This window comes from Nestor notabilis, unplaced genomic scaffold (assembly GCF_000696875.1).
Source record: "Nestor notabilis isolate BGI_N333 unplaced genomic scaffold, ASM69687v1 scaffold4367, whole genome shotgun sequence".
Classification (NCBI taxonomy): domain Eukaryota; kingdom Metazoa; phylum Chordata; class Aves; order Psittaciformes; family Psittacidae; genus Nestor; species Nestor notabilis.
In genome coordinates, this window is record NW_009937671.1 from 184 (window position 1) to 71,219 (window position 71,036).

A 71,036-nucleotide genomic window follows, 5' to 3' on the forward strand; every position below is an offset into this window, starting at 1 on the left:
TTACTGGCCTGTGTTCATGTTTATAACATGTAAGTGCATCACATGTATACACATGCAAACCTTACTATTAAAATTTATATGAAAGATTTCAACTATTTCAGTTTCATTCTGAAGACATACTTTTCTTAAAAGTACTATGCCTTTTCTGATTTTTAGAAAAAAGTTGTAAATATTTTCAAAATGGTTATTAGTTCAAACTGCTTTTAATGTTCGATCCTACATGATTATCTTTTATATATTAGAGAAATAAGAGAAAATGCATCTGCTATTCACTAAATTAATACCCTGCAACAGAAAAAACATCCTTATATTTCTGTTCTAGGACATCAGGGTTTAGTATGGTCGACACCTATGTACTACAAAAGCTGTTTATATAGAAACTGCAGACAAGGTGAGCCTCCACTTCAGTAAAATCCAAAGGGTGGTATATGTACAGGAAAAAAGGAAGGATTGTAAATTCTAAAACAGGGAATATTTTAAAATAACCAGCTGAGTGAGTGAAGACCTAGAGGCTTATGGTTTATCTCAAATTATTTGTAAACAACATTCTGTCTCAGAGCTGGTATGGAGTTACTGAATGTAAGCCAGACCAGGAAGATGTGAGATGAGTTTATAGGAAACAGACCCTGTTCACTCAGGCTTCCTTAAACAAAGTTTGCCGACTGGGGTCACAGACCAAGGAAGATAAAATAATGATAACAGAATAAATATTTCTGCTGGATCTCCGTTGCTTGCACATGCCTGCTATGTAAAAAATGTAATGAAACAGACTTTCATCTCTGTGTAAGTTCGTCAGCTAATGCTTTGCCTCATTTTTTCACTGGAAAGATCTGCATCCCATGTAAAGCATTAGCAAAACCCGAACTCCACTGACAGGACAGTAGGAGCAGTTCTGCCTGGGCTGCCCTCTCTGAAGCTCCCTGCCATTTATACTTCTAAAACTCTCCCATATTCTTTGCCAATTTCTCCCTCCTCAAGCTTTTCTATTTGTTTCAATGTGGAGGTCGTGCATGGTGCAATTAATTGTCAGTATGGTGGATCTGGTGGGGGCAGCAAGGATGACACACTGGGCCAGTGGCTGTCTTCACCTTGGCCAGCTGGAGGTGTCACCAAGGTGTCATCCTGCTTGCTGATATTTATGCCTGTTTTTGCCATAGCCCTTCCATTCTGATGGCATCTTCCATTCATCTGCCCCATCCTGTGTGGTGGCTGCTGCTGATGAATGGCTTTACATTTTTCTCTTTACACTTTTCTTCCACCCTGGAAAAACCAGGGTGGGCTCCAATCCTGTGTCCTAGAAGGCTGAGGAAGAAGATGGAGGAGCTGATTGCGTGCCTCTGCTCCCCCACTCTTGTAACTGGGTGGGTTTTTTGACATGTCCTGTGACCCAGAAGGGGAGCTGGATTTCTGACGGATCTGGGTAGTCACAGAACTCATAAGTCTTCCTGCTGCAGTTTGCATAGCTGTCACAGGATGTCAGTCATAGGAATAGGGGCTGTGTTGCTTAAAGATACTTCTTGTAGGCTCTCATGTTTCCTTGAGGGGAGAATCGAGAGAAGGTAAACTGCATCTTGAAAATGTGCAGCACAACCAAACCTGAATGGAATTTCATGAAATAAAGAAATTGTGTCTGAATTTTGAAAGGCTACTGGAAACAGTTTAATTTGAGCTTCTCAGAAAAAAGTCACAGGAATCCCCCTTGAAGGAAAATGTTAGACAGTGTAATTATAGGAAAGCCTACCAGTTCATCTTATAAGTCACTTTGTGCTTTATCACTTCCATGAGACTTGATACAAAACTTCCAAAAATAAACAAGCATAAAAGCTTTGCCCTATTTTTCATTTCCATTATATTTTACAGTGAAAGAAGACAGGCAGTAAATTATTACAAAATCCACCTAAAATTACATCTTGTTTTGTAAACACTCTGAAGAACCACAGAGGGTGCTTGAAGGGGATTCTGCCACAGCATGATCCCCCACTGATGACTTCCATTTCCTTTGGTCAGGAATTGACTATTGGGTCAATATTGCCAATATTCCTTAACTCGCACCCAGGATCAAGCAATTTTGTCCAGGAGGAGTCTTTATCATTCATGATTTGTTTCAAACCTTTATTCTTCAGAAAGTTAATTGTACTTAGTGCTATTGAAAAGTAAAAGCAAAATATAAGTCTGAATTATGGAAGCAGCTGAATGGACTGTATGATTTGGACAGATGCTTTGATCAGAAGAACAGGTCTTTTCATTCTATAAAACATTTCAGCAGACAGCTAAGAGTTCATCTACCTGATGATAAAGATATAAAGGTTTCTAGTTGTGGTGTGGTAATGATGGAAGAGGGGCATTTCTCAGAGGACAATAGATGTTGCATGTCAACAAAAAAGTGAGCAGCAACAGCAGAAAAGCAACAATCAAGGCAACACACTTGGTTCTCTGTCAGAGAAAGGAGAACGCTTATGAATTTCATTGAAGTCTGGAGTGGTGAATCCTCCAAAGCACAGCTTAAGTGCCTGCATATGAGTGCAAAGGAAATAGGTTATCATGAATACAGAGGTAGAAGCGAGAAGAAAGTTCCTTGTTGGCCTGTAAGAGTCAAGCAATTATAACAGGAAAATAATTTCTAATCTGGCAGATAATGCAGACTTTGAGAAGTGGAGGGGGAGAGGAAGAAAAGTGAGCTTCCACCAAACTATAGGCTCCTTCATGTGCCATGGGAATTCAGGGTTTGATAGCTGAAGCTGCATGTAGAGAGAGGGAATCTAAGGTAAATTTTTCATTCTCAGTGTTAACGTAAGCTCATATTTTAGAGGACAATGAAAGTGCCCTTGTATATTTATTTGTCTTTCATTTCAAGCAAAGTATTTGATATTCCCCTCTTTAATATTTTTTCTGCATTCTATGAGGCAGTCCAAACTGGTGACAGTGCAAGTAAAACAGAAGGGTTCCTAAAGTAAAATTTATTTGTTTTTCATCCCCCATGAAATATAACTCTCCACATCCAAAAAATGAAAAACAGTGAAGGATCTGTTCTTCCCTTTCTGCACACGTGTAACTCCATTTAGCAGCAGCAAGATTAATACACACCCATTAACTCTTTGAATGCCTAGCTTCTGCACATTAAGAGCAGTCTAAATCTTAAGTAGGTGGATGCATGTATGTCATTAGGAAGTTGGATTTTTTAGCTTTTTACTATTAATATTACTGGTGTCTTGTCTTGATTTTCATTAGAAATTCCCCTACATGGCTGTGGCAACCATGTTTATTCTTCTGTAAAGTAGATGGAGCTAGTGTTCTAGTAGGGGAAGAATGAGGGAAGCTGCAAATGAGTTGCACCCAGATGCAACTACAAGCAGTGCTAATGGGGGGCAGTAGAAATCATTTTAGTAAACCTTTCAGAGGTCAAAACAAAACACCATGATGTTGTAAAACTAACTTGGTTAGTTTTACATTAGAGCTTTAGGGTCCATCAGGAAAAGGTGCAGCAGAAGTTGAAAGCATTATCATTATTGATTTGCACCCTGGTAATTTTGGACCATGCACATGTAGAAATAGTAAGAGAATATAAATACAAAATAAAGTCAGAACAAGAATGCAAACATGCTGCAAATTTATGCAATAATTTCAATTTACATTTTAATATTTAGGATTATTCTCATATTTGACCAGGAAAGACAAGAGGATGTGAAGGTTGCATTAACTTCTTACTACCAAATTTTGCCTCTGAAAGTGGATAATTTTTTTGGCCTGGCTCTGCATGTTATTTTCCGTTTTCCTCAGCCTCCCACACGCTAATGACTTGTGCATGGAATTCTTTTACCCTATGAATATATTTTCTTTTCAAACACAGTCTCCACAGAGGTGGAAAATGTGAATGTGAAATGAAGCATGCCATCCTCAAAGAAGGTTAAATATCTAGGAGCGTGTACAACTGTATCCTGCAAGTTAGTTTGTTGGGACGTAATTTACAGATGTTCAGTTGCACAGGCATAATTCTGCATTTCTTTCAAGGCAAATACTTTCATATCTTTGGGCATGTGATTTGTCAAGACAGCTTTGTGGCCTAGTGGGCAATGAGAATTTGCCTGAGTGGACTGAAATGACCCAGAACAAACTCAGTACTTAATCCTCTTTATTGCTGAAATCAATAAGCAGATCCATGCCAAGTGCTGACAGTTCTTACGTAGGAAGTGAAAAGTAGAAGTGTCTGCTCCTTGGAATTCGAATGTTTTATGGGGCAGAAGTTTTGTTTTGTTATTTGAAAATTAATGCTTGTTTTATAAAGCATAAATTAATATGACGTATTTTCTTTGTGCTGATTTGCACATGCAGTGTCACAATGTATCTCAAATGCCATCATCCAGAAGGCCTGATGCATGAAAAATAGCCACCTAGATAACTGAGCATGGACAGAAGGCTCTGGCAGAAGCCAAGAATCCAGGTGGGCTGGACAGTTAACAGCTGACCACACTGGCTCACGAGCTACCCTTCTGCAGAGCCCCATCATAAATAAGGGTTTCCTCCTTTCCTTACATTAGTAGATCCTGGATATATTCAGCAAGGGGATTTCTTTTTTCAGGTTTTATTATATATTTGAGGTAAGGAAAATTCCAAAATCTTAAATTAGTTTTTCTAGGGTTGATTTTTTTATTACCACACAACAGCTGATTTCCCTGTAGTTTAACATAACACTTGTAATTACAACTTGTCTTGAAGAAAGAGAAACGGTAACAATAAAAATGAGAGTGACTGAATGGGCAAAAGTTACTCATAAGACGTGTGGTTTATAACTTTGGTAAATTCAGAATAACCCTCAAGTTCTGTTCTACCTCTCTGGGAAACAGCCAGAATTCTGCAGTCCATGGGTGTCTCTGAAGGGGGAAGAAATACGGAATAACCTTGTGTGCAAAGGAATCATAAGGCGTAATGCCATTTATACCCATGGAAGTAAGTATCTTATGACGGACATAGTGAAGAGAGACTTTTTGTCAAATCTCTGGGGCTACTTGCCTGTCCACATGCTTGTTTATACCATTTTTGTTTACTTGATATTGGAGAGTAATCAGAATAAAAGTTATACTGAATTATGAGCCTTGTCATAATAACTCACGTAGTCATGAGTTTTGCATGAAAGTATTAAAACTTTAAACAAAACAGTCTTCTAAACGCCTGTCCTGGCCCCGCAGTCTTATCTTGCTTTTACACTTTCGTTTAAACTGTTCCTTCCTTTTTTAATTTATTTGGAGTTGATTCAATGACTCAGCCTTTTTTTTTTATTTCTTGCAGATGTTAAAATGATGAAACCCTCCCTCCCTCCAGAGCAGTGCACAGCAGCCATGGCATCTCCTCTAGTCCTCTGTGGAAGGTACGTTGCAGCCTGCTGCTGAACTGTTATGACATGTCTCTAGCAATCAGAAAGAAAAGCTGGGAAGAGCATGTGACCCAGTGGATGGGATTGGCTTTGGAGTCTGTGGAGTATAATACAGCATGTCGTCACGGACTTGTAGGTGCTAACTTGCAGACAAGTATGGAACAAGATGAGGTTTTGAGCGTGGACCGGAAAGAAAAGTGCGCTTCATTTCCAGAGTGCTGTTATAGTGGAGATCTGATTGGCTTCCCTGCAAAGCAGCTGGGAAATGTTTCAAAGGAAGTGGATGAAAATGATAACCATGAGGATGAGGAGTGTTTTCTGGAGGCTAGCACAGAAACTCTAGTCCATGTGTCTGATGACAATGATGACTATCCAGCACTAAACCTGGATAGTGTTAATTACCACATCACTGCTGTAGGAGGGGAACCAAAAGATGAAGAGTTGAGTTTAAATGGAGCGGGCTCCTTAACACAGATGTTACCAATAACAGAGTGTAACAAAGCAGCTGAAGCATCTGGAATAATTGAAGATACAAGTAATGAACCTGGCTGTGACACGGTTCCTAAAGAGGAGGTGGAAGACAACGACGTTTGTGGCAGTATTGGCCAAAGCCCAGAGCTTTGTAATTGTGAAGGCTTAAATGAAGTAGTTGTAGAGGAAGAAAATCGCTCTAATTCGCCAAATGTGAAAGAAATTATTATGCCTGGGAAGCAGCTGCTTCATACTGCTGTAATTGCACAACAGCGCCGGAAATCTGATGCTTTTAAAGATGGGCTTGGAAAGTCTGAGTGTAATGTGGTAGAGAGTGGGATTTCTTCTGAATCATGCAGCAGCAGTGACAGACAACTCTGTTCAGCAGTGGAATCCAGCGACTGCCTTATGCAATCTTCTCCTTGCTCTCACATCTCAGCAGTGGAAAATGGTCTGGATGAAAGTGGTTTCACAGAACCTCAAGTGGCCCCTGAAAACAAATGCCTTTCAAATGTCAGTTCAGCAGAAGACATTCAGTGTTTACATGAAAGGAATCATTTGACCACACAAGAATATTCAGACACTCAAGTGAAACTGCGCAAAAGAAAGGTAGGATGCTCATAAACTGCAGAGGATTTTTCTAGTGTTTCCCCCCAGTTTCTTATGAAGGTGATTCCATGACTAATTGATTGGAAATAAAATGTGGTTTTCAGTCTCATTTCATTAGTTTGTCAGATTTTTCTTCAAATGGTTTTGAGAAAAATGTGTCTGTAAAACAACTGAGTTTCGGGAGTTCTTTTTAAAGTCTGAAAATGGTTGAGCCATGAATTTGGAAGATACCTTATTTTCACTTTATAGATATCTTTTATGTATGTTGTTCAAGGCTAAATGAATAAGTATCTTCTATGGGTTTGGTTTTATTTTTGTTTTTTGGTTTTATTTTTGTTTCTTCTGCTGCTATCAAGTATCATTATCTCTTTCCTCTTAGGAAACTGTGTCCAGGGTTTTGGAAACCTTTTTGAAAAAAGAGAGCAGAGAAAATATGCAACAAAACTTTAAAAGGGAAAAAAAGAGTGGAAACAATTTGCAGAAGTTCTTTGGTTTTCAGCTCAGCCCCATGAGCAAATGTTCATAAAAAAAAAAAAGTTTGCTGAGCTTGAAAAAATGTTTTGAAATTTTGAAGAAACCGGAGAGTTTCACTGTCTACAAAGAGTAAAAAAGAGTATCATTACAAAACTTTAATGGACAGATTCACTGGCAATAAAACTTCCATTGGCTTTAATGGAAGGAGATGTGCTGACTATAGGACAACAGAATTCAGCCTAAAGTCTAACACTCCCGGTTATGCTGCTTGTTCTCGCAAATAACCAATTTGTAATTGTTAACTTCTTATTGTCTTTTTTCATTTGACATCATCCAGCTTCTTTTTTTTTTTGTTGTTGTTTTTTTTTTAATAAGTCTGGTTTCTATTAAGTGGGGGTGTGGGGTTTGTTTTATCATCTGTAGTGCCTCAGTAACTGTTTCACTAAAGCACAAATTCACATCTAAAGTACTCTATGCCAACATAGCATCCTGAGCTGCTGGCCATTGCTTCCTTGTATTGACCCTTTAGTAATGTTAGCATGCAATTGATATGGTTTGCAGCTGTAAGTAAATTTTGCAAAAGGTTTCAGAAGCCCTCAAAGCCAGTCTTCCTTTGGTAGTTCATGCAATCACGGTTCATGTGGTAACTGTTCAACTGATGCAGTAAGTAGGCTCTGAGTTACAATTAAGAAATGGAAACTGCTAGCCAGCAGTACCAGAAATGCTAAACTTACCCACCTGTAGAAAACGTTTCAAGTTTAAAAACATAAAATTTAACCAAATTAATATTATATTTGAGAACTAATTTACTATTATAAACATATTCTCAGCTGCTCTTCTTTAGCATTTCCTTTTTTTCTAAGCATAGTTGCTAATATCTATGTGCACATTTCATACTGTTAGCAAGATATACCATGGTATATTTTTTAAAAGCTTTGATCCTGCTAGTTTCCATGTATCACCTTGTCTCATTTCGAGGTCATGTACTCATCTTTTAAATGTACACTCGCAAGAATTATATTTGAGAGTATATTTGTGTTTCTGCCACTAAATATTTAAAAAGAGGAAATGTAAAAATTCCAGTGAGACCAACAGTGAGAAAATATAAGAAAAGATGTGAGCATAGAAAGGAGCAAAACAAGGAGTTCCTTCAAGGAAGGTTGAGAGTTATGTGACTGCAGCAATTGTGAAGCTGTGTGCACTGTAAAAGAGGATATAGTCTGTAAATCTGAAGGAATGACCTTGTACCACTTTGGTTAAGTAAGTCTTTACCAACAGCTGTAAAATATTTGGCAAAAGGGAAAAGATATGATCTGCTGTTGCTTGTGATATTACTTCTCTGAGTTTACAGGACACTTCTACAAACAATGTTTGTGCATGCAGGATTTTATCACTTATATCTAATCATGCACTATTTTACAAAAGATTGTCTGTGTTGGTAATAATCTGTAATGAAAAATGTGCCTATGTTTACAAACTTTCCCTGAAAGCCACTTTTGTAATTTTAACAAGACATTAGAAAAACAACAGACTTGAAACTGAATCCATCCATAAAACCCAAGTATTTGCTTTGCAGTGACAGGAAGAATTAAGGGATTGGGAATGGTATATAAAACCTTTTCTCTTCAGGTCAGCAGTTCAAACAGCACAGTTAAGGCCTAAAACACACCACTGTCTGATTAATGCTCAGTGTCAATTGTAGTTGCACATAAACATGTGCTCATAAAGGGCAGAATATGGGAAAAGGCACATGGAAATGAATTGCTAATTGTATTTGGGCACCCAAACCTGCAGGTGGCACCTTGGTGGATCATAGAAAGGTACTGAACTTCAGCTGCTTCATGATATCTAAGATCTTAGGACCTTTGAGTAGTCTCATCCTGCTCTTACTGGTACCCAACTCTTCTGAAAACCTGTTCTTCATTAACATATATTAAACTGCTTTTAACTGTGGCAGTAGACCGTGACCTCTCCTCTTATCTTCGCATCAGCTGAGGTGAGACAGTGTGGATCTCTTGTGCTTGCTATGCAGATGAATGTAGGTTTGAGGGTTTAAGGGCTTAAAGTTTAGCATCTTTGACCAGCACTAGCTCCATTTCAGTAAATTGCTTTACTCGTGATGGATGCACTGACACTGAAGATGCTTTTTGCAAACAGGTCCAGCTGTTACAGCATTCTTTGCTCCCTCAAGTCACCAGGATTCAGATGGTTGATAAACAGCACCTTCTTTTCCTTTGCTTTCCCAGAAAGACTTTCTAAGGCTTGGAAATAGGAAGCACCTGAATTTGATTGTGAGAAGTTAATGGTGCTAGGTCTGACTGAAAAATCCCACACTAATTAAGCTTTCCAGGTTTTGTGTTGACTGATAATCAAGGGGTTAATCAGGGTATCAATGTGTCACTGAAAAAGGAATGAAGTAAACGTTTCGGTGTATGAATTCCTTATCTCTCTTTTATGAAACTGTTGCTTTTTATATTTATTACTTGCAATTCTTCATGGTGGCCTGCTTAGAAGTTTTCCAGTTTCAAACAGTAGATGTTATCTCATTCCTACCAGACTAAAGACTCACAGCCATTTCCTAGTGTTCATTATTATTGCTACTATTTTAATCCAGATTTCTAGATTAAATGCTTTGTGGTTTGCAAATGATACTTAAGGACACAGCTAATGTCACCATGACAGCAGCCACCAGTGTCACTGGGATGCAAATTAATTTAAGAAAAATATTATCAGAAGGATGGCAGTAAATGTAGAATTAAACCTGAATAGAATGTTACCTGGGGTGACACAGGTCTTTGTAGCAGTGCCTTTCCCACACATGAAAGCTGTGAATTTTCAAAGCATGGATTTACATTTTCTGGACTGTTCCAATAAAGTTTGTTTCATTGTTTCATCAATTATGATTATAGTAATATGAGGAAAAAAAATTGCGTAGTTGAATTTGGGTCTTTCATCCATATATGCTACTTGAGTATTATGCTTGCCCATGAGACATGAAGGCGACCGTCTTCTGTTACAGTCTGTATTAAGTTCTGTTTTACAAGGCTGAAGCTATACTCTTTATGGCAAGTTAGAAAGTTAGGTTCTTCCAGGATCTTCTGCTTTTATCACCCTGTAAATTGACTCCACAGGAAGCCTATAGAGCCTTGCCTGCTGATTTAGTCCTCCCTGTAAGGTACCTGGGAGAGGCAATAGGAAAGCTTCCAAAAGTATCATAAGAGCTACCTATTTTACTGAAATGGTTTTCTTACGATTTTTTTCCCTGACATCTCTACTATTCACTTTGCATAATGTTTTTCAACTGAGCATTCACTTGTCAACAGTAAATGGTTATATAATAAGTTATGTGAGCTTGTTGTGAACAGTAGTATCCAAAATTTTAGATCTTTTTCTTATTTTATTGCAGTTAAAATACCAGAGATTGAGTTTCCAGGTCTGTCACAAGTGTGTCTTTCTGAAATCTTAATCTCCTTTTACCTTAATTTTGATCCTGAATGAGGATAATTTAATGATTGATTCTTTTTTTCATAACAATTTTAATTTAGATTTTAAGACTGTCAAAGTGTATTTAACATTTTTTAATAGAAACTGGTTTAGTAGGGATCCAGTCTAAACTAATACAGGTTACCTAGTTAGTAGTTATTGCAATAACAACTCAGGTCAGCATAGGAAAGACAAGCATAGAAGATAAAAGTATGAATAAAACCAACAGCAATGTACAGTAAATCTTAATTAAAAATTAAATGCATTTTGCTGTATCCTGATTTTCTCATAGAAATTTAATTTACCTTTTGCTGTAATTCAGTCTGTGACTGTGTCAGCCAGAGGAAGATGACAGCTCTAAAAGTTGATGATTTTCAAAGTGAATTATCTTTAATTCCACTTTTGCAAAATACGGTGTTTAAATGCATTCATTTCCTACAGTTTATGTTCTTCCATTGAGTATTTTTAAAAATAATCATCTTGCAAATATTCTAATGGAGAAATTCAGCAACCAAGAAAAAATAATCCGCAATTCTCAGTTTGTAACGGTCATAAAAAGTTGGACAAAAACATATGTATATGTTGTTTGAATGTTGTAAGATACCAAGGCTTCACCGCTTCAGTATGGTCATGAGGAGATCAAGGCTTCACTGCTTTAAATATAGATACTAAAAAAACATTAATGGATGCCAGTGGAACTGCTGTGTTCTTAGAACATGTTTAAATGCCTTGCAGAACTTGGGTGCTATAATAATTTGTAACCTTAGAGACTTAGAGAAGCCAGTTACTATAGAAGTAGTATCACAGCAGAATTACTTTCAAATCGTATGTTTTTTTGACTGTATTTCCTGTAAAATTCAGACCTGTGCTTATGCCAGAATAGTTTTTTTTCAGATATAGAGATGAATAATAGAATCTTGGCATCTAAGGAATGGTTTTCCCCAGTTTTGTGAAGAACAATTGGAAATACAAATATTAGAAATCTGATAGTCTCTTTTTAAAGATGATCATTCAAACTACAGAAATCTATTTTAGCATGTATAGAAATTGGATTTGCTTTTGTTCCATTTCTGCATCTCTTGTCATTTTCAGACTTTCTAAATTTTTTGAAAGTTTTTAAAACTTTCTAAAAGTTTTAGAAAAAATCATGGATCTGTTTTTCCAAACTCATAATATGAATATGAACACCATCAAAAACTGGTGAGACATCCTGAGCCATAACAGCTCTTTGAAAGGTTAGCTTACCACATCACATGTTAGCTACCCACATCTCAGAGCTACAGTCTGTAGTAGTAGTACAGTGGGCAACTATTACTGAGATCCACAGTTGCTTCACCACAAAGAATTTGCTGCATTTGCACATTGCTATTAAATGGTTGTAATTTTGAAGGCATTGGGAAGAATCTGGCAAGAGCTGCAAGTAAAGCAAAACAAATAGTATGATTTCTCTAAAAAATTTGAAACCTTCTTGACTGTCATCAATATTTCTCTTTTCTACATTGAAAACTTGCTTCCTAAATTTACCATTTAATAATGAACATGTGGTTCAAAACTATAAATAGACTAAAGTAGTTGGATCTAACTTCTAAAAATTATGTATTTTATCTATGGTAATTAGTATAAAGTGGTGGTGATAAAGTACTCCTATTATTGTGGCTACATGACCATGAATTTTCTCTGTTGCTCTCACAAAAAATATGTATCATAAGTATTATCTCCATTTGAGAAGCTAAAGAATGCTTTCCCACAGACTTCCTTTGTGTTTGGACTAAAGTATGATGTATTTCAAACAATCTGAAAAGTATTTAAAACAAGCTGAGAACAGGATGGGATGACTGCCAGGCCATTACAGTATAACCCTTATGCAAATTTTACTTTGACACATTTTTGTGACAGTGTTCAGCAATAAATTTTAAAAGCTGCCAGTGCTGTCTAGACTGCAAACCAAGAGACTGTTGCACATCAAGCTATGCATTAGTTGGAGTTGAGCTACCTAAAATGGTCATGAAAGTATTTGTATTATACATGGTTCATAGTCATGCACTATCGCTTCACCAAAGTGATATTACACGTTTCTTGGAACCAATGTGAAGAGCTTTAGTTTCATGCAGAAATTTCTAATTATGTCCAGATCTGCAGTAATTGACTCGAAAAAAAAACAACTTTGAAAACATTTGTTTTTAAGATGCACCTTTAAAAAGTTCTGAATGGTAAGAGACAATTATTTCCTGTTTGTAGCCTATAAATTCTTGGTTGTAGTTCATGTTAAATGGACCAATGACCACTTCCTAAAATGACACCAGATTTGTAAATAGCATCACATTTTTGAGGGAAGCTGTCTTGGAAGAAATTAATGGGAATAGTATGCAGAACCCAAATTTAACAGTTTAGCAAATGGGAAGTGGAAATAAAACACTTGGGCAAAACTTTCTGGATTACATGACATCGCTATCCACAACACACTTTTCCATTGGTTAAAGGATAATTTTAAAAATGGACTTTGCTTCCTAGAACTGTTCATCTGGCACTTTCATGAGCAGAATGTTCACTTTGAATTAACAATCAAGTGAAAACACAGAGATCAGAGGGGCACACAGATACAGCTTCCATCAAAAACAGTAAATTCAGCAGTAACCTGGAAAGTCAATATTAGAGCACCCCTGCCTAGATTAAAGAGCCTTTGAAGCTGTAACTATGGCAGAGCAGCTTTTTCAGCACAACTCTTCACTGCAAACATGACCTGTGCTAAAAGCAAAAGCATTTCTGTTAGTGGTGCTGTGTCTGAGGAGACACAGAAGAGCAGCCAACCTCACCAGCTCTGAGGGCTGAGGCTTTACAACAGTGAGGTCTTTGCTGCTGCTACTAAGGAGTATTTGGCCATAGTAGTACAGCAGTGAGTAAGTCCACAGGTATCTGACCAATTCCCATGCAGTAGGTAAAAGCAAACAAGCACACACACAGCCCCCACCCCATGGGCTGAACTTCAGCAGAGCAGGAACCATCTGCAAGTGCTTTCCATGGTTGTTTTGTTGTTTGTGATGGTTTGTTTTGGGTTTTGGGTTTTTCTTTCTCTTGCTTCCTGTCATGGTAGTATATATAATTGAAACACCTAATAATGTGTTGCGCGTGCTTATGTCCTTTTACTGCTTTCTCTTAATGGCAACATAGAAGGTTTGTAAAGACAAGAGGGTTTATGCCACAGATAGGGTTATTGAATATGGCTTTACAAAATGAAACAATGCTGTGTCTGCTGCCAAAAACTATTCCAAGATCCAGAGTATATAGCCTAAAATGGTTATGAATTCAAATTTAGAGGGATATTCTTCCTCCTATTAAAAAAAAAAATAAATCCAGGCAGCAATACAGCTTCTCTATGTGTTTGTGTGTGCTGAAGCAAATGTATGGCAAATGTAAAACAGATCCTGGCTCTTCTTCATAACTGTCACAGCTGACATGTAGTGCTTTTACAACAACGGAATATAAGGAACTTGGCTTATGCACACTCTGTTAATGAGAAATTGGCTCACTGTAACATGAGGATGTCCTTCGACAACGTGCCTTATTGCAACAATAACTTTCTATCTTAAGCTTCGCATTGTTGTTTGCAGTCTTACCTCACATTAGAGTTAGAATAGCAAATGCAATATGTAAAATATTTGTTAAATTAAAGTTTATTTATCCTTTACTGCAGGATGGCTTCTTCCTAAACATTTTTGCATACAACGTATTTAACTAAACAAAGTTTTCTATTTGGCTATCCTTAGTGTTTTATTTATTCGGATAGTTTTGCTTTAGCAAAAATATGTCATTTAATATAATAATTCAAAAATAAATTAAAAAAAAAGGAGCTGATTGTTCTTTTACTACATGTTTAAATCTCTTGGGTGTTATCCTCAACCTTCTTAAAAAGGATGGTTTGCATGCACTAACAATCACTGATATGTGACTTACGGCTCTTTGATATGAATACATGAAATACATGAAAAAAAAAGAGCAGTGCTAAAACTCATGGGTTTTGCTGTACGCAGTTTCAGGTTCAAAGTATTTTAAAAGCTGACATCTTTACTGCACTGAAAATGAAAAAGCACGGCCACAAGCAAAAATTTGGGAATGTGAAGTAAACTACTTTTCTACATCCAGATTTTCTGAAACACTACGCTTCTGATAAATGCCAAGCTGTATTTAAATCACTCAGATTTAGAAGTGACTGTATGTGTACATCACACCTCACTATATCTGTTGAATCTATTCCAGCATGGTGAACGCACACATTTACAAATATTCTCTACTTTTTTATAGATAATGTCAAGATGATGTGGTAGATTAGTACTGTCTTATTTAGGCTTTACACTTGGATACAAAGTAAAATAGCCAAAGCATGAATAAGAGAATAGGACAAAAAAGACAGGGATATAGAGAGACCATTTTATAGGTGGGATTAGGCTGAAAAATAAGTAGGTGAAAATTAATTTATTTTTCTATGTGAAGTGATTGTTCAATTCTTATTTGCACAAAGCTTTCTATTCTCACAAGAACAGCTCCCGTTTGATCAGTTTGTCTGTTTCCAGACTTTCCTCAATACTGCTAGTAAGAAAGTCAAAGATAATTTGTGAAGAGGTTCTTCCACATCTGTACCTTGATTAATATTACTGTGGGTAAATATTCTACAGGACTTGTAATTTAACACCTTTCACTTACTTAACATTTCATTAAGGTTTTAATAAAGTTATAATTCTTATTGCAGGTTCTTTTGCAATATACATTTGGAATCAATCAATTGTTTTTGCAGACTGAAGCCTATGAATAGTTATGCTAGGGAAATTAGCTTTAATCAGATTCAAAAAAAAAAATATATATTCCTGAATGTTGCTCTCTTGGGAATAGTAACAGAAGCCTTAGAGTAGAATGTCAGTTAATTTTTTTTTCTAGGTCCTCTGCATTCTCTGTCACACAAAAAGATCCTTCTTCATCCTACCCATATTCTTCCAGTACGTATGTTAAGATCAATAATTCTTTCCCCTTATTCCTGCCTTTTCAGAAATGTTTTGATTTATTTTATTTTTTTTTTCCTTATTTCATGTACTAAGCTCAGCATGACAGTATTAAACTCTTTTAGTCTTTTGGAGGTTATGCATATATAAGGAAAAGATCACCCAGTGACATGAGAATACTGTGTATTTTTCTCCTTGCAAGCATCAACATGTCACATGGTTTGATTTTGGGCTCAAGGCAGCAGCCAAGCAGAGCCATGCAGTCACATGAACTGATTAGAAAGGGAATATGAAGGTGTTGAAAAAATGATGAGCAACTTCCATGACTGACTCCACTGTGGTATGAGGGGGAAAACTGTCCCAAACACCCTCAAGAGCCAGTTTTGCAGTAGTGATAGTAGTTCCTAGCCCCCTAGCTCAACGTTCATTCCTACAGTTCTGTAAAATCTTTACTCAAATCCATTTATAAGACTGACAAAACCCTAGCTATTCTGTGCTTCCATAGCACATACAGTCTGCAGTGACTTGGTCCCTGTTTCTGGGCTCCTCTCTCAGTCCTTTTGACTACGCTTAGTTCGTGGAAGACAAGCTCTCTTGTGTCAACAGCATTGCCTCATGAAGCGTAATAATGACAGTTTAAATGTCAGCAGTGTTAGTCATTGACGATTGTCTTAGGGTTTGAATAGAAGTTCTTATTTTCTAGCCACTGTGTTCAGAGGGAGTATTTACCAGTAGCAAAGTATGATTCTGGAGCTTTGATCTTTGCTTTGAAATGTCTTTTAAAGCATAAAGAAAACTCATCTATGCTGAGAACAACATTAGAAGCTATTTCTGGAGTTAGACCAGGATTCTGAAGGTGAAAGGACACTTTTCCAGCTCTCTCAGTAAGTCCCTGGGAAAGTTAAAAATAAGTCTTGTTGAAAAAAAATTGGCACTTGCCATTTGAGAAAATTTCTTTATTCCAGGAACTGTCTCATGTAGCAGAAATTTATTTACCATCTGTGTAGACTTGAAAAATTTTCCATCTTACCAGATACACAACTGAAATAGCAACAGATTTTCCATTGCTATGCTTTCCACCAACCTCTGTTTTAAGAGTGTGCTGTTGTAAAAACTTATGAAATTTTTGTGTTCTCCAAAGTGGGGGGTAGCTCAGTTATAGCCCATCTGTCAAACTCTGAAGTTCTGGTTGTGATCTCTAATGATGTCACCTATTTGCTGCTAAAACATGTCACTTGGGAGAGGGAAAGGAGGAGTCCACACACCCACTATCTGAAAATATATGCTTGTTTAAATTATTGTTACAGTTGTTTTAATTACTGTTGCAGTACTACCTGAAAAAAAAATTGTCACATGAGAAAATAATTTGGTTTTCTTTGAGTACAGATGTACTTCCTTAATTTCAAAGCTCTGCAACTGCAGGGATGCAAGGGGAGGAACAATAATAAAACCACCACCATTGGCTCTTGAAGTAACTGGTCCTTTAAAATATGAAACAACCTGTCTGTATCTCAGAATATTGCTTAGGATTATTTGTATGAATACACAGGCCAGAAACCAACACAAGCAAGTCCTGTGAGACAGAAAAAGAGAAAGGAGTTCAGGAAGTGATATCAAGATACACAAGCTTAATTTCTGTTTTCAGTTCCTGGAGGGTTTTGTTTTTTTTTTTTTGCCTTTCATATATTCTGTGGATACATTTTACTTTTGCTTTTATGCACACTAAGAATCCTCAAGAACTATGGAGGCCAATTCTTACTTGATGCCTAGATATCTTTTGATCCAATCTACCATAAAAATATTTGTGCGAGTAACAAGCTTGGTGCAAAAGGCAGGCGTCAAAAGCTTCTGTTTTGAAATCCAGCAGCCTGATTTACTTAAAGGATAAAAAAATGTCTGCTTTTCTTATTATAATTGCATTTTTGTCTGCCTTATCTATTTTTACCTGCCTCGATGTTCATCATGTTTGGCTGAAGGGGCTTATCCTATATAAGTCTATCACAGATGCTTTTATTTTCATAATTCTCAGTCTTTGAACTAGTAAAACTGTATGAGATGTGACATGGTTAACTACAGGTATTACTGAACCCTTTAATCTGGCAATTATTCTCTGTATTTTAAACTGCATTCTGTCTAGGTTTGGAGTTTTGTATAACTTTTCTGTTTGACTGTATATGGTAAGGTAAGCTATTTTATGTTTGAGCAAAACCATCTACTTGTGAAGATGAATGGGTGTAGAGTTTAGATCATTACAAATTCTTTGTTGTTGGTGTTACATCATCTACAATCCCAAAACGTGGAAATTAGAATTTATATTCTCAGTGTGTAACTTCATGTAATTCAACAACCAAAATTTTAAAACATGAGTTCCTAGAGAGCAGCAAGTCTTAGTTAGGTGTATGTGGTTTAGCTTGAGCCAGGAGCATGTTTTTGAAGTTAATTTACCTGATTGAGGTGATATAAAGCATGATAAATGACACTGAATCTCACTATCACATGTTAATTCACAGTGTGGACTGCCTTCTTTGATAGCTGCACGCCTGATTTGATAGATGCTAAAACAGTGCTTCACAAAGAAAAACTGTATTTTAGGATTGCCAATATCCAGAGAAAAAAAATCAGATATTAGGAAGAAAAGGATCTTAGAGAGAAGCAGATTCATGTCCGCACAATGCTAGACGTATGAATTAAAAGACTAGTTATCAGATGTAGTCAGTTTTGTACACTTCCATCACTTGCAGTGTTAAGACTTTTGACTCTGTCCTCTACCCCAATCAAACTGGCTGCAAGATACATAATTGTTCTGACTGGACAATATTAACTGCCAACAAATCTTCTGAAGACAGATTTTTTTAAAAGAGATCAGTTCATTGCAGTTTCCTTTTAGCTGAATTTGATAAATATGCCCTGGTAGAAGAATATGGGTTTCTAATTTGAGGTTAACATTTAGCCCCCAGACAAACTAGGCAGTCTCTTGAGATTTTTACAGCTTTAGTTTCAGCTGTCTGAAATATATCACATCCAATGTAAAAACTAGTGCAGAATATTCCCCCACCCTGTGCTTGTGCTTTCTAGTTCTCTCACTAATTCCCAGTAGCCTTGTGGTAATATATTCATTCTGTTGGCCAGCTGTTCAGCTATCCATGAATGCATCCTCCTGATGTGCATTTCCCAGCATTTTACAAGTCAGTGTCCTATTCCACTTCAACAGAAAACTTTTTTGAAAACAAAACTATATACCACTGGGGATCTAGACAGAGAATGTAGTGCAAGCATAATCAAACTCAGTCTGAATAAGTGATGAGTGAGGAAATAACAAATATTATGCAGTATAAGCACTAAATTGCTCTTAATGTATGTTTGAAATAGAGGCTATGTCTTGTGTGCTAAGGCTTTTTTGTCTCCGACACAATTAGCTTTCTTTTGCTTTTCTTAATTACTGCCTGTAGTAGAAGAGAACTATTTGGTTCTTCTCCCTAGGCCCTTGATAGTAGGACACTGTCATAAAGCAAAGAGTATTCCCCGCCACTGCCGTTAGTATTAGCTTCAGTCTTTGGTAAGGACAGAATTGTGAGCACCAAAGGTAAGGTTTGTCTGTATGGGGGAGAGTAGAAAGTGTATGGGCAGACTAAAACAGAAATAGTGGATTTGTTCCTGCTTGGAACACATTTTTGTTCCCTCTTGGAATACATTTTTCACCAAAAATGGCTTGTGGGATTATTAAACACCAAGTGTTAAAGGAACTGAGAATAGGGATGGTTTTACCCCTGGTATTACCCCAGATTCTTTGAGACAAAAAAGAAATTTAGCCACTAGAAATCGTTGCTCTCTCCTGGTCATCCTAGGGCAGCTGGGGAGTGGGGCTTAATTAAGAATGCAAAGGAAATGTTTGTTACAGTTTATTTTAAGACTCTTTCTTTGTTTATTGTTAAGCCTAACATTTGATTCAGTGGTATACAGTGCTTGGATTGAATTTGAAATGTAGTTCTGTACAGACAGGGGAAAAACTCTGTTGTGCATAGGACTGTGTAATTGTAGGAATAGTTTATAGTGGGTGTTTTGGATTTGGGCCCTCACTCTAATTTGGATGCTCTCGTATTTAACACCAACTGAGATTTACACCCAGGCCACAATTCCAGCAGGCCCTGCAAATTAACCCAGTAATGCACAAGGAGGCTCTATATCAAGAGGAATCTATGGCATCTACTTGATTATAGTGTTGATCTTTCTCTTCTTGAGTGGTTCCCATTACTCCATGACAAATAGTGAGATTTGTCTTCTTTACCATGACCAAAGCATAAAATCTTTTACCTTTCTCTGTGAGTCCCCATGTTGTATGCATATGTATTATGTGGCAATGGTTTTGATCATTTTTGGCAGTGTCTCGAACAGTTGCTTTGTGATTATATCACTTCACATGTTCTGTAGGGAAATAAGATAAGCATTCATTTGTGCTAGATCAGTCTGTCCTGTAGAAATGAACTCCATCTGTGTATTATCTGTGTTCTAAAAAGCAGTGTGAGAATTTCTACAAATAATCATTGTAGAAGCTTTTATTAAAAACAGTATATAATATTTATCACATAATCCCCAGTAAACACCCTACCTTTTTGTGGTGTTGTTTAGAGAATCTAATCAAAATTTAGCACATTGGGAGAAGAATTGCTGATAATAACATTATTTCAAGTATAAATAAAACAGAGAAGTCATTTATTCTTGATCAAAGGCAGAGAAGGTGTTAGGATTTAGAATTTCTTGAATTCCAATAATTTATTAAATCTTGAGGGTATGCAGGCAAAATGAGCATATTATTATTATTAATATTTTCATTAGCCAGCAGAATCAGATTAAATATGTAACTTAAAAAAGAATGTCCCAGGTGAAATTATATAATGTACTGAAACTAAGAGAAAGAAAGCAGACAAAGAGTTTCATGGTGTTCTGGGGATTTTTGTGAGCTTAAACCTATTGACTGACCTTTGGTAGCAAGAAATTTTGAACTATCAGTGAAATCTATTAATAAATAACCATTTAATTATGCTTTTCAATTCAAGGTTTTCTACTGAATAAATTAGAGGTAGATCAGTTCAGATTGGGACATATGAATTTTTAGGAGTGCTCTGATTACTTCTACTTCTGCCAGGTGTTTAAAGAGAGTTGTCTTGGCAGTCACTGGAGATTTCCTTCCACATTTCCTTGATTTCACTGAGTGTCAGAAAAGATACTTTCTAACTTGTGATCGAGATGTTTCCACTGGGTTGTATCTAATGTCAAATGAACAGGATATGGATATGGCCAGTCATGTGTGGAGGCAATAGGAACACAAAGGCTGGGTCTATTGGTGAGGAGGATAAAGACAGAAAAATGACAAATCTGGAACAGTGTCCATATCCATGTAAGTCATACAGAAGAATCCTATTATTTGTCACTTGGTGGATTCACTGGATATGACAGTTGTTCTATAATATTTTTATAAACAGTACAAGGGGTTGTGACTATGAGAAAAGATACTGATAAGACTGAGAAAAAAATACAAAGAAGCAGGTCCTCCAGTGTTAACATTTTACTTAAATGAACTGCTTCACGTGAGCCAGAACTTCTACAATTAGGCAGTCTTTGCTAAATTACTCTGCGGTGGAATTTACTAACTGGAAAGATAGTGCTTTTTCCTTGAAAGAAATATTCAGAAGATTTGATAATTAGCTCTCAGAGGAGGCCATTGGTTATTTCACAGCTGTGGAAAAAACAGTAGGGACCTTACTTACTGACCTAGCAATCTCATAAACCAGGAAGAGATCAGTGTCATGGAATCTTTTTGAACAGACCACCTCCTGACACTGGGAAAGATCCAGATGAGGTCAAAACCCTCAGCTTCCTGTCTCAGAGAGGAAAAGGAGAAAAAAATCTGATAAACATAAAGCTACACTGAGCTGCCTTGGAAATCTCTAGAGATGAAGGGAGCAGGGGAAGAATGTTAAAAAAACAACAACCCTCTTGTTAAATGTAGCAAAACAATACGTGCATTCAATAAATATCAAGAAAACTCTGATTTACGTATTTTCCAGTTTGATTACACTGTCAGAACTGAGCTTGAAATATGAGAACCAGTAATGAAACATCCCCCAACAGACATAATCATAGCAAACACAGTCATTACCTCTCTAACTAGAGCGTTAAATACACTTCCAAATGTTACCACTCCAGGGATAGATCAGAGAAGCAGTGTTAAAATCAGAGGAGAACTTAGCCCAGTGGCCAGCACTGTTGCTTAGGTCAAGTCCTGCTTTAGCCTTAGGAAAAGCTCTTCTCGTGCCTATCATTTTCACATCCTTAAAATGGAGTTAATATTTTTCCTTGTCACATGTAGTGTAAGGTTAACTGTATTAAGGGTGCACCAAAATGTTGTATTAGTAGAATCTGTGCAATTACCTGAGATACATAGGTGGAAGTTCCTCAGGAGCCGTAAAAATGATCTTTCAGAGCTGCAGTGTTGCTCCTGCTTGTTACACTCATGCATTCTGTATTAAATTTCACAGTTTGTTCCCAGTAAGGACAAGTCTCTCATTTTCAAAGCACCCATGCTTTAAAATCATTTTTAGTTTTAAATTAAATGTGTGAAATAATTTGTAGGTGTTCTTTTACTCATTTGATTGTGCTTTTTGTCTCTCTGAGGTCATCATAGGGTAGTTTGAGGAAACTACGGACACTTTTCCCAGTGCCCTCTTCTGTCACTCTTCTCCATAAGCAAGTGTTCCTTTCAGCTCTCTATTCATCTCTCTTCAAGAATAGTGTAAAAGCTTGGTATATGTGTCAATATGACTACTGAACTTAATTGCATATTTAGAAATATTTATCTTCCTAAGCATAAACACCTGTTGAGTAACTGAGCTCTGGACAAGAGAAAAATAAATGAAAATGGCTTCTCCGGGGCATGGTTGCCCTGAATGATAGATGTAGCAGAAGGACACAAACCAGTTTGGTGAAATCCTAATTTTCTTGCTGGTAAACTCTTGGTCTCTTCTAAGGGCCTCAGATTTCACCTGCAGTCATCCAGTTAGCTAGGTCTGATAATAACCTCTATTATCTCATTTTTAAATGGAGAAGAGCCAAATGGTATTTTGCTCATGTTAATAAACACACTGACTTAGTGAAACAGATATATTGACATTTATGTGTGACGTTGATATGAGTCAAAGGAAGCTGGACAACTGAAATAATGATGGAACTGCATTTTGTAAATATTTTACTGGACGTTCTAGAATTTATGCATTTCTCATATGCATCCACATATATGGAAGGATATGTCCACACATGGAAGGACGTGATTAATAATAGTGACATTTATTTTAGGATTACATTTCTATAAGGTAAGAAGTACTTTTAGATTCCAAACGTGCTATTCTTCAAATTGAGTAATCACTGGTCCGACACCACTCGTTATAAGGTGCCTTGAACGCACTTGAAGTGTGCTGTGTTCTTGGTGCTGTGCTTCCTTGGGGAGGCCGGCTGATGGTGACTATAAATTCGCTATAGCTTGCGTTGGTACTGGCTGTAGACTGGGTCAGGTTCTTTCCCCATATGTGTATTTCTGCTGTGCATGTCTGAGACTGTAGTTTCACTCTTCTGGCCTCATGAATCAGTAGCCAGTTTTCACGCAATGTTTCTTTCTCCCCTGAGCTGATTTTGTCATGAAGTGTCTTGTGTTAAACCAATAAAAATTGGCATACACCACAGATAAAGATCAAGCTCAATAATCTGATAGTAAGCACATACAGATATATACATATTACTGTAGGAATGGTAATTCTTCAGTTCTGCTGGGATAATGCAGTCATATCTCATGAGATAATGCTTAACTAAATTGGGAAAAAATAATACTGGAGTACACTTAAATGCTCTCAAGCTAGTTATCTCAAGTTCTCTAATAGAAACATTTTGATTGTATGAGGACATAGGCTAATCTGTGCCAGCTGCTCTGTAGTTAACTATTCCAAAAGTCTCATTCTCCCTTCTCAAGCAATTTTTTTCTCTGCAGACGTATTTCATGCAAAAACTATGCTGACCTTTAAACATGTTTTACGTTTTTGTCACAAGATGTGGTGACAGTGTTTATTTCTTTTAATATCAGGAAACCATACATCTAAAAGTTTGGGGGTTTTTTTTGAAGTGTAGCAAAACATCTTGTTATTTCTGTCTTTATGAAAAGTAAATAACCATACAACTCTATGGTTATTATAAGAATACAGAAAATTTTAAGACAGAGTAATGTTACTGTTTCATCATACAGTGTTGCCCTGCTGTTTTATACAACATTTGAAGATATAATCAATAGACATTCTTTTCCTAATGATCGTATACCCCAAAACATACAGTGCTATTTTTGAGTGCATTTAACGAGCATTTGAAAAGGTAAATAAGGGGGACTTCAATAATTTTGCACTTGTATTTCCAACTAACAGGTGATACTGCTCAGACTGTATTTGCGTGAAAGCAAGGGAACACTTTTAAATATGGGGTGTGCATACATAAACATTTGGGGGGGGGGAAGTTCAAGAAATATCCCGTTACCCAAAGTTTCTGTGTCGCACTGGGAGAGTCTTCTAAAATTCACATTTCTGAAGTGTGAATCATAGTAAACCAAATCAGATTTTAATCCTGAAAAACAAAGGATCAAGTCTAAAATGAAGAGCGGCATTTCAGCTTATCAACAAAACCCTTATTTTATGACAAAGGAAAATAAGGTAAATATACAAAAGCTTCCATTAATGGCAGATTTTGAAACAAATGTTTCTGCTACATTCTGTAGTGGGTTTATACCTTTTGCATAAGGAAATGCTATTGTTACTCTGTCATGGCTTCATGATTCATTAAACTTCTTTCCTGTATATGTAAGCAGACACTTCTTAGTGACTTACTATAGGCTTTCTATTGTGTAGTTGCAAAAGGGAATGAGTCACCTGGAAAAGAAGCCAGCCCAGCTGAAATAAAGTGTGCAAACTTCATATTTATTTTGCTTTAAACAAAAGCTTAATTCAAATGGCCTGTGCTTGTGCAACTTAAGAGGCTGGAAAACTTAGAATGATCAGACATTTCCATGCATGTAGAAGTGCAAAAGATTATCCAAGATTTTATATTAATGGATTTATATGAGCATAACATTTTGCTTAAAAGATTTAACATTTAAACTGTACTTTACTGCAATCCAGCTAAGCTGGAATATGCAGATGGGAAATACTATTGCTTATAGTCTGCTCCTTACCCTTACATTATTCATTGGTAATTCAGTTTATCAACACTCCCTGAATCTTGGCATTTTGCCCCCTCCTTTTTTTTTCCCAGTTCCACAAATAGTTCTTTTTTATATATATATATATATGTAAATATATATATGTGTATATATATTATATATATCCAGATCATATATATGATCCTGATACTTTCCCTATTTTTAATATCTCAATTTCACCAATCTGAATTTAATTCACTAAATCATATTCGAAGACTAGTCTCATTGATTTCAGTAATGCTAATTGTGAAGAAATGGCAAGCAAATAATTTTATTCTGTTAACTTGAAGAGCTGCATTACTGAAAATGCAGTTCAAACAGAAACAGGATTTGCATAAATCAAGTCAGTTAATTGCTAGACTTTCAAATTTAAGTTCACACAGGAAATATTGGTCATTCTTATGTTTTGCAATTTCTTACATTAGACCATGTTGCCCAAAGCTCTGTCTAACCTGGCCTTGATCACTGCTGGGGATGGAGCATTTACCACGTCTTTGGGCAACCTGTTCCAGTGCCTCACCACCCTTGACTTAAATAATTAAGGGTCTAAGAGGCACAATCCTTGATATTATTGATAAACCCAAGAATTACAATAGTTTCGCCACATAGCACCAGTCTCAAAACACAGTGAATTTATACAGAACCATCACTGTTGTCTAATGGTAACACCACATAGGTTCACTGATGTGCTTTAACTGATCCAAAAATATAACATTATGAATTCTTGGAGCTTATATTTGGATTTCAAGGACCTGGCCAGCACCTTCTATGATGTTCATTAACAGTAGAGAAAATATTTTTACATCTTTTAATTGTATCAGTTCTAGAATCTATTATAATCTGTCCTATCCTTTTACAGTTACAGTTTACAATATCTTTTGCATTATTTGAAACTTAGCAATATTTGCTGCAGTCTGTGAATCTCCCAGTAAACATCCTGGTCAATGGTCTAATTGTACCATACTCCTTGCCATTGCTTTACTCACTGATTTTCCACTCAGTCTTTACCCAGCTGAGGCTTAAATCACACACTAACTTTCAGACCTCTCATTCAGTAGGTCTGTCTTGCACATAAGGCAAGAATTTTCCTCCTGTGCCCACAATGCCTATGTCTATACCCCTGGAAAGTCCAGTTGACCGGTCCCTCCACATTTCTGACCAACCTGTCTTGCTCAGTATCCATGTTTCCCTGAGTCTTGTGACTGCTTTCACAGTCTGAAAGCTCTACTCAGAACATCCCAAATGTTTCTTTTTCCTTACATCTCGAGACTGCCAGGCCACCTGTGATCTTAAGCTCGGTGTTACTAGATGATTGTCATTGCCTAATCGTGGTTTGAATGTGACTTATTTCATTGGTTTAGATTGCCTCTGTGGTCATTACAACTTCTTTAAGGTTCCACATCCTTATATTAATGTGCAATTGAGCAGAAAGACACTTCATTAGCATGAGACATTAATCAGATATTTTCTTCAGGCTCTCCTGCTAGCCTTCATCCAATAGTATTGAACATGGATTACATGTTATCATACTTGCAGAACCAGATAAACTAGTCTCTGAGGACTGTTCAAGTGCAGTTCAAGTGTTTCCTATTTTCCAAAAGCTAAATTACCACTTACCTTTTCTGACCTGAAAATCTTCGAATGTTTGGGTTATTTTTGGTTTTGTTGTTGGGGTTTGTTGCTGGTTGGTTGGTTGGGTTCTTTTCACAGAAATTCTACCTTGAATTTGGGAGAAATCATTGAAAAAGACAGATTTACCCACTTTAGGCCATCATTTCTTGTTATATCACAAACTGCATTCCGTCTGCAGCCATAGATGTGTCATAGGGGATATTGACTTAGTTCCTACTGTGGCTCAGTGGTTATAACCAGGTACTTGGACAAATTGGTCTTTGAAGATTTTGCAGCTTTAACAGTCTTTGTTGTTTCCTTGTGTCTATGTTTGTACTCTGTTTAGTTTCAAAGATGCAAAGCAAGACTTAGCATTCCTAACAGCTGCTCTTCTATTCCCTTGCTTCATCAATATATGCTCGTTGGTCATTACATTTCTGATTTTGCTACTGTTAACTCAACCACTAATAAACCACAAATGTCAGACTGATTTTCAATTACACAATGCAGACTAACATACCATATAACTCAATGAGTCAGGGAGACAAAGTCAAAGAAGACTTAGAAGCAAGTTTTTCCTCCAGCACTCTTGAAAACCATGCTTTCCACATTTTGAGAGACAATGATATGCTTCACGAGAAACATTTATTTTCCAGCAACTCAGTTTAATGTTTCACTAAAGGTTGGTTGATCTTTCCAATGACCTGAAGCAGGATGAATAAGGCAATGGGCAAGCCAGTGTTTCTGAAAATGCTTGAATAAATTATGTAATTTGCTCTATTTATTTCTTTTGAACCTGAACTGTTGATATGGTATTCATGTCATTAAGAAATGGCAATCACACCATCCTGATTTTTCCAAACAGATACAGTTCAATCCAGATGAATAAATTTTCCCTGCAACATATCCAAGCTAATAGCCTTATCAAATACCTTCTCAAAATGGTGACATTCAATATTTGCTGTTCCTATCTGAACTTTTTTTACACATCACTGTCCACATGAAACTTCAGGCTACTTGTGAAGAATAACAGAAAATCCAAAATACGGAATTCCTTTTTTTTTTTCTTCTGACCTGAATGTTACTTTCTTCAAGGCTTTTTGCATCCGGTCTTCTTGGAAAGCATGGGTTTTATTGCATCTGCTTTATTCCATTTTTTACAGTGCAGCTTGTTCATTGTTAGTAACATCCTGCTTGAGTGTTTATAGTTGCCTGTTTGTCCAGTTAAAATCCACCAGAAATGCAGTGCCAAGATCATACCAAGGTGCTGATCAACAATACTGTCATTTTTTTCATGCTGGAGCAACTTCAAGTTTCTTATTCTTTTGTTTTATATTCTTCTTCTTACTCAGAATAAGTTTTCTTGTCCTGGTTTTTTTTTTCCCCCCAATTCTCATTCCATGGCCAGAGTTTATTTTTACAATTTCATTCAAAATTAGTGTTTCAAAATAAATTGTTTTCAATTATTTTTTTTTCAGCATGTTCTGAGATTTTTTAATATTTCTAGCCATAATTAGTGGAATTCTCTAGTTACTGAAGTTCTGACTTCCAGCAAGAAATACAGATTCAGGTGAGGAAAAAAGTTTGAAAATAATTAAAACCATATAACAGTTAAATCATCAAAATATTTTCAAGCTGTTTTGTGAGAACAAAATCCTATTCACTCCAGTAATTCTTTTGGGAAAGAGCTTGGAATGGAATGGAAGTTTGTTGAACATTAGTTTAAAACATGCAGTTTAATCCTGGACCTGACATGTTTTTGTCTTTTTTTATTCTTTCTCCTCTTTGAGATAACTCTTGTACTAAAACCTTCTATTTGGTAAAGCCACACTTGGAATTAGCAACTTCTGTATATATTTCCCTCTCCCCCCCTTTTATCTGTCTATATAAATTATGTTTATATACATATATATATATGTGAATCTCCTGCATCACTGTGTTCATATTTACAATACAGATATGTTGGGTGTTAGTCAAAACTAGAACTTGTAACCAACCTCATTTAAATTGCCAAGCTCCTAATTGTAGTCTATTGGGTCCTTTGTGGACAGACACACTGACACAGACTGACTGACTGAACTCAATTTGAGCAGCATATCTTTTCTGAGAGACAGGCACTTCTCCCCTTCTGTTCCTGGGAGGCAGCAGCTGTGAAGAGAAGCTGTCAGTCATCAGCTCCCCGAAACAGAGGGGAGATGTACAGGCACATAGCCATTCTACAGGCTGAGCTGTAGAGGCAGGAGCCACCTGGGACCAAAGCAGAGCACACCACTTTTTCTTCCTTCAATCTGATCCTGACGGCAAATGCCGTTACCTGCTGAAGCCCAGCTGAAACTCTCAGAAACAAAAAGGAAAAGGTGGTGAACACAGTCCAGTCTCAGCTGGACTCAAGTCCAGGTAACACATTGCTAGTTAGCTTTTCCGTGGCAACGGGTGCTCAGGTTTCAGGTCAGGCTGTCATTTACTGCGTATTTATTCCTTACTGCTGTCTTGATTGATAGTGCAAACACAGCCTGTGTTTTTCTAGATAAACATGTTAAGGAGTCAGGTATGATACACAATATTCTGTCACATCAATATTTCTAAAGCTTTTTGTTTCCGTTAATATTTTTTCCTCACTTTGATGTATCCATATGAGATGTTTTTACAGTAAGAAAGACAGTTTTTTTGAGTAGCTTTTTCCTTCAGCATTTGAGACTTTTAAAATTCCTTCCTTGTTAAAGAAAATCTGGAAGTAGAAAATTAAGCACTGGGGAAGAATAAAATCTAAATCTGTTTTTCCATCTAATACCTGTGCATACAATTTGGAATCATATTTTTTTGATCTTGATGATAGAGGAAGCAAAAATTATCAGACAGTTCTGGTATAGGTCACACAAGACACATCATGGCTGAGTTATGACATGATGTGAAAGAAAATTATATAGTGATATCCCCATGGAACGCTATTGGTGCTGAATTTTCACTTTACTTGCAATAAATTATGAGTGCTTTTTGAAAGAATATACAGTACTATTCAGTTTTGAAGCTATTTGTTTTACTTCGTGAAGAGGATTAGTTATCATATAATGCAGTGTGACTCATTTTCCTGTGGACATGTCTCCAGGGTATGACTGGCTAATGTACTCTGTATGTGTAAGGCTGTATACAAAGACATCAATACCTATCCAACAGCAGTACAAACACTAGTTGGTCAATCACTGAGCAAAATGCTTACCTGAATTCAGTAATAGTAACAGTACTTTATACCCAATCTGACTTTACCAGTAATTTTTGTAGATAATAATTAGTTTCCACCCAGCAATGGAAAAATTAAGGACAGCCCTAGTAATTGGTTGGAAGGGACCTCATGAGGTCTCTACTGAAGCAAGTCCAGTTCTGAGGTCAGGGCTTTATCTTGAAAACCTCCAAGGATGGAGCCTGTACTTCCCCGAGTGACCTGCTCCACTGCTGGACTTTAGGGGGGTGTCATAGGGGGATGAATTTCTTTTTTCTTTCTTGCTTCAGCTTTTGTTATTTGCCTCTTTTCTTATGCCTGTGCACCTTTGGGAAAGTGCTGGCTCCATCGGTTCTGGGGGTTGAGGTCTTGCAGCACAAGGTATGTCTGTGCCCATGGAGGTCAGGGAGCAGCAATGCAGGAGAGGGCTATGGAGTGGTTGCTGCCTGCGAGTCCCACAGCCTGCAAGAAAAGATCGGCTGTACTTGAACTTCCTGACAATCATTCATCTCACGTGCTTGTTATGTTGCTAATCTTGGTCTTGTTTTCACCTCACAAATGCTGGAAGGTGAAGTGGCTTCAACTGACAGTGTCCCGAGCATACTTTTCTCTTTCATTCCTAGGGATGCACTATTTACATCAGTTTCACCTGTAGTGAAGGCAGAGGGGTTTTGTAAGTTGATCATCAGGAGGAGAGTCCAGGAGAGACTCAAGAAGATATGTGAGAATGCCCAGAAATGGAATCAACCTGTCCCTGTCATTGCAGCGTGGAGGGGAAGGAATGAGCCTGAAAAAGAGACAAGGGGGAGAACGTAATACCATGTCTAAGTATAAGAAAAGTCTGTCATGCAGACCAAAAATTGGCAAAAATAAGAATTAATTAGTTCAAGATAGAGAAAGATTGTGATTCCATGTTAGAATTAAGTTTTTAGTGCTAAGGAAGGTAGCAGTGGAATAAAATCTTGTTTGCTTGGGGCAGTTTTGGAGGTTTGTAATAGGAGCTGGAGACCTGTCTGTCAAGTATAATAGTCCCATCATTAAGAGGGAGACAGATGACATTTCAATATCTCTTCAAGTTGTATTTTTTATGATTCTATGACTTTCTATTCTTAGCTCATTAATATTGTATACAAATGTGTAATAATATAATATTTAATATTGTGTAATATTTAGAGCAGTTACTGTTGATGGTTTCAGATGAAAATAACCACTAGACTTGAGAAGCTGAACGTACAGTTGAAAGAGCAGTGAATGTTAAGTTAATACAATTTGTATACTTATTTTTAAAAGTATATGGAAAATTGCTTTAGTAACAGTCATGTGGTGTAGCTTTGGGCCTGCCTCTAAGCAAGCTTTTCTAGGGGATAATGAATTCAAGGACTTAAAAAGGTAGTTGCTGAAGAATGAGGCTTTCAGAGTATCTTTGTCTTTTTGTTGTGTGTCACATGAGTTATGTCCTTTGATGTGAATGGATAGTCAATGCTAACAGCTAGTTTACAGGCTAGTGTGTGTCTGAGCAAGCCCTGAATCCTGTGCACTGTGCATGAATCAATCCCATTTAGTAAAATTTAATAGCTAAAATAATTTCAGTGTGCATAAACATATTTCAAAGGCATACATGGAATAGCTGAATACATTATAAAGAAAAGCGGAATTCCTTGTCTGAACCACAGGCTTTTGCAAAATTCTAGTCAACCACATGGTAAGGCACTTAGCTTTGATGTATTTCAGAAAACAATATACAAAAGACAGATGCTGCTAAGGGGTGTCTCAGGTAAACAAGGGGGTTTGGTAATTTTTACCCCATTTGGGACATTATCAGCTCTGCAGAAGGCATCTTGTAATTCATACATCATTTCAGAGAAGCTGACATGACTGCAGCATCTTGGCTATTTAATCCAGGATATATCTTCTTATAAAATATGATGTGTATCATATAAAGGGTGATTCAGCTTCCTTTGATTCTGTAATTTATCAAAACCTGTGATTGCTATTTATTACTACTTCCTAAGAATTCAAAGTGAAAGAGAGGGCGTGCTTTCTGAACACTTCTCAAGCTATCTAGAATCTTTCTTCATGTGGCTGAAAAGGAAAAATAGTTCCCTTGATCAACATTTCAACTCCCCACTTATTTGATCCCCATGCCAGTTCGGGGAGTTTGATTTGACTGTGACTAGGCCTCCATATAGTTAAGCTGAGAAGTATGATATGAACATCTAATTTTGTAACCCTTTTGATGAAACACTTTTGCTGAGACAAGTTCTCGGAATTCAAGGGTGTTGGGCCTTAACCCAAACCTGAACTCTAACTTTGGTTCAGTCTTATTGACAAATGCAAATTTTATCCTCATTTAGGATCAAGATTTTTACCACCTCCTCAGTCGCCAGTTACAGTTCTCATAAATTTCAACATATGATGGATTGTTATATGAAACTATCCTTAGTTTAAATCTTACTGTGCAGAAGTAATTTAATAGGAAGGTAATTGTCACCAGAACAGTTCAATTTTCACATGAGAAAGAATGAGTTCTTTTCCAAGATAGCAAGGCACTTAAACTCCTTTCACTGAGTATAAAAAAAATAGCAATGGTTTTTCTCATGCTATCATCTTCTCCTACAAACTTGTGACACACGCAAAAAAAATATCTCTGGCATTTCATCAGCTGCATAGATTGGAAAAGCTAAAGAAGGATACACGGGTGAATCAAGGGGCACAGGACAGAAACTGACTACTCTTTTTTGGCAATACGCCTCTTTCAAAACCTCACCAACTAAATTTCAAATGTGCCAAACCCGTAAGTTCTCTGTAGTGGTGTCCTGAAGAAAAACATTTGAGAAACCCCCAGACCCTACAATGCCTGTAAAATCAGCATAATCTAACCTGTAAAAACAAGGTTACTTGTTATGTGTACTTTGCACAAACATAAATCCAGGCTCTTGCAAAAAAGAAAAATCGATACAGCTTTTTGTCCTGCCTTTCTTTGGCCTTCCTTGGCCAGTACTGCCATTCGCATGACTGCATGGAAAGCCAGCCTAGGGAACTGACCCTGCTCAGTGCTACACCTTCCCCAGGGACCATATTCAGCTGGATTCACACTGGTTTACTACTGGAAACTAGTGCTAGTGTACAAGGGGGGAGTGAGGGGCGGCCTGGGAGAGTAGGTGAGGGAACAGCAACTTGTAGTAGAACTGTGAATGTGGGGAAAAATAAAGTAACTGTGAAACCATGATCAGTACCATATCATGATTTAGATATCTATTTTTTTAAAACTGTTTGGAGTACAACTATAAACAGGACTAAGTATAAAGTTACTAAATAATTGAGTTCTGATCACACTTGAATCTTGAAATACTACTTATTATGTAAGGTGAAAGTATATTTTAAATCATTACCTACTATAAGGTTTAGTAGTGGATTACTATACAGCAGTCAACAACCATTAGAGTTTGTCTAGTTATTGAAAAAAATCTTTGAAAGAAAGAAATGAGCAGTCTACACAGAGAGGTGTAGCCAAAAAGCTCAGCTCATTGCTAGAGGCAAAATCAAGTGCACTTATATAGCTAACAATTAGTCTTTAGAGAGTAAATATAGAGAAGCTAGGCAGAATACTTGGATTTACAGCAAAACGTTAGGCTTGCAGCAGTGCAGTGAGCAAAAATGAAAGGCAAGCAAGTAGATCTTTAAGCTTTGGGACTTTCAAATGATATCTGACCACAACTTTTTCAGAGAATTTTGTTTAGTTGCAGGAAGAGACACTGGTCAAAATCTTGTTCTTGGAGATGCATGTGCTATAAGTACCATCTTTGTTATAATGATTTCGGTGGTTTTTACATTGATTGAGCGTTATAGTAAAAAGGTCATTCAGTTTTACAAATGTTTTTCTCTATATAATGACAACTGAATCAATCATGTCATGCAAGTCACATGCAAACCTAAGCAGCATTCTGAGAATCCATTCCAATGTTTTTATTGCAGAGAACATTCTGCCTCTGAAACACTGCTATTTTGAATTTCACTCTTTCTAAACAAATACAGTCCTGTTAGAGAGAGTTTAAATTTTCAGCTTCCCTCCTCTATGTCTCATGAAATGTCTGCACAAAGAAAACATGACTCTGCTACAGCTTTTGGAAGTTTGCAACAGCCTTCCTCATACATTGCTACATCTGTCGCAACAGTAAGCCTAAGAAAATCTTTAAACAATTCTCTCAGATCACTTGAATGATTTTAGAAATCTTCAGTTAGTGCATGTTTTTTTTCTGATTAAATGAACCAGAAGTAACATCAAAATATTTAAAAGACATTTCCAAAGAGCTTTGCATGGGAGGGTGGTGTATTCAGGGGCAGAATATTAACACTGCAGGAAAGTTTTGTATGTTGCTGGACTTCTGTGGAGTTTGATCTTCTACATTTGGAGAGAATAACACCTCTTTTGTATTTTTTGCTGTTTTCTGTACCACAAGAGTCCTCTTTAGATTAGCATTAATATTTCCTCCTCTGCTAGCCGTTGTCTTACCTTTTTAATACCATTTTCACCCTAGTAGTACTTACTTGTTCCTTCTTTTATCTACAAGCCTTATTATCAGATCTGCAGTGCTGTAATTTAGTAATGCTGAAAAGCACAATAAAGAAAAACAAACAATCAAAAAAACCCCAACAATATTATGTCTTCCATTTTGTCCATCTTGACAATAGGACTGTAGCCAGGTCAAGCCATATCACATGTAGAGCACCTCCACCCCTCATCACATTGCCTCACCTCTTTCAACCTGCATTATTAATTTAACTCTTAATTTAATAGGTTAGTATTTTAATTGAGAAAATCATTTTTATTTCTCACCTGGAACAAGTTGGAGAGTAGGTTACGGGTTGTGATTCTCATGTGATGCTGTAATACTTTCCTCACTTCACAAACTAAATAGGTCCATTATCCAGTAGAGCAGATTAACTGGTGACTCATTTAAAGTAGGTCTTATGTATCTGGTTTCATACCTTTTGTGCACTGATCCTGGGTCTCCTTTCAGACATGGACTCCCCGAGACCCAGTATGGTTGGTATATACCTGTCTAAATCTATAGCTTTCTGTACAAGAACTTGAGCACTTCTCTCCACATTGAACCCCCCACCTCATTCTTCCCACCATCAGCTCTGAAGTTCCATATTTAATTTGTTGCCTCTTTACAGAAGTGCCAATAATCTAGTCATGCTTCAGGGTGCAGGGAAAGAAAATACTCTTTGCTGAATACACCCTGTCTCAGCTTTCCTTGATTCCCTTTCTCTTCAACAACTTCCTCCAGACATGAGAGGGATTGGAAAATGTGTTTGGCAGAGAAGGCTAGTGAATCTCTCATGTAAGCTGTTAAATTGAGCAGGATTATCAAAACCAGAATTATAAATACAGGTTATTCTATCTAGATATCTAAATAAATGACTGGCTTCTCAGAAGACATAAGCACTGGGCTGATTTCAACGAGTTACAGGCTATTACAAAATGTTCCTACATTTTGTCATTCAATATATAAAAATTCTCAGGCCACTCTTGGTAATGAGCCAGTCCAATCTATTTTTTAATTAGATTTTCCAGGTATACTTCTAATATTTACTTCTGCATTTAGAAAATGCCAAAATTAAACCTACCATCAATGTACACAGTCTCTTCATTGCACGAATCAGAGTGCATGCATGCATGTGTGTGTGTTTATGTGACTTGTAAATACATAGGAATATAAATAAACCCACAAGACTCAAAAGAGTAATATAAAACTAATGTAAAAGGCAGAAACATTTAAATATTTATATTTTTATTGGAAAAAAAGAAAAAGCCAGATGAATGATAATTTGGATGTCTTCAAGCTAAGCCTTCATGGCAAGATTACAAGGTTAAGTAAACAGCTAACCTTGCTCCACTCATATGAGGATCTGCTATAATTTTTGTACAACAGCACATTTCTTCCATAATGCTTCCAGGCTTTACACAAACATTTTGCTTTTAAAGAAAAGTGAATATAGGCAATTTTCTGCAACCTATTAGCTGGACTTGAAACTCAGTGAAGACCCTCCCCTCCATGCACACAAATAATAGGCAAGTTGATTAAGTTGTTATTAGCAAGGTGATTGCGTTGTATTTTTTAATAGGCTTGTTTGTTCATTTATTGAAATCACAGTCATATTAACAAACAGATATCTTATCTAAAAAGATTGAGTTGACAGTGCAACCTTTACTAAAACTCTTCATTTACTAGGGTAGCATGATAAACATTTAAGACAAACACTTCTATTTCTCAACTGGGAGAAATTAGAGTGTACAGTGGTTAGTGGGTTTCAATTCTCATGTCTATTTTAGGCCTGATTCAAAGTCCATTGCAATTGTGGGAAGAGTCCCATTAATTTAAGAAGTCTGCTCAGTACTACTACTGCAATATCTTTGTGTATTGTGGGGTAGAGTGTCACTAATAGACTTCATATAGGTAGTAGCTGTTTCTCTGTTTTCATTGATAAACTGGAGGATAACCTAGGTATTAAATTCATTTGTCTTCCCCCATCCTCTTTGCACTGTCTTCAGTTCAGTGTAAAACTGAAAGTATTGGGTTTGCTTTCCATTTGCAAACAATTACCTCATGTCCTGTCTCAGTACCAATAAGAATTAACTTGTTCTATCTTCTTATTCACTTATCAGATAGATCCCTCCTAAGTGTTTTGTTTCCAGGCTAACCAGTTCTAGATTTCTCAGCCTCTCCTCATATGAAAGATGCTCCAAACACTTAATCATCTTCACTGGACTTGCTTCAGTATGTTCATGTCTCTCTATTGTACTGGGGAGTCCAGGACTGGAGCCAGCACTGAACACAGCTGTGTCTCACTGGGGTTGAATAGAAGGGAAGGATCCTCCACAGTCCTCGTCCTGCTGGCAATGTTCTCCCTAGTGCAGTGCAGATTTGTTGGTCTCTTTTTGCTGTGAGGTTGCATTGCTGGCTTAAAATTGTCCCCGCTTTGTGTTTCCAGGAGTGTCTCGTATCTTAAGGAAGAACAAATTACTAGTAAGTTATGAAGTATACTAATGGGCCAAATAAATGAAATCTTTTGTATCTGTCAATGTGTTCAGTTATATTTCCCTAAGTCCTAAATTTTTTTTAAGACAAGGGTGTCCTAAGCATTTCTGCCAGATCAGGCATCCAGACACCTGTAACTCTCATTTTCAAGCACTTCCAAACAAGATGAATGTGAACAGTCTGAGTCCAAAAAACTTGTCAGAGCTCAAATACTGATTTCCAGCTCCCTTTCCATGAATCTATAAGGTAGGCATATAAAATACAAGTACACAGATTCATTTATTTGTATGTTTGTAAAACGCATGCCAATAGACACTTATCCAAGCTAAATTTCTTAATGTTGTTTATGCTGATTTCATGTCTGATTAAAGGTCACTGTGTTATCTTGTTTGACACTCTGATTCATAGCATAATAGCAAAGCAGCAAGAAGTTCACTGAAGTATTTTCTTCTTGGTTTTGCACAAAATTACTAGATCTGAGTATATAATATAAGTAATAAATAATACTAAAAATGCAGCATCAGTCAACTATCACTCACATTTTATTTAATCACAGTTCTATTTAATCACATTATTTTTCCTGTCTGATAATTAGTGCTCAGATTACTGTCATAGTATTCTCCACAAATCAGAAGTCTTCCCTCTCATAGCAAAGAGAATTGGGTCACTGTAAAGGTAAAAACTTGCCTTTTGCTTACTTTGCAAGTCATAGCCATAAAAGCATAGTCCTATAAGATGACTTTTAGTATAACACTGATTTACAAAATATGAAGAAGGAGAAAAATGGAAAGTAATTGAATATTGTTTATGCTAGAAAAAGCATGATTAATGATTTTATGTTTGACTGTATTTTTTTCCACCCATTGAAAACAGATTATGTTCATGTTGTACTCTGTGCCTCTATGGAATTTGATTTTGGCAAATATTCAAAGTCATAATCATTACATAATCCTAGATAAGAATGATTACTGGTACTTAGGTGTCATCAGACCAGCTACTGTGAACAAATGTAACTCCAAAGACAGAGAACTGGATTTCACCCACCATCTGGAGTTTATGAAATTGTATTGTAAGTGTAAGATAGTTACCTCATACATTGGACAAGATGTACCATTTAGAGTCGCTAATTTTACATTTAGTTCTGCTTTTGTTGGTTACCTGAATTAGCGCCAACAATTATAATTTGCATTAGTATTGCAGGAGAGTTGATATACTATTAATGCTGTAATGACAGGCTGAGAAATCTATATTTTCCATTAATATCTACCCATGGTAATATGACACTAGCTAGAAAATTACTCTGATTGACTTAGTTTCTTACTACTGAGCTGTTGTGTTTCAAGAGCAACCACTTCATGAGTATTGCTTGCCATCCCTGCTGAGTTAACACAGTCATATAGTAATGATTCCTCAGTTTTTTTGCCCCAATGTTTTTGAGTAATTTTCCATTTCATCAATAGTGAAACACTAACCTTCATTATTAAAATAACATCTTTGCTAAATAGTTTACTTGGTTGACATGAAACATGTAAAACTACAATCAAAACTGCCTGAACCAAAATAGAGTAAAGCCTACATATTGAGCATGTTTTTAGACAAGAACAACTGTTAAAAGGAACATGCTAAACAGGAATTCTTTTCTTTAGATTAAAATAGCTTTGAATATGAAAGATAGCAAGTTTCTGCAGGGGAAATTGGGTTAAATTCAGGAGACCGTATCTGTGAATAGCACATGAGATTGAAAGATCTTGTGAAAAGTTAGGAAAATGGAGAAGCTTCACCTCACTTCTAGTCCTGAAATCTTCCAGTTCCTGGAATTTATCATGTTGGGAATATTTGGGTTTTATGTTCTCTGTTGTTTTTCAACACATTTTCCTCTTTTCCCCGAGGAGTGCAGCACTATCCCTGCAAGCACTACACTGCACAGAAGGAGCTATATGTTGGGATGTTTTTGCCTGGAAGTATAAAAAGCATGTGTTTTGTTAAGAGTATATGTTATTCAGAGGTTGACTTTTTGATGCCATTTTATTTATTACATTTCTCTTAAGGATACAGTAGTGGAAATCACAATTACTACATCATATAGAGTGCAAGTGCTTCTGAAAGATTTCATTTTTGCAGATATAACTTATTTATGGGTTTACAGAAATTCAAAAGCACATGGAAAACAGTGCTATTAAATACTTTATGTGTTTGAGTCAGCTACCTAAAGTTCTTGTAAGAATAATGAGAAGAAAAGCTATTTTCCCCAAAACTTGTGTGAATGAGTAGGGATAGCTACATGCATGAGCATGTCTCGTCACCTGTACACGTGTATACCAGTGTATATTTATGTTATTTGTTCCATTTCCAGTCTATTGTAAATACAAGTTCAAAATAATAATAATCTTGCTGTGATTTTTTGCTGGTGTCTAGGCCTTGTGTCTTATGTCAAAAAGGAATAGCATGCATTAGTTTTTTCACTGCTTTAATGTTCTCCACCTGCAATACCTCCAATATGATGAAGAATAGGAATCTAATATGGTACTGCAGAGTGTAAAATTTAGAGACAGATAAAATTCTTAGGTATTTTTCAAAGTTTGTGAACAGTACGCTGCAATTTACAAGGATGAATATTACAAATCTGATTTGTACACTTCCCAGTAAAAATCAACAGATTAATTCCGAAATAGCATCTTTTCTTTTATTTTTTGTTCCATTTTAGTTCAGATGAAAATCTTCACAGTATAGAATCAGAGATTTAATAACTTCCTATTTTTCAAAAGGGGTTTTTTGTTTGGTTTTTTTTTTTTTTTTTTTTTTTTTTTGTGTGGAAGGAAAGACGGGAATGAGTAATTTAATGCCATCTGAAATACATAGTGTTAATACAAGATTTTAAGTCAGTCCAGCTGGCTGCAGATCAAGAATACCAGACAAAACTCAGCCAACTCTTTCCATAAAAGATCTCTTTCTCTTGTGGGTAATCAAGCTTGCCTTGTCAGTTGTGCAATAAGCTTGCCACTGAAAATCAAGGTTTCCTTTTCAAAGAAATTGTGAGCATCCCTAAGAGTGTCAGGGAGGAGAAAGGCTGATGGTGCCCTGATGGTTCTAACATGGGACTGCTTGGAGTGGGATGTCCCCTCCTTTCCTTAATCACTGGGGACCCCACTGACACTAATGGGGATTTGCTGTGGTCTGGAAACAAGCAGATGCTTTAAAAGGGAGCTCTTACAGGGAAGATAGGAATGATTAAATGCCCCTGAGGATATTAAAAGAGCACAAAGTTAATTTTGTATCCTAACTATTTCTAAACAAAATTTTTGCTGTGAAAATTAGAATAGGTTTTACTCTCGACAATACATACTTCTTAAAAGGTACATTTACCTAGCTGAAAGAGGTATGTGGGAAAAGGAGCTACATCAGGAAGAAAAGTGTGCATTCGTGTAAAATGGAGGCTACAGGAGAAGGGGAACAATACACTTAGAGAAATACAAGGTTTAAGAGAACAAGGGAGTGAAGGGTATCTGTTTCAATTGCTTTACCATGCCCTGATAAGAAAAAAAGGATATATTAAATCCAAATTTAAATAGCGTTGTACTCCTTAATTAGTTTCTTTTGTTTGAGTAGGTAAAAATCACTGTAAGGTACTGATAATATGGGGATAAAACTGTTACAACCTTAAAAAAAAAAGAGGGGGGAGCATACTTTTGTGCTTTTTAGAAATACTCTGATGAATGTTGTCTCTGTGCACTGTTTGCTGTTTAGCCATCAAATGTTCAAAATAAAAAAATTAAACATGATGCACAAACAGCATTATATTCAGAAATTGCCAGATGTTCTCCGTGCAGAGTGCTATGGGACATTGTGTTAATGGACACCCTCAGTTGGTAAATGCAAACAATAAAGCAGTTTGGTAGTAAAAAGACAACCACCCACTTGAAGACATAGGAGTACATAGGGGAAAAACTGGTGTTATTCTTTTCAATAGCAATATAAGCTCCAAAATTACAAAAGTATCTAAAAAAATGGCTGAATCTCATTTGAAGCCATGTTCTTGAAAATGTTTCCATTTTACTAGCATTGACTGTTGACAATAACAACAGGGCTTGTGAACTGTTTTCTTTGTAAAAATGTTTGAATTTCTTTTAATGTGACCTTAACATTGGGGGGTTAATGCTTAATTTAGGATTAATTCAAGTACCCTTCATTCTGGGAACAGTTATAATGCTTTCCGTTCTAAACATATGAATATATTCAAATTTAACTAGCTTCTTTATCACACCAGTGAGGATACAAATTAAAAGAAATATTGTTTTTTCCAGTTCATGACCTAAAGTATTTCCTGTTTGTGTGGAGACATGTTAAATATAAAATCTCCAGACAAATAACATCTCAAGTTTGACCTACTGTATAAGTTTGTGATACATTCCTGAATTGCCGAACGTAAATGCCTTAAGGCAGAAATTAAGATAATAAGTGCCCAAGTTTTGACTTCATAATGGTAAAGGTATTTATATTTTTGCCTTCTAATTTGGAATGTAACTAGGTGTCAGTGGGGAAAAATGTGAAAGACTGGATGCAAAGGGAATACTGTGTTTTCAAAAGAAAACAAATTAATTACTAATATTTTCCTGGCTTTAGATTGTATCACACTTCAGTAATAAAATCTCAGAATATATGCAGAAGGGAGATACAAAAAAAGACAAATAGGAAATTTATTAGATAATATCAAGGGTAAAACTGTCTAAACATAAGCTAATCTTATAATAATATTTATTTAGTGTGTTGTATTGAATTTCCAGATCAAGATTAGCTTTTTTTATTTGTATGTGTTAAATTTCTGATATAATGCTTAGACTTTCATGTATACAATTTAATAAAGCCCCAGCCAAACAGAAGGTAATTATTGTGCTGTTGAGTAAATTGTAAAAGTAGAAATTATAGTTAAAGTGTTAAAACTTCTCAAGACAAGGTTGATGTCAACAGCAGTCAGAATCACAAACCATTTTCTGAACAGAATAGCTAAATTCCATAGTGGTAATATTATTGTTTTCTGAAAGAGGTGTTTGCCTGCAAAACCTGCCTGTTGTGTCAAGCCTGAATATCACTTTGAGCAGTATTTTGTCACTTCTCCATTTCAGCAGATTCTTCTCCAGCATTATCAATCTGCTACATGCAGAGCAAGTTTGTACTTTTTTTGGCAGGAAAAGTCAAACTGTTTGCTTGGGGAAAAACTCAGATGTTTCTTTGTCTTCATGTAAAACACCTGTTATCTTTCTAGTCTGAAAAAAAAACCAAACATAAACCAAGCAAACTAAAAAAGCTCACTCGGTCACCACCACTCCTTTTGTTGTAGTGTGGCAATTAATTTTTGGATTTTAAGTCAAGTGTACAGTTGAGACAGATTAGCCTTTCCAGTGGTGTATTTCCAAGCAAAATTAATAAACACACAGTTAGGGGACTGTGTGCCAGCCAAATTTTGGTAGCAGTACTGGCCCCGCCTGGATGAGTAAACTGGCTATGATCTCAACCACCATGGCAAACATAGCCCCATGCCACAAAGGAGGTCATGTCTCCTTTGTTAGCAGGCACTTATTTGGTCCATTGTGTTTTCTGCACCCATGCAGATTAGGAAAAATAACTCTTCTGATATTTTCAAATTTCAGAGATCAATTTAACGTCAGTTAAAGTGAAGATACTGGAGTTTCAATTAATCATTTGGGACACTGTGTTTTCAGTTTGAAAGTGAAACTCAACCCATTTTACTGATTGTTATGTTGTTTTGAGGTAATATTCTCTCAGGGTCATTCTAAATTCAGTTCAGGTTCATCAGGAGGTCCTGCAAATTCATAAGCTTTGTCAGCAACCCAATCCAAAATATCACGTTGTAATAAGAAATGAAATATACAGTTTTCCTGAGTTTGGCCTTTCCTAAGAATGTTGTTCATAACTCTGCCATGAACTGACAGATCTGTATTTCTGCTTTTCTAGGATTTAGTAAACTAACCTTCATCACCTCTGTCTTCACATAAAGACCATGTAGACCATGTTTTATATGACTATTTTTCTATACATTTCCATTAACCCCAGCAGGAATAATCTAATTCATGTTTTGCAATGTTTTTGAAGCTGTCTATAAAAAAACCTGTTTATAGAATCCTAATTAGAGAAGTTAGTGTGTAGCCTGAAAATCAGTTTGTCGGCTATCAAAAAAGGCTGATTTGGGCATTTATATTCCTTACTTCTTTAACATAATGAATTAATTATAACATCTTTGTTTCCATTTCTTGAGAAGGATTTATAAAAATAATATTTTAAGTGAGTTAATGGAACTTCCTATTTTCTAACTTCCTTTCTTGAAAATCCATAGAGGAACCAGTGGGGTTTTTCATATTCCTGAATTTTGAGGACAGCTAGTTGGCTGCTAACTTTTGTGTTAACTTTCTATAAAAAAGGGAAAAGAGGGGAGGAACTCCTTGAGAGCATGATTTAGTCCATCAAACTTTTGGTTTGAGTTACTGTTTTGAGGAACTCCTCTGTCTCCCTTTGCATATAGGGAAATAAGCTTCATAAACTAGGTGTTTCAGACTGCTATGTGAATACCCCTCATCCTTCTCTCTTTCCTGTCAGAGGATGTATAATGTTGTGTTTAGTATAATATTATCTCATGCATATCAATAATTTCCAACCAGGACACAAACCTCTGCCAAGAATTGACAAAACATGGCTATGCTGATGAGTTGCACAAGAAAAAGTAGTTGTGGTTATCCTCAGCTGGAAAATGGCTTCTTTGAGCTTCCTTTTCTCCATTGCGATCATACATTAACCTTCATCTTTTGTATTTCTACAATCAAATTAACTTGGAGTGAATATTTGGAGGAGTGGTTGGAATAAATAGCTCTTGAAAGAGTATGCGTATAAAAGAAATTGTAATAACGCATTTCTGCCAAACAATTGTACTTTTTTAAAATTCAATTTTGATAATGGATGTATATTAAATATTAATATAAAATATTTTCACAGCAGTAAGTCAAGGCTCAGTGAATTGATTACACAAAACAGTATTTTTCCTGAAAAAGATTTTTCCTGTTATTATTCACTGTACTTTCATGCCAAATTAAGAAATGTAGCTTTCTTAATTTAAGCTTACTCTTTCCAAGTAATGCCATTTCCAATTTAGCAATTGTATGTTCTGTTCTTTAGGAAATAACAGAAGATCGGGATCGATCACAACTGGATTCAATGGTGCTGTTAATTATGAAACTGGACCAGCTTGACCAGGATATTGAAAACGCTCTCAGTGCAGGCTCTTCCCCATCCAGCACCCCAACATACAAACGGAGGCATATACCTGTAAGCCAGTTTGCTTACTCTTATTATTCTATGTAGAATCTGGGTTTACTTCACTTTTTTCTTTCAGTCCTCACGTTTTTCAGCTCCTTGGTTTCAGAACTAAAGCTCTTTTTGTAAAGAACTGTCTTGTATTTTTTTGTATGTATGTATGTTTTGAAGGCAGTAATATTGATATCCATTATTTCCTTCTGCCATAATTTCATAAATGAAAGCTTCAGAGCTCACAGATGAAAAAAAGGTGATCAACAAAATTTAGAAAAAGTCTGTCTCTCTAATAATCACCTACTGTAAATGCAGAGTCAGCACAGAGTCAGGGTCACACCAGTCTCAGAGCATATGCATATGTGCCATTTGAAATTACACAGTTGGAACTGAAAACAAGTCTGAGCTACAGGTTTTCTTTTTTTCTGCTAGTGGGAGGGTCCGTGAGATTTTTGGCAGATACACCCATATTAAATTCTCTGTCATTCAAAGTAAGATTCTGGCAGAAGTGTGTACTTTAATTATGTAAATTCCTTCCATTATTTTATTTATTTAAATGTGATAATTCCTTGTTGAGAGTAGTCTAAAGGGAGAATGGACAGCTCACAAACATGATTGATGTATTCTTTTTTTCTGAAAATGATTACACATGTAACTATGAAGAACATGAAATAGCTGACCCAAGGTGTTCTCATGCAGTCTTCCTGTTAATTTCACCCACATGTGGTGCAGCTGTTTTTCAATTTAAGAAACCTGAGAAATACTAGAAATACTGCACCAAGATCTCTAGTTTACATTCAGGTCATTTCTTTTTGTTAGGGGTATTTTCTTTTAAATAATGAGGGCGTTTTCCTATTAAAGTCAAGACTTCATTATCGCTGTATAGTCAAATGAGTGGTCTATTGGTGAGAAAACTTTATTTCAGTTTCAGTGGGCTTGATGAGCTGAAGATTGTGTATAACTTTTAAAGGACAGAACTTACATACACTTTAATAAACAATTTCCCTGCAGATACCAGTGTTCTTGCAGTGTCTTCTCGAGCACTGATCGTACAGGAAAGCTGAAATACGATGTACGATGTTAACATCTGTTCTTTGTATGTCACCAATCCATGACAGCATTTTAGCTAATTTGTTACAGCAATAAAGAAAGTTGAGACAATCTATATGAATAAGCCTGCATGATAATCAGAGGTGGCACCTGTTTCCATGCTGCACAGCAACCCTATGGAAAGATAGCTTGCATCAAGCATAGAATATATGCTATTTATATACACTGATTTTCTAGGAATTTTTGAGTCATTGAGTATTATGAATCAAAGGATCAAAAGATTTGTTTTTCAGGACATTCATGCATTGTGTTCAGTCTTATATTGATTTTATAGTAAAAAAAAACCATCTGAATATCATTCAGAAACATGAGTAATAGGGCAGAGAGTGTGGTTCTGCAACATAACTCTGCTAAGCAGAAGCTTCTAACAGTAGCTGTACCCAAGCTGACATTCACAGAGGCATTTCCATGACTCTGCTGTATTTCCCAGTGTTTCCATTCCACTCCAAGACTCACTGGCAGCAAATATCTGACTAAAGTGCATGGTCCTACCTAGAGTGCAGCTTTGTCTCTAATTTCTAACCCTTTTCAGAAAGCAGCACACTTGCATACTTGGTGCAGAGGCACCTGTCTAATTGGCATCTACAGTTTGGCAGACCAGACACTTAACTGGAATTAATGAGTCAAACGGTTGACATTTCTTTCCAATTCAGGAGCACAACCCTGGATACATCTCTGCCCCATATTTCACCTATTCTAGGAACTTGATGTTAGGAAACTGATTAACTTGATGTTAGGAAACTGATTTTATCTTCACAGAGTTTGCTAGGTTAATAGTTCAGACTCTTTTCTGTTACTGTGCAGATACATTCACACAGGCTGCACCTCAGCTAATAATCCTGACAGTATATGGCTGGTTCTACACACAGCCAGCTCTTTGCCAGATATGTGCCACAATTTATCTGCCCTCACTCTCTGCAGTAAATCAAGCAGGCGCTATATTTTTACTTCCTCAACAATAAAACATACTATATTTCTTCTTTTTATTCTCAGAAAAGGAATGTAATCAGTGTCATTAAAAGTAAGGGCATTTTAACCAGAAATAGCATTTGGCTGGTAAGTGTCTGCTGATTCTGAAACTAAGGGAGTTGTACCTCTGAATTGTATAAACTGCTGGACGGTGATGTCATTTCGGCTGTGTAATGCTTTACAGATGTTCACTGAGCTTGCAGTGCTGCCAGAGACAGAAGGTGGGAGGAGCACACAGGAAATACTGAACATCAGAGAAAAATGTCAGACTTCTGCAGACCTGAACTGATTTCTCTTACCTCACATTCTAACATTCAGGGGAATTATACCTTTGATGTTAATGGTGATTTATAATTTCAGAACAGCAGCTAATGCAAACCACCACATTGAAAAAGAGAGCAAGTGAACGTGTATGTAATGGAAAACAATAAGGGGAACAACTCTTGCACGGAGAGTTAAGCATATCTATTTAAATGAGCCTGTCTAAATACTTCCTTTATTTAGAAGAACTAGATTTTTTCTTTCATAATCACAGTTACTAAAGAGACTTGCACCGTTTTTTTACAGGATGTTGAATCTGGTTCTGAAAGTGGAGTGGATGTTGCTTCAGTAAGTCATTCACAAACAAACTTGTCTCCTAACATCCATGCTCCTGATCTAACATCTCCCTGTTCAGTAGCCAGCTCTGGAGCTAAACCAAAAGCTGGGGTGAGTACAAAGATTATATTTTATTAACTTCACTCATAACAGGTTGGAAGTGAAGATATTTCATACTATTCATTGTGTGATTGTACAACAGTACATGTGCGTCACCGAAGAAAAAGGACTAATAATGTAGGTTGTCTCAAGGTGTCATTTCAGTGGCAAGTAATCCTAGAAGTTTCACATTTAGAAACACGCTATTATCAGCTGAGTTTTTATGTGAGAAAATAAATTAACGGAGCTACTCCATTTTCCTTAGGAAGATAAGGTTTCTTGAAGAATCACTTGGAACATTTCCTAAACCTCAAGGAGGATGCCAGAGAAAAAGATCATTGAATTGTGTAGTCTGATTTATGATGCCCAAATCCAGTCACCCTAGTTCTCTTGAGAGTCTGAACTGCTGTGTACTACAAGCAGAGGTATTACCCTACTGAAGGGAGAATGTCATTCTAAGGCCAAATTTGGCAAATTGTTTCACATGCTGAGGATCAGAGGGAGCCCTCCGAGCAGGCGGACCCTTTCCTGCAGATGCCAGCACACACTAAGTGGTAAGGAAGGGCAGATCTGGGAGCTCAGATACGGCGAGGAGCCTCATTCTATATCTGTTCATAGATACGTACAGCTATTAGGGGCATAGTCCTTACTTTTGCCATTGCCCATCTACAGAAGAATCCTTCTTCATATGTTTCAGCTGTCAGCATGTGCAGAAAAGCTTGGATTGTCCTAGAAACTTGACATACTTTCTGTTCTCTTTTGCCCTTGCTGTTTCCACTGCCTTAAGAAGCAAGGAGATCTAGACTATTCTAAACTTTTCCTAGACTGAAAAGTCTTAGCATAACTCCCTCTCCCTCTGTTCACAAATTCAACCACTGCTGAAAACCAGACCAGCAGAAAATCTGGATAAAATATTAAGATATAAAATGTGGTTAGCATAAATATATACATTTATAACAAGTTTATAAAAAACGAAATAGAGGCCAACTGTCATTTACTGCTCTGCAATAATAGCAGTTAACTAATGCCTTTGATTGAGGCAGTAAAAGAAGTTCTAATAAACATTTACATTTAAGATTGTTCACTTGTACAAAAATAAATTCACTTGTAATTTATCATCAGTGCATAACTATAGCAAATGGAGAGCTCTGCACTCTGTCATTGCATACAATGCAGCACAAAGTCTCAAATAAGTACATATGTTACGCTAGAAGGTGATATCCTATTTTTCCGATCCTGAGAAGAGCACAGACACTCTCTAAGGTATTAAATATCCATTTTAAATTTAAGTTTCTCTACTAATATTTGGGGAACTCTTAACACCTGGCTTTACAGAAGTGTCGTTCTTCTTTTGGAGTGTCTAACTTGCTTTGAAGTTAGACATAAAGTGTTAATTCACCTTTAATAGTACTTATTTGACTTTTGCTGTGATGGATAAATCATGCTGAACATATATGTGAATATTTATTTATTATATAATTTTTAATGTATATGATTTTGGAGAGATACCCCTTTTTTTTTTACTTTGTAAAGTAACAATGAACATTAAAAAACATCTCTGCTGATGTGTAGGTTGTAGGCATACAATAGAGAGTCCCTTTTTTTTTTTAAATTTTGATAAGTGAAGCTAAATTTTCTTCAAAATCAACTCTCTCCTGAAGTTTTGCAGGCTGCAGCTCACCACATTCTGTAGTGAGATTTGGTGGATTCTTATTAGTACGTTTGAAGACCATATTTTCATTTCTAGCATAGTGGGCTTGGAAAGTACAAAAAAGTGGATCATTTTTGCTTGACCCTAGATCTTCTGCAAATTGGGAAAAACAAGATCCTCATTAATTTTTTTTTCCTTTTGGCTTTGGGCTTCCAGATTGGTTTGACTGTGTGCCCTTCTGATCCACAAACTGAGTGCTAATGTGTGCTGTGGCTCAGCTGTTCGAAACTTACTGCCTCCATACCTGAAGACAAACTTTAAAAGCAGAAGTTTTCTTGGCACATGCTGGGAGAATATATACCTTGATTCTTACCCTTGCCCATCTCTATGCCTGTTGTTCCTCTGCTCTGCATGGCTATACAGTTTGCTGTTGTCTGCTTGACTGCAAACCTGTATTAGTAGAAAAGAAGTTCCCGTGTTCTTGCCGTGTTTACCTTTGGGCTCTACCCACGATGAATTTTTTAGAATGGTATATTGAGTGGCATGTCCTTGAAACACTGCCCAGAACAGACATTGACGATGCCCCTGTACAGCTGATTTCAATGTAGATATCTCCTGTGAAAATCCTTAGTGTGATATTCTTTCTGTAAGGGAGACTGTTCTCATAGTTTCTGGGGGGGTTTGTCAGAGTAGCTGGTATGGGAATAAGTTTATTCTGCACTGGAAACTCAGCAAAATACTTTTTAATGGTAATGGACTGTTTCAAAGGTTTTACTTTTTGTGTTTGCAACTGCAGATTTCAAAGATTTCAAATGCTTAGTCTCCAAGGACAACTTATTGTGTTGTGTTTATTAATAATATAATAACTATTAATGTTTATTAATAATATGTAAACAGGAGTACATCAACAATTATATTTAAAATTCAGTATCAATAATACTTTTCATATTAATAGTAGATATTTTAAAGAAAAATGGGGGGGGGGTTTGCATACACAAGTTATTTAACATTTCATAAAATTCACTAATGGATAGTCAAATTTACCCTTGTCAGTGTGAATGCCTATGTAAAGTGCATGTGTGCACACACACACACGGAGTACTCCTTACTGAATGCAGGCATGATAAGCATTATAGGAAGTTATTTCTGTAGAAAGGTTTTCCTATGATTCAGTAGGGTGCAGCATGAAAACCTTTGCTATCCAGATATACATGGTGGTTTGGGTTTATGAAAAGTATACAGCTGAATAACCTTCGTCCTAAATTTAGGATGCTGCTGTTATATTTCATGGTCGGAGCAATATAGCATAATGTGATCAGTAGAGTATTTGCTTCACAGTATAACAATTGACTCAAAATGTACGTGTTTGGCAAGGTACACAAATGGACAATCCTTGTGAAATAAGGATTCACATGATTGAACAGGTATATTTCCCCACATAATTTAGGACTGGATAGTAAGAATTGTGTTTGGCATGTTTATATTACTTACATTTACAGAATGAAGAATTTTCATTCTTCTATAATTAACACATCTTTATGTTCTGGCTTTTTATTCACCAGTCTCCAAAATAGACAAATGATTTTTTAATATTAACACTTGAGGATATACAGTTGGCAAGCATTAATCACATGAGAATTGAAATCAGCTTAAAAAAATACGAAATCAACAGGCTTTTGCTCCAGTGGCCATGAGAAACAGTGGAAAATGGGAGTGTCTGGACTGGATTTGGAAAGCAAGGAATGTAAATACCGTATATGTCATACCTTCTACAAAGTAATACCACACATCTGGACACTTAAAACACACTCTTCAACAACAAACACCAGAAAGCATTTGATTTTAAGTTTGGCTTGATTATTACAAAACCAAAATGTGGCTACAGAATTTAAAATATATTTTAATAACAAAAGGTAAGTTATGGTAGCCTTTTCCAGCACCCAGTTAAAAGCTAGTTAAGGAAAGTCTGAATCTATTACCATTGTCTTTTCTTTTTTTTTCTAAATATAAATCATTGGCTAACAGACAACAACAGCTAAAGCCTCAAAGCTGTGGCCAAATCCTTGTCCTTGAGCATCTGCTCTGCAAAGCCCATCTATGTTTTGTTCAGGTGAAAAAAAGCAGCTGTGATTATTTTCTACTGCTTTTCTTGGCATTTCCATCCCTCTTGCTTCAACAGTGTCCAACTTAGTCTAATCATGCTGTGCAAATGTAATCAGAAATCTATTATCACCACAATAGCTGGTTTCTCGAAGATTGTTTTTCAGATTAGCTGTAATGACTAATTTAAAATGCGTTTATTTCTCAAAGTGATTTTAGTCACCAGTTATGCCTGCAAGTACAAAGTGACCTAGTCTTGCTGCACACTAGAATGGGATTCAGGTGCAGCTACTGATTTCAGTGAAGCCCTGGATGAGCTCAGGAGTCCACTTTCACAAATCTTGTTACTGAGCTGTGACAAAAGGCTGTATTATTTAGATGACAGTTTTGCAAACTGTTTATTTGTATGTACTAAAATAATTTACCCTTTCACATATGCTTTTGATTCATATTAGGTTTTAAAATTTCAGCTATTTAGAGAAAGCCAAATCATTCTGTGAAGAATAATTTATAGATTTGTAGATTAAGAAATAAAGTTCAAGTTTCTTTCTGCTTTGCTTCACTGATTTTGAACTTAAAAAAAGAAGCTAAGATTTATGGCAACTACAAGGACAACAACTGTTTGAAATGCTTGCGTCTCCCACTGCATTATGTTTTATAGTAAATTCAGTGTACAATGAGTTGTGCAAACACACACAGAGTATGTCAATGGATTTGTGCACAGATTTTTCACAGTGGGTCATGCCATTTGAAATGTAATAGTTTTTGGTTGCTGAATCATACCTTTATTTTATACGTACTTATTTATTTATTTAAGTCCTCATAGCACTTTTCTAAATGTTGCTGATATTATGGTGTTCCTAGAATTCTTATTTTACACATTCAGTCAAAACTGAAGGTTACTCTGGTAAGCATTATGGAGAAAGACTCTTAATATACAACTTTAATTAAAATATTGTTTCTTTAAACTTGAGAATTTTTACATGTGGAAGATGAGAAGAGACTTCTTAGGATCTGACCATGTTGATTAAGTTAATGTTGCCTTTCATACCTATGCTTTTAAAAAAAAAAAAAAAAAGTGTTTTAGAAGACAGGGAAAGGCAATCAATTACAAAAGTAAATTTTAACACAACCACATTTTCATTTGAATTCTAACAGCCTGTTATTTCACCATACAAAAACGTTCTTTTAAGATGTAACTTACCATGAAGGTATATTTCCCAATCGTGTAGGGAGATAACAGGAGAGTTGCGCAGTGTTTCTTACATGAACCTCTCAAAATCTTTATTTCACTCTGGCTTGTTCCCCAAAGGAATCTTCATACTGTTTTCATATAACCTCCTATCTTAACCCCAATTGTATTTCATTTTTTTCTCATGTGAAAGAAGCAGCAAAATGCAGAGATGCTTTTTGTTCTATAAAGTCTTTCAAGCACCATAAATCTCAAAGGTGAGCACTTCTTTTTTTTTTCTTTTCTTTTTTTCCCAATGAAAGCCACTCCTACAATTTGAACTAAACCCCAAATCCAGTTATAATATCTTTGACATCCTGCTATGGTCAGGGAAAGTCCATCTTTTTCTGTCCCTTGGTATTGATTCATGAGTGACAAAAGTGTACGGAAATTCACTGCACAATGAAATGTTTGCCATTTTATGTAGCTGCAGTATGACCCAGGAAATACATGTATTAAGCTGTCCACTTTTGTTTCCAAGTTTGATCCTAACACAATATTGTGAATAAATACCCAACTTGGGAAGTCCTAAGCATGAAGAATTCTGAGTCTTTTGAGATGTCACGTTGTACATTTGCATTTCTGTTTCTTCTTGTAGCTCATTTAGAGCATCTATGCTTATGAACAGGTTTTTTTCTCATGTTGTCCTTTTTGTAGAGCTGTTGACACAGTCTTCAACACTGTATTAGTCTGGTTATGTACGATAACATTGTTAATTGTTCTCTTTCTAATGTGAAGTACATTTTTTCACTGTATGCTGCCATCTGCTGCCTCGTTCTTTCAAATGAAGGGCACTGGACAGAGAACATAGGGCGCTTACACCACGTCAGGCAGTCATGCCAATTAGAACATTTTATAGTTGAACATATAGACTTTTATTTTTACAAAAAAAAAAAGAAAAAAGGAAAAAGCTTTTCATCTTGTAAAGATGTATTCTAAGTATTTTTAAGATATGATAGACTAAAGGTTGACATTTTTCTGTGGGAATGAAGTTTTAATGGAAATTATACCAGATGGGGTTACTTTCAGAAATGTTAAAAAATTTCAACTTTGTACTAAAAAGAACTGATTTTACAGTAACACGAGAAAAATTCAGTTCTTAATGGATTCAGGCTGTTTGGGAGATTTTTAGATTAATCTCTTGAACTATAATTTTAACATTAGGAATTCCTCATTTTATCTTTACATATGCAGAAAATTTTTTGTACATTAAGTGCTGGTATTCATAAAAATCATATCTCATTTTCAGTCAGCTACATAATTACTGACAGAACACAACATCACAACTGCATGTGTACCACTATGAGAGGCATGTGGGCTTGAGAGCATTGTCTGTTATACTAGAGTGTTATGGTTCATCTTGGCATGTTGCTTGTTGCTTCAAGTGGACTCAACTGGGAGGAAAAAATACTGAATATTGCTCAACCTCCCCTGGAAGATAGTCTCTGTTTTGCAAAATACAGAGTGGTTTTCATTTTTCTCATTTTGTTCAAGAATTTTGTGTTTCAGAATAGGAAACACCTTCTCCCCTATAAGAAAAGTCACAATAAGCTAATAATCACACATGAAATTGCTGTATTCAGGTAGTTCAGTAGAAAAGTGTGATCAAGGGTGTATTTACATTTAAAGGTATCATGCTTGAACGTGTTACAGTCTAACATGTTATGGTTTTGTTTGCCTATAGTCTAAGGGCCTGAGAATCAAAATTCTTCAAGAACATCTCAGACCTGTAAACACATCTTGCATCTTTTCTATATGAGCAAAAAAGGCTGAGGCAATTAACATTCCTGTTCACTTAGGGAACGTTACTGTGATAGGGAATCCAAAAACTGCAGTCCAGGCATGTCTGTTTGCATTTGGGCCTGGGCAAGATGATTCCCAAACCTTTCAGAAAAGAAGGGCAACCCATGTTTTGCACTACTATTTCTTCACTGTGGGTAAGATTTACTAATACTTGGAATCAAATCTGTTATATTCTTGAACATCAACACTGCATTTATCAGTACTGCCATGTTTGAGAAATGGAAATTGAAATCTGTGACTGGAGGAATTTTACTGTGTTGCTCAGAACCAATATCCTTCTATGTAGCTTAAATTTAAATACTCCAGGCTTAATAGCAGGAAATAATCCATGTTGTTGTTGAACAATCTTGTGCAGATGCAAAGAAAGAGAGCTTTCAAGGTTCCCAGAGAACAAACCATATGAACATCAATCATATGAATCATACGAAGTCATACAATTTAAAATTTTGGCCTCAGTTTAAACCTTATTCTGCAATCAGTTAAATGCATTTTCTCACAGAAGTTAAACCTGTGTAAATCAACAAGACTGCATGTAAGAAGTGTCACATTTATGCACAGGTGGATATGTTTTTTTCAGATTTAAGGCTTTGTGTCATAGCTAAAAAGTTGAATGATCAGAATGAATTACCACTAGGACACAGAATAATCCCACCAATGCCATGTGTTTGGCATCTTAAGAAATACATAGAGATAAATCATGACTTTTTCCAAGTATCAGGAAGCCTCCCTCATGCCTACTATGACTACATTCAAAGAGTGGCCTCATGCTCCATTGATCAATCAGTAATGCTTATGTAGACATTCACCACAGGGCAGCCTGAATTTGCATTCAGGCTCATGATACAAATGAGAGTCAGACATCCTCCAGTTAGAAGCAAATGTGTGATGCTCACAAGAATTGCTAGTGTCCCATCTCACAAAACTCAAGAGACCCCATTCTGTGTTGATTGTTTGACTGCCACAATTTATCAGTAAGATAGCATTGTGACTTCAGTCCTGCCAAGTACTGTGGTCTAAAAAATGTGTCAGGCTTCTCCATAAAAACACAATAGGCTGAATTTCAGCAAAGAAGGTGTCTGGAATACAGGAATCTCATAAAAGTTGGAATGTGAAATACTAGAGTTCAGACTGATGTTCTATATTACTGTAAAGGTGGGGGGGAAAGACATTTTCTATTTAGTTTATAAATAGAGAAATTCTTTAAAAACATATAAAGAATTAATCACTCTGAATATTTCTTTTTTATTTCAGTACTTTTTCTAAACTAATTACTATGATAGGTGAAGAACCCTACCTCATTAACTTATGATTCTCCCTCTGATTTATTGCTATGCATCCTAGGATTATCTAGAGAACAGATGAGGTTTGTTCTAGGAACAAGCTAGACACTAGCAAAAATTGTGAAGTTTAAATATTACTTTTAGGTAAATTTACCACTATTTTTAATGAGAAATAAACCTTTTGATTAAAAATTACATAAATAATATAGTTTAAGTATTGCAAAAAGCATTTGTGACTATAGATCCTTATTCTGAATAACATACTTCAGTACTAGGTACTTGAAAAATGGCATTAATGAAGATTCATATGACGAATTACTGACTTGCATTTTAGAGGAATGACTGTCCTAAGTAATACCTAACAAAAATATTGCTATGCATAAATAAATCAATTTTAATTAGTTGTTAGTCTATTTTTTCAGTTGAGGTTTAGTAATAACATATTATGACTTTGATAACCAGCTTTGACTGAAAATAAGTGTAAGTTAACATTTGTAATTCACTTATTGACTACTGTGTTTTTCCCAAAATGTTTTTTATATCATGAAAGTAAAGAAATATGCAGATACCAATTTGCAAGTGGAAAAAAAGTTGTTTTATCTACTATCCATGGGTAAAATAACCTTAGTTATTTGCACCCGTTTCAGTGAAATAGAGTCATCTCACCATGACACACTTACTGCCAGGCACCTTGTCTTCATCCACTGGTTTGTGGATACGAATATACTGTCTCATTTGCTAGCATCTTCCAGGTGAAAATTATAAATTGCTTCTACAAGCTATTTGTAATTTGTATTAGGTTAAAGGATTGGCTTAAATATTATGGCGATGTAAACAGTGGGTGGACACTGACATCCCCGTAGTTTAAGTCAAAGAGCCTAAAGAATTTTCAAATCATAGGAAATAGCAAATTATAGATGAGCTTACATTAAATATTCTGTTTTATCAGACATAGGCTGATTTTGCTGACTTGTGGTGTCGAGGACAGGGATTCAGCCTGTGTTATTAGTTATAAATCTGTAAAGGAAGCAAGCAAAATTACACTTTGTGTAAACTTCAGTGTATTTACACTTATCTAAAAATGTTCTTCATATGCAGATCTTTCTCTAATATGAAATCAGTAGGAGAAAGCTTAGTTTCTCTAGCCATTCAGAAATGGATGACAGGATATAACTGTGTTTTTTAATTTAAGCAACTCTGATATGAACCTGCTTGAGTCTGAATTTTTGAGAGTTTGCTGGGCTTTGCTTTCCCTAGCAGTATGTTCTGAATGCCAGACACTATGTGAAATGTTCCCATTTGTTCTTCTGTTTTATTGCCTGATAAGTTTAGTGCAAGTCTCTCTCCTGTGCTCTTCCATATGGATCAAGTTGAATCCTTACCAAGTTTCCCCTTTTTATCCTTGAAGTTACTTAGATATGTTTAACTATATGTCAGTATGAAATTTTTACTCTTTTTCAGCACCTGCCAAGAAAATCTTACAAAATATTTATATCATTGTGGGATTTAAAAAAAAAAATACTTTGTAAGTTTTCTCTGTCAGCAGGTAATGCATTGAATCCCATACTCCACTGTTAGTTAGAAGGCCTGTGAGTGGAAAACGGCTGCAAAAGATGTAAACTTATTCTTAATGTCAATGGTGTAAAGAATTTATTTTTCCTGTAGAAAAACATAGTCTACTAAGCACTAAGCAGTTTTATTAATAGAATATGTTGTTTAAATTGCTGTAATGCAGAGGTGTATACATCTGAATGGAGTTGCACTAGTTTTGGTGTGAGCCAACACTTGCAAAAGACATCACTATAGGAGATGGTGATTGGTATAGGTGAGGTAAGAAGGAAGTAATCACTTGCTACTTCTTATAAGCAAAAGACAATATTTTTTAAGGATTAAATCTGTGAAATTTACTGATATTTTTGGAGGTAAATTTGTCTCAAAAAGTGCTTAGACATTAAAAAGTTTATAACCCATCAGAACAGCAGACAGAAGCTTCTGCTCATTATCATACAACCTTACTGTCAGTCATGTAATGAAATCCTAATGCACGAGTTGCATTTGACTCAAGAGCCACAGTTTCATAACCTCTTCTGTTGGGCCTGTTGTGTGCTGTACATGGTGCCTTATAGCTGCCATTAGGATTGCCATGTTTTTATACACATCCTCTCATCTATTGCAGGTCTCAGGGAGAGGAAAAGAGTTTGGATTGGTCCAATATAACCATATACATACTCTGAACCACAGACAGATGGATACGGAAGCCCTTACATGGGCTATTTCTCTTACATGGAAGCTATTTCTCTTGCATAGAGCTTTATCTTAATACAACTTGTCCTAGTGATGCATGCCTTCTCTATTTCATCCTGATAGAGCATTTCAGAGCAAGTAATAAATGCCAGACATTACTGGGAAACTCTGTCGAAAAGAAGGAATTTGAAATCTGTTAAAATTGTACTGAGATATATTGCATCAGTTATTACATTTGCACATCTCACCATTTTTAGAATTCTGTCTCTTTGAAATGAAGTAATTGAAAGGTATTGTGGGGATAAATTTCACCACATGCAGAAGACTAGCATAAGGATTTTTAATTATTTAAGTCCTTAAAATAGTGCTGAAGTGCATGTTACTGTTTTGAAATGAGCAGAGTATATTCTGCATAAAAAACCCTTTAATAAACACCATGGAAATAGAAATATTCACAGATTTGTGACTGTTTCCATTCTCTTCAGTTCACGATATCTCAAAATCTCTAGAACAAAGGAAAGAGGGTTTCAGAAAGGGTCAGGAAGTCCCCTTGCTAGACAGTTTTAAGGAATGGAAAGTTGGAGAGAGCTGCTTGGACACTTGCTGCAGAAAGCTAGGTTGCAGATTTTCTGGGAAATGGGGCTAATGGGCTTTAAAGCTGTGAAAAAGATTGACATTTTTGTCAGTAAACCAATAGGTAACAAAAGGCTGCAATTTTATCCAGTACAACAGTGTTACACAAGACCTTCAGCTAGGATAAACTGTTGTTAGATGTTGAATTTTTGGTTAACTTGTATTTTGCCCAGGGCAACTTCAGTTTTGGCTTTGGATAGCTCTATGAAGAAATCCATTGTTCCTCTATCAGACTCTGAGTGCTTATTACATCTTGATAGGAATTAGATGACCAGGAGAGAATCAGCCAAACTAAATAGCACGTATTGAAAATCATCTTGTGGCTGGGAGCCACAAGACCCTTACCTTATCCCTCAGCAATTCAAGAGAAAGAAGGAAAGCGCAAAGTGGTTTGAAGACAGAGAAAATAGTGTTATGTCAGGAGTTCACTTGTAAGGCAGTACTGGTTTAGGGGTACAGTTGTGACCCAAGCAATACTGCTTTCTTTCTCCTTTTTTGCATGACATTCATACAAGGAGGGGATTCAGATCACCCAGCTATCCCATGCAAATATTGCCATGCAGGCAGGTGAGATGTACTATGATTGCAAGTATACCAATCACATTTGAGCTGCTAAAAACTACAAAGGAATCTACTGCTTTGAGCATCCACTGTGCTAATCTCCAAAATGATAATAACTAACAGTGACAGTTTAAACTGCTATTAAAAACGTTGTCCTGACAAGATTGGAATTGTTCTATTTATTACAGTGTTACTTACTGTAAAACTGTTTTCAACTAATCTAATATTCATATCCAAAAGTTTGGTGATTCATGGGACTTTGACCCATGTGTAGATGTTATGATATTTTAATGCCTTTTGGCATTATTGTGTATATAAAAACAGGTAAGAGCAGAATGATTTTAAAATAATGCTTTACTTAAGCTTAAAGTGGCCTCTTCAGTTTCTTTGTTCCTGTTTTTTATATTTTTCCTTTTTCTGGTTTGTTTCTTCTTTCTTTTTTATCTTTTACTCTTTTATTTTTCTCCCCCTTTTCTTCTATTTTTCTTTGACTTTTCCACCCTCCTGACTTTTACTCTGGATCTTGTATGAAAGTCAGGACAGTTATTAACAGCAAATCCTACCTGCCCTGCTCCAAATTACACTTTGTCTTCCCCATGATCTGTGGCTGTCTTTCACCAGATCAGTCCAGCAAGATCACTGGCAAGGTGCGGACACATCTTTGTCTATCCTTATAAGCATTTGAATTACTTTTCTTCTTATATGCAGCTGCATAACATGTTTACCTGTAGCTTGAACAAGGTAGGAGAAATACCTGCATTTATAGCAAACATAGGTTTTAGATGTTTTCCAGGCTATGGGCCGAAGACGAGTGCCTTTGGGGTACAAGTACATCACTAGTAATTGTTGCTTATACCATCAGTCTTGTTAATACTGAATCGAGCCTCCATAAATCCATGTCTCCACTTGCAGCTGATTATTTTATCTGATTATTTATTTTATTTAGTGGTTATATATCCACTTGTAGTTATTGTAAGTGCGCTATCAGCTAATTCATTTTGGGGAATTTGTGATGACTGAAATAATGTGCATTTAGCTGAAGAGGGAATAGGCAAAATCTCAAGAAAGAAAAGCAGTATTAAAGAGGAAAGAAACAGGGTAATACATAAATATGTCTTTTGGTGAGAATTTCCTGTGTTTTATCTAAGGAAGAATTTCGGGCTTGAGTCCAAGACAAATAGGGGAGCACAGGACAAGGGGACAAAGATACAGAATTTGAGTTAGAAAAGTAGCGACAACAGTTTAATCTGTCTACCAGTAGATGGAGAGCACAGGAAAGTAGAAGCATGCATGCTAAGAAAGAAGAAAAAACAGATTGCATCAGATTCTTGAAGGGGTGAAATGAAAGAAGAAAAAAGCAAGAAAAGGAGGGAATAGATTGCAAAGTAGGAGGAAATTGGAAAAACTGGATTCTAAAGAGTATAAAGGAAATGACAAAAAAAAGACCTAAATTATCAGCTCTGTCAAATCAGCTTGTTGGTAGTAAATATCTAGATCATCTTCTTTCATGCCTTGTACACAGTATTTTTTACTCCTGAAACATGGTTTGGAAATGTGGCATAATTTGCATTACTGGAATGGAAGAAATCCATGTCTGCTTTTTCAAGCACTTTTCCAGACACAGACATGCTGTGAGTGGCATCATGGAAAACCAATTCTTCTTGTCCTTCATGTATGCCTCGCTCATAAGGGATTCTCTTGCCCCTCCACTCTCTCCCTGTTTCTTGCCCTTGCTCTCTGCTATGTCTCACTTCGTGCTTCCTTTCTTTCTTTCCTTTCTTCCTTTTCTTTCCTCTTTTTTTTTTTTTTTTTTTTTGTTGTTGTTCTTTTTGGTCTTCAAAGCCAGGGCGGGAGCAAGGGATCTGGTTAGCTCTCTGTTTAATAGTTGAAAGACCTTGGTTTGGGGTTTTTTAATGCACAAAATTCCTTTCAGTGAGACATGCCACACATTCTGATCTCTCCCCTTCAGGCAGTTATGCACTATTAAATATGGGGTTGGAAATGACACACGTCTGGAAATACAGAAATGAAACAGCCTTCCACTTTCTGCACTGCAGTGTACAATGAAGGTGTTGTAAATTGTTAATTGAATGGCATGGGTTTCTAGTTTGTAGGGCTTTCTATAAATAGAAACTGTACATTCCAGTGTGTTGCCATTTTTATTTTCTTCAGATTAACTACCGTACTTTGAAACTTTCTGTATTCTAACACAGAGATTAGCAAAGCTTTTAGTTTGTCCCATTTTATTCTAAAACATAGCTTGTGCTCTGAAATTTTGTTCTATTTACCTTCTTTTACTGAACCATCTTTATGGTATTTTTGTACTATCCCTATTGTAAAAGAGAAGTAAAATCCAAACAACCTATTAGGATACTTGAGATTTCTTGTATTCTACAACCCAATAAATAGTGAAATAGGATTACTATATCAAATAATCGTGCATACATTAGGTAGATATTATCAGTTAACATATTGTCATGCAAAATACAGAAAGGCAAACTGGATACTACTGTATACGAGTGAAACTAAACTGGGAAGATTATTCTTCCATAGTAATTTGTTAAGTGAACAAAAACACCACATGAGAGGAAGCTGGTGAGGAATTACAGACCATTGAGACTCAAGACTGCAATGTGAAAAGAAGGTAGGGTTTCATTTCAGAGAAGGGAGAGGAGTAGATGACTGAATTAATCACTTAATAATCCGCAATCCTGCAGAATGATAGCATTCTCTTTACACAGCTGTAACCCTCAGTCCAGCATTTTTATATTGCAGTAGTATAGCCTTGGGAGGGTTCAACATGATTTGTGAGTATTGATGAGTAAATATGAGATTAGATAAATGTGGGATTAAATATACTGTTGCTTTAATATTTTATGATTTTCAAAGCACCTCAGATGACTGTCAAAGATAGACATCCTTGAAAGCCTAAAGGAACTTTAAGATAATGCTGTTTAAACTACAGCATTTGCTGCAATTGGCAGGTTTATCTAGAAAAAGTGAAATTAATTATAGACCTTTCAGTGAACAGGAGAAATGGGTTTATTTCCTAAATAAACTTACATGATTGATATGTTCAATGAACAAAAAGTTCAGCAATTCAGTACCTCATTGGAGAATTAATTGGGTGATACACATACAACAGATAGCAAAAACGTGAGAGAGAATAATATAACCAACCTCATATCCAGCTTCCAGACCATTAAAACTCAACTCTGTTGGCTCATTGTGAAGTTCTGCCCCACAGCCACATGCATTTTTTCTCATTCTTCTTTTGCTGCTTTGCCAGTACAAAAGCAGTTCAATAAAGATCTAGTTTTGCTGTTGCCAAGGTTGAGTGATGTTTTGACATGCTTAGGGATTTCTGTGTTTTGAGATCTCTATAGTCTTAGGAGAGGGAAAATGTCTTTTAATGAGTTTCTGACATTGTTTAGTACATCTTGTGGATAATCTCTTGGAAATACAGAAATTGTAGGAAAGGAAAATCAGAGCACATAGACTCTATGTTAAGAAAGATAGAGATTTAAGGTTTATTTTTTAAAACCTCAGAGAATCTGGGTACCTAGAAGCCATCCTGCACTTCAGGAGACATGTAATTGCTTGAAATTGTTTTCTTCATTGAACCACTAATTAAGAATTTCTGAAAATTACTAGAAGGACAGAGTTTTTTAAAAAAACATTTAGATATTTAAAGGTAGAAGTAGATAGCTGGTGAGCTGAACAAATACAAAGGACTTACCTGTCAGGTAAGAAGCAGTAGGCTGATTTACCTGAATCTGATTTACATTTACATCTGTAAGTATGCTGAAAGATGCCACAGGTCTCATTAAACATTTGAATATTGAGAGCTTTTCTCATTCAAAGTGAATTGCCTCTTTACAAGAAATACAGACAAGTTTAATATTTTATTTTGACTTCTGCACCTTTTTTTATTTGCATATCTACCTATGATTACCTATCACTGAAGATCTTTATTTCATTAAGTATTCCATTACAGCACTGAGGCCTCCTCAATGTCAGAAAGTACATTGCCAAGAAAAAAGGAGTCCAGGAAGTTATATGTTCTCCTCCTTGTACTTTTAAGGAGGAAAAACTTCTAATTTCTGCCAAAGGTCTAAGTTTTTCCTTGAAAGCAAAATTCACAGCAAAACTTTCACAAGTCTATATAAAAGACTTTATATTAGGAGTGCTCTTCTACAGGCAGCTTAGAGTCAATGAGGATAGACTTATAAGTGCTTTTGAAAGTGGGCTGCTCCTCTTCTTTTCCTCTTTTTTTTTTTTTTTTTGCTTCATGTTCCGAAGGTATTTTTCTGAAGTAGTTCTTCTCTTCATCCATCTGAAAACAACATGCAGTACTAGATTCAAAGCAGAGTTTTCTCAGTTATGGATTGAAGTTTGTGCACATATAGAATGCAGGTAGTTTTTCCCAATCAAAGTGCTACCACAGAGAATGTCTTGTGATGTTTCTCTTCCCCACATGATATTTATACAAATATTTTCTTTTCTTCTTTTTCTTTTTTTTTTTTCCTTTTTTTGGTGAGTTGTTTGACACACCTATTGGAAAATGTTTAGCTGATAGATGAGATTATTTGCCAAAGGAATTTTGAAGACCGAGAACATCTGAAGAGTGAGACCTTGAGTCACCGAGACAGAACCAATCTGTCTTCTAACTTTATTCAGAATTTCACAATCCTTGCTAAACTGCAAGATAAGGGCCAAAGGCAACAAACCAGCAGGAGCCAACTCAGAACGTGCCAAAGTTCATAGAACGATTGCTTCAGGCTGAAGTTTGTTGACCCTTAATCACTTGTGGTCATCAGTGGTTCTGCTGCAGGGCCCTGCAGAACGTGAGTCTGATCAGATCTCCCACTGCTGCCATCCAGGCTACTGGTAGGGCAGAGTGAAAGCTGGGATACATGAATTCCAAGGCAGCATTTCATGGGTGTCTGCCTGTCAGTGTGCTCTTTTGGACTATCATCCTTGTGTAACTCATGTGTTTTCTAATTCTAAATTTCTTTAATCTCCTGCAAATGGTGTAGGTGGAGTTGATCACAACACAGGCAAAAGATTCCTTCCAGTTATCATACCTTTTATGCTTTCAGTATTCTATTTTGTCATTGATTGATATCAGAGTAAGCACGTACTTGCACAGTTTAATTTTTAAATAATTTTTTCTTAAATCACAGTGATAACATTGTCAAGAAATGCCCTTTTGCTGTTGAGTTTCCTTTGTTAATATTACCTTTAATGACAGCATTGCAGTGAGTGTGTTAGGCTGTTGTAAAGTAATATAGACTGTGAAAGACTGTAGAGAAATAAATGACATTTCAGAATATAATCTTGCAACAAATTAAGCATGTAAGCATGCACCGACAAAAATGTGTTTCAGTCTGTGACAAGTCTGTGACTTGTACAGAGTACTAGCTAGTAAGGAATATTAACTAATTTAACAATGATGCCATTCATGGTACAATAAAATAATGCATATTTTTATGGTCTCTATCATATGTGCGCAGCTCACTAGTTTTTACAAAATTAATCTCTATGACAATGACAGAACTTTAGAGAATATCTCATTCCTACAAACTAGAGGCATTTGAGTATAGTCTATCCAGTATATAAAATACATAAAAATTATGTGAAAATTATTCTACTATCTTCAAAACTCCAGAAGTGTCAGTGTTTCTCATAATCCTCTTACATATGAAAGAGGCAAAAGAGAGAGGGCATATTGGCCTCTGGAGCAGCTGTGTGCCGTAGGGGCTGAGAGTCTGGGAATCTTGAGAACTGGATGATCTCATCTCAAAGATGAGAGGAAACTAGAAGTGGGAAAAGGAAAGGATAATGACAGCTCATGTTTCACTACAAATCAAAAGTCAAAACAGTTCACAAAGAAAATCTGGTCATTGGTATGACTTCTATCAGTATCAGAAAAAGAAACTAACATACCTTTGGAAAGAATCTGTAAGCATTACTCTACTTTTCAAAGACAAAATTTTCTGTATCAAGAATATACTAGGTTCTGTATATGTTTAGGATTATGAGAAAAATACTCATAGGTAACATTAATAATGGCGGGTAAAACTAGAATACAGGAGACTGGATTCCTTCACACCTTTCTTCATAAGCACCCTCCCCACATACATCAGCAAAGCTAACTCATTGACAGTTCCAAGTGCTTTCTGTAATGTAGTCTTTCGCTGGGGTATCTGAAAAACTTTTATCTCAGTCAAGATCCCAGTGTTCCCAGGCTACTTAAAACATTATTTATATGACACAGATGATGATTATCCTTGTACTCCCACATCAGTCTGCAAGAGGATTCTTGCTTTATACTGGTTACATTCCTTCTGGTGTATGGGTAATTTTTCTGCCCTGTTTCTACAGGATCTTGCACAACGAGGTTGTGGTCCAAGTCCGTGGCTTTTGAGTACACCAGTAATACAAATAATGTTGTCACCACTTAAAAATAGGTTTGTGAAGTGTAAGCATATATGATCTTGATGAGAATGAAAACAAAAATATTAGCAGGCTACCAATATCACCATTATTCTTATTTTTTAAATTGCTGCGAGTATGCTGTTTAATTTCAATAACAGTCCTACTTCAAGTTTTCACTCTAAAGACCAAAGTAAGATGTTTCATGTTAGGAGACAGACAAAAAAAATTACAGAATTATTAGTGAGTAAAACATTTTTTAAAAACATTCTCTCATTATCTTCTCTTCAAATAACAATGGGTTAGGAACAGCGTTTGACATGGGAATGGATGCTAATAAATCTTTGGGAAAATAATATTTCAGAGAAATCTGAATGATTGGGTGTATTTGATAAACTGAGATTGAAAATTCATCCTATACCAATAGTGAAAGACAAGAATAAGCCAGTGGACAAGTCATCTATGAGCATTTTTGTCATGCAAGGAAGAAGGCATACTGGGAGAAAGAAACAAATCAGAGGGGTCAAAATCTCTGTGGAGTAAAAATCAGAAGCAGGGAATGAAAGAATAGCAATGATGGTACTGATTTAGACTGCGTCAGGTAAAACATGAAGATGGTGACTGATAATTTCCGTCTGAAATTGGTGGGTGTTCACTATCTCTACCAATGAAGGCAAAAACAGTTTCAGACAGCAAATACAATGAGTAATTTATATTTTGAAATATGGAAATTGCATAGTAAAAGTGTCATTCTAGGAACACATGCAATACATAACTATGATAAGAAAATGTAAGTAAAGAATTAAGTAGGAAGTTTAAATACAACACAGTTTTTATTGTTATAAAATGGACTGAGGAACAAAAAAAAAAAAATAACCTGACCGTATTTTTGTCTAGTTTGATTTTTCTTTTTAAAGATTCTCTCTCTCCTAGTTATCAAAAAGTAGCTTTTTATCATTAACTTGTGTGAATAAATAATACTTTTTAAAGTTATACTTATCTTCTTCATAAAACACACATCATTGTCATCTACTAGCAGATAATCTTTAAGGTTTACTTTAGAAAATCTTGCATGTTTTTGCATTCCCTCCTGTCTTGTGGTCTGACAGTTTTATTAGCCAATTCTACCTAAACCTACCGTTAGTATCACCTTCCAAAATAAGAAATGGACTCAGCTCTTCCACCAGTAAATCACCATGCCATGCGAATCCACATGGAATATGCAACTTGTTCCATAAAATGCATGGGAAATTCTTTCCTAATTCCCATTGAGTTCAGTGTGGTTATCTGAAGTTCCCACAAAAGCTGTACAAGCTATTAAATCTCTCCTTGCTTGTTTTCACTGAAGTTCTAGTAACTCAACTCCTCAAACTAGTAATTATGCTGTTACTATGTTTTTGTCTCATGGGCTGTGTATGTGCAAGGACAAAGTTCCCACTGTTGCCTCCATGCAGGTCAGCTATAAAGTTCATTGATGGACAGTCTGGTGTTTACCAAGCATTTCTATTTCCACTGCTGCATCAACATGGATCTCTCTAACTGTCAGATCCTGATTACTCTGGAACAGACTCTCACTCAGCTAAGCAAGTATTTTCCCAAATAGTGAAGTTGTCCTTCCATTTAAAAGCAGTATATGAGGAAAACTACAACAGTTCTGCTTATGGATCTTCCAAGTCCTGGCCTAATCAACTGTTCATTAAAACTGTGCTGATCCCACCATGTTAAAGAGTCACATTCTTCACCTACAGGATGAATTCATCCAAATGAGAGAGACTAGCAGAGTATTTATTATAGTATTCCTACTCTACTGTCTATTTTATTTTTGACTAAAGTAATTTTAAAAAATTTTGGTAATTTATTTATAGGTAGCATGTAAGTTATTCATTACAATGTCTGTACAACACATGCAAAACAATTCCACACAATAAGGTTTTAAATTACCATGAGAAAATAAGTTTCAGGCACTACCATGCTGAATAATTGGTTATCATAAACTGCGTCATGTTAGAAGGCATATTAAAGAGGTTCAAGATTCTTCCTAACATGGTTCCTCTAACTAAACGCTAAAGGATAAATCAAAAGTCTTATTCCCTTCTCATTTACTCTCATTACTGGGGAGGAGTAGTGGGAAATTGTTTTCTGACTCCTTTCTATAGCTGGCAGCAGGACGTGGGCTTTGCGTTAACGTTGGATTTGTGATGTGATAGAAGGTTTTCTGAGCATGAGGCAGCTCAACAGTTCATCTCCTTCACTCATGAGATAAAACATGACATAGGCATGACATGACCCTTATTTGAAGGGGTGCATTCAGTTTGTTCCAATGTACCAACTCTGAGGTACCTTATTTCAGGAGCAGTTTGTAAAAGTGACCAGGTGAGTGAAGTGTCTAATGGAGGTAAGGTTGAATTGACCAAAGCAACGCCAATTGCCTTCGCATTTGAATTAAGAAAAGATCAGGGGAAAAGATAGTTTTCAGTGATCTAGGATCCAATTCAGTGCTTGCCAAAGTCAAAGAAGGCTTCCACTGGCTTAAGTTTCTCTACCAAAATTCCTGTGGTAGAGCTGTAGCAGTGTTCAGGGTTTTACATGGGATCATGCTCAGTAATTACTCCTGGAAATGTTCATTTATCCACAGGTAATTCAAATAAATACTCACACATGAAATTGGGTTTAATTTTGTCACTTCAAAAGTGAATACTTTAATAGCATATCATATCTTCTGTTCCTGGTAAGCGCTTAGGAAACAGTCCAAAGGATAATGAGTGGTTTGATAACTGTATGTAGGAATGTGGAAAAGATATCTAAGAGTGGATGGCTTTTAAGTCTTGCCAGCAAAGGCGTAAGAACAGTCATTTGCTACAGAATGCAATTAAAGTTCAACCTTGCAATAAGTTTCACTTTTTTATCAAAAGGGTAGTTAATTGTTATATAGCTTACTAGAAAATGTCTCAGGTTGGAATAATTTAAAGCCTTTAAAACAAATTAGGTTAATGACTACGTAACAAGGTTAGATCCTTTCTTGCCGTTTTGGGGGGTTTTTTTTGGAAACATGTAGCGTGGTTGCAGAGGTCTTTCTTGTTCCAGTAGTTCCCATGCACAATCATTTCTTTTCTTGATTATGGAAAAATTGAGAATTGTGTCCAGACACAACCTGGCAGAAACACTGATATATGGGTTTTTTTCTTTTCATCATGTCCTAAATAAAATATGCCCTTTTTTCTATCTATCTCACTTATTTAAGTTAATTCACTGAATTAATTCAGTGTCAAACACTTATGACCTAAAGCCTGAATCTCCCATGAACTTTTTAGTGTACCTGAGATTAATTAGTTGATCTGAACAATAGATAATTGCCTATAAGACACAGAGATCAGACTAGCTGCTCGGTTCTACTTTTTTCCATACAATTTCTGTGAAATTGCATCCAGGCTCATAGAAGCTGAAAATGTTTGGGTGGAAAATTTGAGCAGACTTATAAAAAATTATTTAAAGGCAACAAGCCCAAAAAAAAAAGAAAAAACCTAGGATAAAAGATAACTACATTATTGAAATTCTTTAACGCCTGGATTTCTAACTATGTTAAACAGCTTGCAAAAGAAATAGGAGTAACAGTGAGTAGTAATTTTCAGTACTTTATAATTAGTGATGGTCTTAACAGAATTTTACTGCTGTCAGAACATTGAGATTTTCAATGTCACCCAGAAATCTGTAGCTGCAGCAGCTTTACTTCATTTGAGAGAACAGAGTTCTTAAAAATAGAGGTTATCCGCAAGTGCACTTCGTAGTAATGAAGTACTAAAGCAATCTCTTGTGACATATTTTCCTTAGGCTCACCTTCCTAAAAACTTATATGTGAAATTTTCAGCATAGGAAGAAAAAAAAATACCAGGAAACTTGCTACAGTGTATTTGCTTATATGCCAGGCTTGTTCCTGTGTATACACATAAAAGTTTTAGTTTTCTCTAGAACTACATAAACAGATGCTTCTACTGGCAGTATTTCGAGACTGCACTTGGTTACTGTGTGCCATTTAGGGATATGCGGGTTTCATAAGACATATACCAATCAGGAGAGTGAGTCCCAAAATACAAGGTTTTTTGTGTGGTGTTTAATAACTGGATTGTTTAGTCCTGTTCAAATCTAGCTTTGAAGCTATGCGCACCTTTAAATGCTGTCACATTCTCACAAACATAGATTGAGTTTGCTCAGACCACTTGGAAAACCACGAAAATGTCTTATTACTATTTATGGCAACGTCACCTCCTTCTGCTGCCATTATTTGTTTTCTTGGTGTCCCTGGAAAGTACTTTAAGACAATCTGTCATATATCTGCATCATTTGTAAAGGTATGCTTTAAGCCGATATCTTTACCCTGCTTGGATTTCAAGTCGGTATTTATGCCTTTCTTTGATGCCATTACAGAAAATTCTTAACGCTTTTTAGTTCTATAAAAAAAACTCACCACACTACACATAGCAGAAGCTATTGCAGCTTCCATGAGTTCCCTGTGTGTCAACATCTGAATCCTTTGTTATTTTGTGAACTCACTGAATCTAATTTTCTCAGAATTTCATCTTTCCTCAGACTGAGTGTGGAGCAGCTCTTCTGTGTTCACCAACATGTGGCATTATGTCCTCAACTATTTTGTCCATTATCTAAAAGATACTCCTAGATGCCATTAGGAACTCAAAACAAGTTAATTCAGTCATCATTCTAAAAACTCTAAGAGATAAGCTGGTTTTGAACTAATACGCTAACTGAAGATATCAGTTTGACAGTTTTGAAAGATGTCAGTCAAGGCAGTTTTCAACCTATTTCACTGTCTGCTCTTCCAGCTAATACTTTGTCAGCTTCTAAATGAGACTGCTTTGGGAGACAATGTATAAAGCCTTGCTAAAGTTAACATGTGTTATATTCACTGCTCACTTCTTGTCCATATAGCCAGTGATTGAATCTTAGAAGGTAAATCAGTTTGGTCAAGGATGATTTGCTCTTAATAAATTGACGTTGATTGTTACTGATTGCCTTCCTGTCACTCGTATCTTTGGAAATGGATCCTAGGGTGTGTTCCATGATCTGTCCCTGGACTGAGGTGAGCTGATAAGCTTAGAAATCATTGCTGCTTTGCCTCTTTTGAAGACAGGTGTCTTTCTGTAGTCAGCAGGGACATCCCAGAGTTGTCATGATTTTTTACTGATGTTCATGGTCCTGAAATCACATCAGCCATCTCCTGCAGCATACTTCGGTAGACTTCGTTTAGTCTCCCAGGTTGGAATACATCCAGCTTCTCTAAATAGTCCCTAGCCTCTTGGGTCCTGACTCCTGGCTGTTCCTGTTTCTAAATCATGCAAAGCCCAGATGTGAGGGAGTAGGATTTGCCGATGAAAAGTGAATCAGAATGGCCTAGATTTTTGCTAGACTAGAAGTACAAATAATAGAAAAATTAACATAAAAAAGGCAGACCAAAAAATCTTGCTCTAGTTTATCTGTACACTGGCATATTTCTTTCTCTTACACTCTTTGGTACTAGCTACTAAAAGGTTTCTTCCTTCGGGAGCCGCAAGGTGATGAAATACCCTCCATCCACTGCTATCATATTTATTCTTAAATTGAATATTGAAATATTTGAAATATTACAATTTGAAATATTTGAAATTGAAATATTTATTATTAAATTGAAACACAGGCAAACATAAATAGAACCTTCATTCTATACTTCGTTCTTGAGAGACATAGCAAGTTTTTCCTTCATACACAGACTGTTCCTTCATTGACTTCAGCATGCGAATATTGAGTTTGGAAGGTCTAAAGTACATGGGTGGTCAAGGGCACTGAATTATTCTATACTTTCCAATGAAAAACAGGCACTTGTAGAAGGAGTGGTACAGTGTTGTTATGTCTGTTGGTTGTTTTATTTTCACTAAGCCATATTTCTGCTTACTTTGCTGCCAAGACACAAGAAAGAAATTGTTTCTAAAAAAACAAACAAACAAAAAAAAAACAAAACCTACTCTTCCTGTGGCATCTCTGTAATTTACATTTACATTCAAAACTAGTGACTCGTGGGAGGATATAAAGTTTTTTATTTATCCTACTCATATAATTCTATTCACAAAATATTTTTCATATGAAATACAACTATTTTGTCAGAAATCTACTCTGCCACTCTGCAAATTATCTGCTTTCAAAAAAGCACCTAATTTCTTTGTGTGGCTTTCTAGAGTTCTTTGCACCATCATTAATGGTCAGGAGTATTTTTAAATGCATGTGCAATATTGGTTCTAGGAAAGTTGAATGTGAACATAAGATTCAGTCAAAAGCATTTTTGTAGAAAATGTTTCATACTTGTAATAGTCCCTCTTAACTAAAATATGCAATAATTCAAACTCTTCTCAGGGAACTGGTATTGCTATGAAAGCCAAGAGTGTACTTGGACTCTTGTGTGCTCTT

General features: G+C 36.1%; 1 protein-coding gene across 1 annotated transcript; it reads left to right on the forward strand.

The window, feature by feature from the left end:
- Positions 1 to 5,395: 5,395 nt before the first annotated feature.
- LOC104409137 (rho GTPase-activating protein 7-like) lies at positions 5,396 to 46,657 on the forward strand (the record flags this gene model as incomplete). The annotated part of the gene is made up of 3 exons (XM_010018928.1): positions 5,396 to 6,448; positions 43,739 to 43,888; positions 46,517 to 46,657. Coding segments are annotated over exons 1-3 (1,344 nt in total), but the record flags the coding sequence as incomplete, so codon positions are not given.
- Between the last annotated feature and the right edge of the window lie 24,379 nt (positions 46,658 to 71,036).